General features: G+C 35.2%; 4 protein-coding genes across 8 annotated transcripts in view; 3 read left to right on the forward strand and 1 right to left on the reverse strand.

The window, feature by feature from the left end:
• The first annotated feature begins 13,323 nt into the window (after positions 1 to 13,323).
• On the forward strand, positions 13,324 to 17,639 carry LOC122309412 (probable methyltransferase PMT15). The gene is made up of 6 exons (XM_043122896.1): positions 13,324 to 14,194; positions 15,131 to 15,341; positions 15,447 to 15,744; positions 16,267 to 16,662; positions 16,890 to 16,967; positions 17,055 to 17,639. Exons 1-6 carry the CDS (start codon positions 13,517 to 13,519, stop codon positions 17,302 to 17,304), a joined length of 1,911 nt encoding a protein of 636 aa, XP_042978830.1. The 5' UTR covers positions 13,324 to 13,516; the 3' UTR covers positions 17,305 to 17,639.
• A 104-nt stretch (positions 17,640 to 17,743) lies between these two features.
• On the reverse strand, positions 17,744 to 22,888 carry LOC122309420 (plant UBX domain-containing protein 9). 3 transcript variants are annotated; one of them, XM_043122915.1, is made up of 11 exons: positions 22,657 to 22,887; positions 22,155 to 22,216; positions 21,588 to 21,873; positions 21,425 to 21,505; positions 21,246 to 21,359; positions 20,650 to 20,790; positions 20,342 to 20,542; positions 20,141 to 20,257; positions 19,145 to 19,288; positions 18,987 to 19,043; positions 17,744 to 18,120 (listed from the first exon to the last, which is right to left on the reverse strand). In XM_043122915.1, the coding sequence occupies exons 1-11, from the start codon at positions 22,738 to 22,740 to the stop codon at positions 18,013 to 18,015; spliced, it is 1,395 nt and encodes a 464-aa protein (XP_042978849.1). In that variant the 5' UTR covers positions 22,741 to 22,887; the 3' UTR covers positions 17,744 to 18,012. The 3 variants fall into 3 exon arrangements, 2 of the variants coding, with proteins under 2 accessions (XP_042978849.1, XP_042978841.1); XM_043122907.1 differs by having other exon boundaries at positions 21,588 to 22,023; positions 22,657 to 22,886; XR_006242431.1 differs by lacking the exons at positions 17,744 to 18,120; positions 18,987 to 19,043 and adding an exon at positions 19,389 to 19,459 and having other exon boundaries at positions 21,588 to 22,023; positions 22,657 to 22,888.
• Positions 22,889 to 42,463: 19,575 nt separating this feature from the next.
• LOC122309437 (probable pectin methyltransferase QUA3) lies at positions 42,464 to 57,487 on the forward strand. 3 transcript variants are annotated; one of them, XM_043122938.1, is made up of 8 exons: positions 42,466 to 43,137; positions 45,324 to 45,527; positions 45,611 to 45,821; positions 45,958 to 46,219; positions 46,383 to 46,757; positions 47,471 to 47,566; positions 51,695 to 51,934; positions 56,986 to 57,487. In XM_043122938.1, exons 1-7 carry the CDS (start codon positions 42,712 to 42,714, stop codon positions 51,915 to 51,917), a joined length of 1,797 nt encoding a protein of 598 aa, XP_042978872.1. In that variant the 5' UTR covers positions 42,466 to 42,711; the 3' UTR covers positions 51,918 to 51,934; positions 56,986 to 57,487. The 3 variants fall into 3 exon arrangements, with proteins under 3 accessions (XP_042978880.1, XP_042978872.1, XP_042978863.1); XM_043122929.1 differs by lacking the exon at positions 56,986 to 57,487 and adding an exon at positions 53,010 to 53,247; XM_043122946.1 differs by lacking the exons at positions 51,695 to 51,934; positions 56,986 to 57,487 and adding an exon at positions 48,188 to 48,592 and having other exon boundaries at positions 42,464 to 43,137.
• Positions 57,488 to 66,128: 8,641 nt separating this feature from the next.
• The window catches only part of LOC122309456 (homeobox-leucine zipper protein ANTHOCYANINLESS 2-like), a 6,671-nt gene continuing 710 nt past the window's right edge, over positions 66,129 to 72,089 (forward strand). The window contains exons 1-9 of the mRNA XM_043122956.1: positions 66,129 to 67,176; positions 67,336 to 67,550; positions 67,647 to 67,764; positions 67,865 to 68,554; positions 68,855 to 68,956; positions 69,050 to 69,262; positions 70,786 to 70,960; positions 71,056 to 71,423; positions 72,047 to 72,089. The exon at positions 72,047 to 72,089 is cut by the window's right edge and continues 710 nt beyond it. Of these exons, the coding sequence (XP_042978890.1) occupies positions 66,985 to 67,176; positions 67,336 to 67,550; positions 67,647 to 67,764; positions 67,865 to 68,554; positions 68,855 to 68,956; positions 69,050 to 69,262; positions 70,786 to 70,960; positions 71,056 to 71,423; positions 72,047 to 72,089 (2,116 nt within the window). The 5' untranslated portion in view covers positions 66,129 to 66,984. The remainder of the gene's footprint in view (positions 67,177 to 67,335; positions 67,551 to 67,646; positions 67,765 to 67,864; positions 68,555 to 68,854; positions 68,957 to 69,049; positions 69,263 to 70,785; positions 70,961 to 71,055; positions 71,424 to 72,046) is intronic.

Below are 72,089 nucleotides of genomic sequence, written 5' to 3' on the forward strand. Positions count from 1 at the left end.
GATTGGGTTCAATGTAGAATAGGTCCCAAGAATACATTTTTTTGATGTATTGGGTTTTTGAAGCAGGGAGGAATAATTGAGTAGGCCTTGCTGTTGCTGAAACAATAAGTTTGACATATGGATCATATGGAGCTGAAACAGTTGAAGCAAAAGAAGCAGGTTTTGATATACTACCCAAGGTAGTAAATCGGTTGGCAATTTCCACAGGAGGTGCCGATTTGGTTGAAACGGGTGGTGGTGGGACGGGGACAATTTGTTTTCCTTTATCTCATTTTTTGCTCATGGTTGCTGCAAGAATTCACGAGTAAGGAAATCAGGAATAGAATTATCAGAACCTTTAATATACTCAATATCAAAGTCAAAAACACTTAAAATAGCTTGTCATCTGGCGAAAATATGTTTAGATGCAATGTTTTGAACATCTTGTTCAAATACATATTTAGCACTCATGCAATCAATGCGTAACAGAAATTTTTTGTTTAATAAATCACTTTGGAATTTTGATATGCATAATACTATAGCAAGTATTTCTTTCTTAATAGTGCTATAATTATGCTGTGCAGGGTTCCAGACTCCAGAATGGAAATGAACAATTTGCTCAGAAGAGTCTGGTGAAACTTTTTGTTTCAGAATGCCGCCATAACCTATGTTTAAGGCATCTGTTTCCACAATTTTGAAGGAATCAGGAGTAGGAATACCAAGGCATGGAAGAGTTTTGACATATGCCTTGATCTGCTTAATAAGATTGGTATGGATATCTGTCCAAACAGGAGGATTAGTATGTAGACGATCAAACAATGGTTTACACTATTTTCTTATGTTTTGATAGAATTCAGCAATATAATTGAGGGAACCAAGGAATCTTTGTAATTGATTTTTATCAGTGATGACATCAGGAAATTTGTCAGCAAATTCTATAGCCCGATTGATGGGTCTAATTTTGCTTTCTGAAATATCATAACCAAGGAAACGAATCTTGGTCTGGAACAAATTGATTTTCTTTGCAGAAACAACAAGACCATTTATTCTGAAGATATCAAGAAACGTTTGCAAATGTTTCCAGTGTTCATCAATAGATTTGGAGAATATGAGAACATCATCAATGTAAACAATGGTAAAATGGGTGAAGGCATTGAAAATGTCATTTATGATATTTTGAAATTCACTAGGGGCATTTTTGAGGCCAAAGGGCATCACGTTCCACTCATAGTGACCAAGGGGAGTAGTGAATGCAGTTTTGTATCTATCTGACTCACAGATCTGGATTTGCTAAAATCCTGACTTAAGGTCGAATTTGAAAAAGACTACTGCATCACTTAATCTCTGTATTAAGTCATTTTTGTTGGGGATGGGATACCTGATCCACTCTAAGACTTTTTTCAAAGGTTTGTAATTAATCACTAGACGAGGAGTACCTCTTTCTATTTCTGCATTTTTTTGGACATAGAAAGCAGCACAAGACCGTGGAAACTTACTAGGTCTAATAATGTTTTTAGCAAGCAAATCTTTGATTTCTTGTTTACAGAATTCTAAAATTTTACTATTCATCTGAATAGGGCGAGCTTTAGTGGGAATGTTTTTCTCAGAGAAATTATTAACATAAGGAAGGGAAACAACATGTTTTTTCCTATGCCAAAAAGCATTACGGAGATCGGAACAAACATCAGAGATTAATCTTTGATTAAAATCAGCAATTTTTGATTGGAGCAAAGGATTAGACAAATGTTCAGAGATCTTTTTGTATTTGATTTCCTGTTGAAGAGAATTCAAATGCTGAGTTTTTGCCAAAAGCAAGGATTTCAAGCTTTTGTCAGTGTCAATTTCGAATTTTGTAGCGAAAGTAAATTTCACTTTCTGTCCAAAAGGATCAGTAGTGATACCATCTTTGTCAGAAATAAAAGGATATAAAGCAGAGATAAAAGAGATTCCTAATATGACTTTATCAGACATATTTCAGACTAAAACAAAAGAGATTTTGAAGCAAACATTATCTTGGCAAACATGAGCATTGCTTAACTCATAATTGATCTTCATCTTAGATCCATTTGCCGCATATAGCTTTTCAGTAAATTTTTCATAATATCTACTGGGAACTAATCCTTCTTGGATACAATTCATATCCAATCCGGAATCAATCATAGCAATAATAGAGAATTTGAAATCATGAGCAATGATAATGTTAACACGTGAAAACCATTTGGGGGGAATGGAATGGCGAATTAAAGCAATCTGATTTTCTGAAGATTTCTCTTCAGTTTTCTCATAACTAGAAGGCTGCTCATCATCAGAAGGGATGTTATGATCAAACTGTTTATCAATTTTAACACATAAAAGCTCTTGCTGTAAAGCAGAGTTTGAATCTTTGAGTTTATTAACATCAGTCTTGAGTTCAATAATCTCTTTTTTGATTAGATTTACTTCATTTTGTAAATCTTGGGTGGAAACTTCTTTAGGTTTTTTCTTCTGAAACCTTTCTAAAGTTTCTTGAAAATTGATCCTTTGTTTAGGAGGCTCTGACTCAGGATGAGTCAGTGTCTTCTTGAGTTTAAGAAGGTATTCTTGTTTAAGGTCTAGATCCTGAATTTGTGAAATCATAGTTAATAAAAGATTTTCTTGTTCTTCACCTTTGGATAAAACATTAATTGTTTTTCCTGTAGGTTTGCAACAAGAGTCAGTGCAGTTACAACCAAGCTTAATAATGGGAGAATCAGAAGATTCAGTTTCTGAGTGATATTCTGAATCACTAGAACAGAATTCACTCATGTCAGAGGAAGAAGCTTTCATTTCCATGAGTTGGAATAATTCTTCTTGATCAATGACACTAATATTCAACGCATTAAGCTTATTTTTGAATTTGTTAGGTTTCTGGGTACATTTATCAGCAAAATGTCCCTTCTTCCCACAATTAAAACATTTTCCTTTTGAAACATTTTGGAAATTCTTCTTTTTAGGAAAGGATTTCTTGTTAGGTGATTTTTTATAAAAATCATCACGGGGTTTTCTCCTGTAACCACCACGAGGTTTGGAAAACTGTTTAAACTGCTTGGGCTTTCGTCTAGAAGGAGCAATAGGAGGAAGGCCATACTGTTCACAAAATGTTCCCATTTCGTACTTGGCTTTCTTACTATTTTTCAACTGTTGACGAAGCATACGTTGATCATTGCACATACTAATACCCAGCTTCTTAATTACGCTGAAAATATTACCATAAGTGAAATTATCATAATTAAGAAACCCTGAGGTATCAGTGAGTTCATCCTTGACTTTGAGAGCAAAAAGATGAGGTAAAACATCGATGAATTTTTCCTTCCAGTAAGGCTTCTGACTGTCGTCCCGAAGCATTACTCTGGAGGTAAAAACATCTTGATACCATCTGTAATCAGACATTTGACGGCATCGCAGATTATTTAAATAATCAGAAACACAATTTGTAATATTAAAAGGAGTACCAATAAAGTGCTTAATAATAGTATAGATTAAGGTATTAACACCATCGAAAGGAGTAGAGTTAATAGAGGGATCAAAAACAGGAAGTCCATCGTCATCTTTTTTTACGGCATGTTGGATTGCTTCTCTGGTCTCCGGAAAAAGGTGTTTATCCCACCAATTATAGATCATTCCAGTAAAACCAGTGGTTAAGATAACAACAATATCAGGTTCTCTAATATTATTATTAATGTAAGCATTTGTAACTAAAGACATTTTACTCATGGTATTTAGTATTTCTTGTTCAGACATACCATCAATATTCCATTCGTAAGTTTTATCAGCTGAATAAGAGGATTGAGATTGAAAGATTTTTCTTCGAATTGTAAATCAGGGGGTGTAGGTTTTGAATACCAGTTTCTTGTAAAACTCATTGGATTGGGTTTGGATTCAAGACCAGCAAGTTTGAAATCATCTTGGTGAAAATTCTTTTCGAGTAAATCAATGTTTCGAACAGTTGAGAAGTCACTTTCAGATGAGTCTGCATCAGTAGTTTGAACAAAACCATCTTCTTCCTCTTTGTTAGTTAAAGCACTAGTTGAAGGTTTTTCAGGTTTACTAGAGGAAGGTTTTTCAATCTTGATATTTTTTAGCATTTGATTAATTTGATCAAGAGTTTTGGTTTGTTTTGTTATGGGATCAAAGATTGGCCTTTTTTCTGGTAAAATAATCAAAGGTTTGTTAGTAGACTGGGAACCAGGTGTTGAAGATTGGATAGAAATTGGATTTTCTATCTTTTCTTCTATCTTATCCAGTTGTTGTCTTATGGTTTGGAGACAAGTATTAGAAAAATTATTCTATTGGATAATTTTCTTTGTTTCAAACAAAACTGTGTTAATTTCTTGATTATTGGACTCAGTATTGGGTGCTTTAAAAGGTGAAGCGGTTAAATCAACACCTAAATGAGAAATAACAATTGCCTCTGAAGGAGGATGACTGGACTTAACAGTAGTCCTTCCTTCTTCCTTGACAAAATCAGTTTTTAAAACATTCAAACTATTTTTTGAAACATAATAATTTTCAAGGAAATCAAAGAAAAGAATATGTTTTTGTTCGGTGTTCATCTTTTCTTTCCATTTGCGTTTAACACGTGATTTTTCAAGATTAGAAAAAGTCGCATGATAAGTTTTTCTCTTATCACGATTTCTTTTGAATTGTAATCTTTGAACAGAGAAATTAAATCTATTTCAAAATAATTTCTGTTAATAACATTAAGCTGACTAGGTAAAGGAGCAATGGAAGTAACCATATCTGAAGCTGTAGGAGACAAAGTTGAAGTATCTTCATCATCCTTGTTAGCTTCTTCCTTTGTGGATTTGCCTTTAGATGTTTCAACATCTTTGGCTGAATAAAAGGCAGAGGTAATTTGAGAGGATGTAGAAAGCCCTTTCATTTTTAAATCAGAATTATTTAAAACAGGTTGAGCAGCTTTTGCAGAATCCTTAAGAAAGATATTGAGATTTTGATCTCTTCTTTCACAGTCTTCTGCTGCAGGATTAAAGGAAGATCTAGATCCAGCAAAGGAGTTTCTTCTGAAACTTGTAGCCGGAGTTGGATCAAAGCTAATTTTGACAGTACCATCTAAATATTGTTGAATATAATCAAGATCAGGTTTGGCAGTTAAGATGGGAGCAGGTGGAACTTCTTGGTTTAGGATCCATTCATTAGGAAGAGAAATATCTTTCCAATGAATCATTATTGGAACCTTTACGTTGGCATCAGGGGTAGAAGTTTGGATTAAAACAGTTTTTCCTCCTGTAGATTTCAGAACAGTTTTGGGATTTAAAGTTAATTTTAAAACCCTGTAATAGATTCGGTAAATAACAGCAAGGGGTTTGCTTCTTTTGATCATATCATAACCAGAGGTAGCAATGTTTAAAGTTAAAGCTTTTAGAATATTTGGATCATTCAAAGCAAGTGGTAAATCAGGAAAGCAATCAAAGTAAACAGGACCATTGAACAAAGAAGATTGAATCATACCAAGAATGCTAGTTTCAAACTGATTATGTCTAGCATCTCTTAAGCATAGAAGAATAAAAGCATTAATTCCCAATCTTGTTAATGGTTTAACAACGATCTGAACGGATCCAATATGAAGAAACTTATAACCTTTTGACAAGAATTCCTGTATGGATTTCTTAGTAAAAAGATAATATTTTTCTTGAACATTGGAGACTTCACAAGTTTGTTCAACAGTTTTAACTTTGAATTCTGAATTAAAACTGAGATTAGACTTAAACCAACTTGTTTGATAAATAGAACTGGGTTGAATACGTGGAATCGTCCATTGATTCCAGTTAACAGAAGGATCAGTTTCTTCAACTGAGAAATCTTCCTCATTAATGATATCAGGGGGTTCAATCCTAGAACTGGAACTAATAGTTGAATTAGATCTATACATTTTACTTACTTTGTTTTTAAACAAAACAGTGCCTCACACCTCAGAAGTCTCAGGTACTCTCAAAGCTAATCTCACCCTGGCGTCCAAATGCCCTACGCTCACCTAGCAACGGGTCTTACAGGACAGTAGGTCTCTTGACAAGTTTGGGGATAACTAAACAGAGTAGGAGCTCGGTCTTTGGTTTGTAGAACAACAAAATAAGTGAAATGATAAGAAGTAATTACGAACTATTAATTACCAGGAGCCGAAAAGATGGCTCTGATACCAAGAAAAGAGCGGAAGATAAAGAGGAGAAGAAGAATCAAGAAAAGAGCAGGAAGATAAGCACAAAGATAAATGGCAAGAATTAAACGTGAGCAAGAATATGTTGCGTATATATATTATATATATATAATATCTATATCTAACAATATATTATTATGCACGACTGAATCTATATCTAACAATATATTATTAGCAAACACAGAGAATGTGACACATGTAGGTCATATTTTCAGCTTTAGCTTATGAGTACATATATATATATATATATATAAGCGGGTGATGGCTTACTTAGACACTAAGCATATCTAGGCATGCATTAGCATCATATAAGTTTATAATGTTAAGCTCTCAAATAATGGCCGACAATATTGAAGATACTCATGGTTGGAAAAATTTTTGTTAACTATTGGTTTTATTCTTTTGTTATTTGTAAGCCCCCTTGTATATGGTACTTAGCCCTTTTTTTATAAGCCCCCATGTAAATCTGGGTGTTGGATATTGGAGGTGATTGATCAATTGTAAACGCAGTGAATGCATTGCTCCTTTATAATTGCTCAAATGGTGTATCCAGATGAAAATGTCAAATATCCAACATGGGCTGATGTAGTCTTGTGAGGAGCTATTTTGTCCATCCCTCATGCCCAGGTGCATATTGTTATATCTAACTAGATATAATTTATAAAAATAGAGGAGCAACACAGTTGACATATTGTTATATCTATACTGTTAATTATATTAGTAGAAGTACTAAAATTCGAATTCCATATATAGGTGCTAGTAATATTTATAGAGTACAAAAATATTTTTGGACAAAAATTACTACTGAAAACAGTAGTATTTTTTTTAAAAAATTTTGTAATTGAGTATTTCCAGCGACTAAAATGGCTAGAAATAGATCAAAACTCGTTGTAATTTATCTATTCCAGCAATTTTAGTCCTTGAAAAAAATGTTAAATACAACAAAGAAAGCAAGCACTGCATCTAATATGGGGTATTTGCAACGCTTTTTGACTTTTTGTAGCAATTTTAGTCCTAGAAAAAAATCTTAAATGCAACGAAGGAAGCAAGCGTTGCTTCTGATATGGGGTATTTGTAGCGATTTTAGTCCTTGGGAAAAAATGTTAAATGCAACGAAAGAAGTAAGCGTTGCTTCTAATATAGGGTATTTGCAGCACTATTTAAAGCTTTTACAAGGATTAAAATCGTTGGAATTGCTCAAAAGCAACAATTCTAATGGGAATTTCATAACTCATTTCTAGCATATTATTTTATAATTTACAACGAAAATATATCGCTGCAATTGACTTTATTTGCAACGTTTTTTTTATTTCACTGCAATTGATCATAAGTGAAAGGTTTATCTTCGAACATGCAAGGAACTAAAAATTGCTTCTTTTGATAAATTGCAGCACTTTTTCATAGTATTTACAACGATTTTGAGCACTGCAAAAGATTAGATTCCTTGTAGTGATGATTTAATAAATAATTAAATCTACATCTTTAAACTGGTTTAAGCATTTGGAATAAATAGTAATTTCACACTAATATGTAATACTCTTAATATATTCTTGATCTGTTTCATCGACCCAAACTCTTATCGTGTGAGCCATACTGTTAATTCTCTCCATGGTACTGTTTCTGTAGATCAGAATATATTTTCCTAATGTTCACACGCAATGAATTAAGCTTACAAAGCATGTGGGTAGGTGAGTACAGATCATCTCATTTACCTAACAACATGTATATTCCTTTGTAGCAACACATGCAAGTTCCCATTCTAGAGAAAAGCACATTATTTCAACAAACTAGAAGAATCCATGGCCTTCCCCACCACGGTCCCTATTCTAATTTCACAATGAAGTTTGTAGCACTTTTACACCACCACCCTTCTAAATTATCAAAAAATCCTTATCAAGAAAAGTATATTTCTTTCCTTTGCAGAAGTACTTTCTAGAAATAATTTTGTTCGTCTTTTTAGCTGTGGACATTACTTTCCCTTGGGGGCTAAATTACTAGTGCTAAACATATGCTTAATTAATGTGTAATTAAATTAATTATACACATTTTCTTCATATCTTATCATCCAACTCATCACTAGATGATTAATCACATGAACAATTAATTCATTGTTTCTCTATCTTCATCTTTTAGCATTTAAAAAAAAATTGAGAAAGAAGTAATAATATATACAAGTTTAAAATGTATCCTCGCGTAGATCGTTTATTAAAAAAAATGGATCTACTCATGAAAAAGTATAGAAAACTCACTTTTTCTGGATGTGGTCTACTTTTTCACAAAAAAACACTTATACAAATCTTGTGCAATTATAAATTATTTCTAACATTACTCAAAATTGAAAATTTAGCCCTGTTAGAATTTGAAAGGCATCTCATCTCATTTTATCATTACGATTTTTTTAAAGTTTTATACAAAATATAATAAATAATTCAATTTTTTTAATTTAAAAAAAAAAATAATATTTAAAAATAATATTTTAATAATATTTTATTTAACTTTTATCTTTTATTTAAAATTATTTTATCTCATCTTCATACAAATTAAGATCATGATTCATAACCTTGGGGTTAAAAAAAGAAGACGACTTTTCTAGCCTATGGAAGAGTAAAGGTGAAAAAGCACCTGTACACGTATAGCACTTTGGAGCTTGGGAGGCTATAAAAATGACAACTTTTTTTTGCAGGGGGAGGTGGAGGTTAGGTTGACATCATTGTTGAGGCCATTTAAGAAATCAAGTAAACCATAAATGAAGTTTGAGATCTTGTGGGAACCATGGTCCCCCAATGTCCAAAATTCCTAATCCATTTTGTGTACATAATTCATATATACAACAAGTAATATTAATAATAATTTTTAGTAATACTAATAATAATTTTTTAAAATTAATTATCAGATTTGCGATTCATTAGAATTTTTATCTGAATTTTAGAAAATGTAAAATTATTAATATTTGCATTGAATTTATGAGTTATTTTTGTCACAAGTAAATTATTTTTAATATAAATATCAGATTATTTTTTCTTACAGGTGAATTGCACTGCATTGATCAATAATACAATGAAGGTAAAGATGGTGGTGGATGAACTAAAAAGACACGTTGTCAATTAGAACTTTTGAAGCCAGGAAAAAGGAGAGAGTTGTGACGAGGGCGGTAGCCACGCGCTAAAGCGCTTGGCGGTGGCATATATCTACTTTTTTCAGTACAGTGATTACGTTATAATTTTTAAGAAAGGCATATCTGCTTAGAATCTTGTGTCTTGTATGGAATAATCAAGTCTTTTCCTTTGACTTCTAATATATATATATATATATATATATATTGTTGGCTTGCCTTATTTTGTCATAAATATTTTTACAATTATTACCTATAAACATCAATTTTATGACGTAAAAACTTTGCATATTTAATTATTTATACAAGTAATACAGATATAAAATAATTATATAAAAATAAATTTATAAATTAATATAATCTTATATTATATATTAGATTCATTTTAAAAAATTTTTACAATCTGACGTACTACATCAAGTAATGTCATTTTATAAATTTATTTTTATGTAATTTATTTGTGGTTAAAGTATTTTTCATTTATACAATCTGTTCAATTATATTAAATCATATTAGTGTGTAATTTTTTTCTATAAAATTTTTGTGTAGACAAAAATATTTTTTTTCAATATTTTATGACTTTAGATCTTTAGCAATTATATGATGTCAAACTCAAGCTAACAAATTAAAATAATTGAAGCTAACAAACCATAGTAATTAAAGTTAGTTAACATCTTGAGTTAGTTGGAGAAACTTGGCCCTATGATATAATAACAATAAGCTACCATATTATATAATTAAAATAATTATAATTAAACAAGCTCTTGGAAGAAAAAAGTGAGCAAAGAACATGCACATGCTTGGATCCTTTTATACACGTACTAATTAATAGCTTAAATATATGGCAGTTACCCCCAATAAAAAATAAATAAATAAGAAAAGTTGAAGTCAAAGCACAACAATTTTTAAGTAAAAAATCAAGAATGAACCAACAGCATTGGCTTATCCTCCTAACTAAACCGGGCCCAACCCGGCCCCCCCAATCAACCAAAATGAAACCCCCACCAGTTCCAAGCTACCCCACATGCAATGCTGCATATCGACGTCAAATCGAGAAGACTCTACCAGCAAGTAACCTGCTTTTTCTCTTTAATTTATTCCTTAAAAAAATGCCAATATTAGGTCTAAATTCACTATTTGGAGTGGCCCTTTTGAATTATAGCTTCAATTTTTATTTTAATCACATTTATTATAACATCATGCTCTTTGTCACTGTATCTGTGTACACATCCTCTCCTAGATACTTCTGTTTTGGATTGCTTCTATTCTTTCATGTCAATGGTGAAAGGAGTTAATTAAGAGTAATATTATATATAATTATAGAATGTATAAATATCGTATAGTTATTTTAAAAAATTAAATTAAATTTATTATAAAAAATTAAAATTTTTTTATGTAGATCCTATATTTATTTATTTATTTTTAAATAATTACATGATACTTATATACTCACGAGTCAAGATTACAAGCATCATTTCTCGTTAATTAATATCACTAGCTTTTGAAAAAATAGGCACTTATTTATCAAATAAATTGAAACATTGCGAGCTAAGGAAATTAATTTTTTGGTATATATTGGTATTTATGTTGGTGTACGTATAAGTTTCCTATGATTAGATGATCATTGTGTTTTCTTCGTATCTTAACAATATTACGGTAATATTATTATATGCTGTAAATATTACGGTATATATATATATTGTATTTCCTAATTAGTCTATAGTACGCCTTATAACCTATACAATTTATTTACATGTCTATTATAAATTAATTAAAGTATAAATTAAAAATAAAATAAAATTCAATGCATGGAACGAAAATAATCTCGGAAAAAAATATATATGTCCTAAAAATTGGTTGAAAAGTGAATAAAAAAGAAAAATTCTATTTACAGTCTTTATTAAATAAAAAAATTATTTTAATAAGAATTTTTTATAATTTTAAAAATTTTAAAAATAAAATTATTTTGATCTATATTATAATTCTCGAATAAATATTTAAAGTTTTAAATAAATATTTGAAGACTGTATTTGTATTATTCGAATGAAAATTGATTAAGAACATGGATGGATAAGCATCCTAGGCACGGCCGCCGGCTCGCCCTGATCAGACAGAGAGGCGTGGGGCCAATCCTTTTTGGATACCTACAAAATACGTAAACGCATGCATAAAACAATGCACTTCGCGACGTTGACACACGCATGGGAAACAAATATACAATGGGAAGGAGATCATTCAACCCGCCCAGGATCTCACCCCTCATGAAATACAAGCGAGCATTAATGAACAGGCTAAAAGTCGGTGGCTAATTAAACCAGTCTTTAATTATGAGAAATAACACTTATAATTATGTGTATACAAACGAGATATAATTATTTTAAAAAAATAAATAAATATAAAATTTATATAAAAAAAATTAATAGTAAATTTTACTTTTTTTTAAATAATTATATATATGCATTTGTATATTTTACGATTGTATGTAGCATTAATCTTTAATTATTCTTCCTTAACATCATTTTTAATCAATGAAAAACAATAATTAAGGATATGAATCACGCATGTATGATCTCCTGAAACAACTGTAATTCATGAATGAAGTTGCTGCGCGCTTAACTCTTAATACTCATAAATAATGTATATTTAATTACCTAATAATTAAGGAAAACTCACCCAAATTTTTTTTATTTAAAAAAAAAACATTAAATTGGTTTTGGAAGTATATAAAAGATCAGAATCTATAGCATATATAACTATTGCTTTAAAATATCTTCGTTTATTATTATTATTATTATTATTATTATTAATCAGAAATAGCTGTATTTTCACCAAAAAATGGGTGGTGCATGTGCAAGGAAAGACGTTTGGATTACCAAAACCCAATTCAATCCGTATAAATGCAAACACATTGATTACTCATGAAAACTACTGACATCGAAGCGTTCAAGGAATAAGATATGTCATTAATTCCTTTTTTTTGTCCATTTCGTTCCGAAATTTGAATGCTAAAACATCTGCCGATCTGATGACGAGGACAGCATGCCTACCGTTTAAGATATTTCTGACAAGAATATTGATTAATTGCGGCAAAATCAATCGCCGTAAAAAGTTTTAAGTTGTTATAGTGGCTTACATCGTTTGCAATACCAAAACAAATTTCATAAAAATCTGATCCAATACCCAAATAGGTTAACCATGCATGCAATTCGTACCATTCAACCATAAATTGATTACATAAAAGTTAACTTATAAATTGATGTAATCTGACACGATATATCATATTATAAAGTTAATTTTATTATAAAATAGATCTAACGGATTCTATAAGAGAATCAAGAATCGAATCCACTCTCTTTATGTATAAAAAAAAATATTATAGTCATAAAAAGATTTCATAAAAATAAATTTATTGTATATTTTTTCTTGAATTGAGCTATCACAAAGAATAATTAAATTCTTTCTATGCATAGAAATGAAAAATGAAAGACATCAATTATTTTCCCGAAACACCTCCATCATAATATTCATAATAATCCATATACTCACAAGCATAATCCAAATATGCTCATTCATATGTTATTTTTTCTTAATGATTAAGGATGTTTAAAAAATATTTAAAAAAAAAAAAAAAAAAAAAGCAAAAGACTAATTTACACCAATATGCATATTTGAAGTGCATATTTAGTGTACACCCTAGCATTATCCTTCAAGCAAAATACATAAGCTTACTAAAATATCACATAAATAGTATTTATTAAAATGAATAAATATTAAAATTCAATAACTGTGAAACGGATATTTAAAAAAAAAAAAAAAAGGGAAATTGCATTAATTACAATTTGTGTCTTTACATCAATAGATACTGTCTGTATATTTTTTTTAAATATAGTATGAATCTTAACATTAAATATAGTGAGATTTAGTATTTATATTTATATTTTGTAAATTAGAAAAAAATTAAATAGACAATACCAAAGTAGAAACTTCCAAGGAAAAAAGGAGGAGAGATATAGTACACGTAACGAGAGAGAGAGAGAGAGAGAGAGCGTTGATTCTGACTGAAACACCCGTGGAAGAGCCTCTCCTCTCTTCCTCCTTTTGTCTTTCTTTTCTTCCTCTTTCTTTGTATATATTCATCCCCTTGACAAGGCCATGCGCGTCCCCTGCACTGCACTCATATATATACTTCCTCTCTCTCTACTGAGGGGATTGATTTCTTTTGCTGGTTGGTTTCAATGGCTTTCGCAAACCCACTTCACTATTTTTGGGTTTTCAAAACCAAGAGAGCTAACCTCTACTACCTCATATTCGTCGCCATCCTCTGCTCTCTCTGCTACCTTGTAGGAATTTGGTCTCACTCCTCCACCGCCGTCATCCCCTCCTCCTTCTCTGGCGTCTCATGCTCCGACCAGTCCCTTAACTCCACCTTCGTCTCCTCCGTCTCAGTCGTCACCCTTGACTTCTCGGCCCACCACCAGGCCCCCGACCCATCTCCTACTGCGGCGCGTGTTAATTACATCCCTCCCTGCGAGGCCAAGTTCTCCGAGTATACCCCGTGCGAGGACGCCGTGAGGTCCTTGAAGTTCGACCGGAATATGCTGGTGTACAGGGAGCGGCACTGCCCGGAGCCCCGCGAGGTGCTCAAGTGCCGAGTCCCAGCGCCCTACGGTTACAAGGCGCCGTTCCGTTGGCCGGAGAGTCGGGACTCGGTGTGGTTCGCTAACGTGCCGCACAAGCATTTGACGGTGGAAAAGAAAAACCAGAATTGGGTCAGGTTCCAGCGAGACCGGTTCAGGTTCCCCGGAGGCGGGACGATGTTTCCTAATGGTGCAGATGCCTACATTGATGATATTGGGAAGCTGATTAATCTGAAAGACGGGTCTATAAGGACCGCCATCGATACCGGTTGTGGGGTACAAACATTTCTCGATTCCCTTCATTTCTTTTTCCTACTCTGTTTTCTTCTTCCTACTTTTCTTGAATGATGGCGGGATGGCCGGAAATCTTTACTGCGTGAACCGTCCGGTTCATTATATATAGTTAACTCTGAACCGGCCGGTTCATCGTATATAATTGAAATGTGCATTTGAAGATAGAGGCTGCCATTTGTAGGTGTGGTGGTTGCATTCAATATTTGACTTCTTGAAACCGTCTAGTTCATGGAGTTTAAAGATTTTTAGCATAATTTGTTTAATTCTATAATCTTAGGACAGCGGTGAAGATAATATGTTGGTCCACTTTCTATTTAATAAAAGAAAAATTGGCGGAGGTCTTCATGTAAATTGTTAAAAAGAAAAAAAGGCTTTGGAATTATATGCACAGGTAGTAGTTTTTCAATTTCTTCAAATTGAAGTGAAGTATAATGCATGAAAGGTCTGAACTTTCTTGTGTTTTTTGTTCTTTTTTTATTTATTTAAAAGTTTCAGAATTGGCTAGAGGAGGTTTTGGTTTTACTCAAATTGCAATGAAGAAACCTTTGTAATTAAGGTTTATTCAATGCACTTTGTCATTATATCTTTATTACTAGGTTTTTAAAGCACTCATTAATTCTTGAAAAGAGTGCAGGTAAGGAAGCAAAACATGGACCTAGATCAATCTTCCCATAATCATGGCACTTTGTAACTACTCCATTCACACTTTCTTAACTTGCAAGTTATTTACAAGTCCAGGGAGTTTTAGTTTAGGCACGTTATCTACACTGTTGGGTGGTTTCATCTGCATCTTGAGTTTTTTTTTTTTTTTTTAATACTTAAATTCGTACCCAAAACATTAAAAGTAGAATTGAAAGTGATAAAAAGTGTGGATATTTGACAAATGTTTTCTGTTTTTGGTTTTGAAAATTTATTCAGGTTGCAAGTTGGGGAGCATACCTTCTTTCTCGTAACATTATTGCAGTGTCATTTGCACCAAGAGACACCCATGAAGCTCAGGTCCAATTTGCTCTTGAACGAGGAGTTCCGGCATTGATCGGAGTTCTTGCATCGATTAGGCTTCCTTACCCTTCAAGAGCCTTTGACATGGCTCACTGCTCACGTTGTCTTATTCCTTGGGGCCAGCACGGTAATCCCAAGCTCCTTCATTTCTATTTCTTCCTATAGAATTTCGTTGTACTTATCATATTCAATTTTTTTCTGAACTTGTATATTGCTTATAATGGGTGTGCAGACGGGCGTTATTTGATCGAAGTGGATCGAATTCTTCGTCCTGGTGGGTACTGGATCTTGTCTGGGCCACCAATAAACTGGGAAAATCACTGGAGAGGTTGGGAAAGAACTCCTGAAGATCTTAAGGCAGAACAGACGGGAATTGAGAATGTTGCTAGAAGCCTATGCTGGAAAAAAATAAAGCAGAAGAATGACATTTCTATTTGGCAGAAACCAACTAACCATGTTCACTGCAAGATGAACAGGAGGGTTTTCAAGTTTCCACAATTTTGTCCAGCACAGGATCCAGACAAGGCATGGTAATGCAGCTTTCAACTTCAATGTGTTTTACTTTTTCTAGTCTTTTTTAAATCAAATTGATATTTTCTTTCCAACATAGTTCGTTTGAGTTTTCAAAGAAATTTAAAGATCGACTTCTAGTCGTGGATAAATTACTAGTTATTTCCTATACTTTTGACCTCTTCTTTTTGTGGGATCTCCCAGCAAACGGCCTAAGCAAATTCTTCTCACTGCTAAAAAAGCCTTTATCAGTGATGCCAAAACCATAGCGTGTGGTAAAGGATATGGGAATTAGATGTCATTGTCAGTTAAATGTTTCTTTTTCCTCCCTGAAATTCAAACTTTGTCAGTTACTCTATCCATTCATTGAAACTTGTGTTGTATTGGATCCTTTCTTCTGCCTTGTCTTTCACTCCATGTTGTGTCTGGTTGCTTGAGAGATTTATTTTATTTTAAATATTTTTTTAATGCATTTGATGGAGCATCTAAAGCTTTTTAGTCTCTGTTCTAACAGTACTCTTTATCTTTCACTTCTTATGCAGGTACACTAAAATGGAGAACTGTATAACCCCATTGCCTAACGTTTCCAACATTAAACAAGTGGCAGGTGGGGAATTAGCAAACTGGCCAGAGAGACTGACTTCCATTCCACCAAGGATTAGAAGAGGAACTTTGAAGGGAATTACAGCTGAAACTTTCACAGAAAATACAGAGCTATGGAGAAAGAGAGTAGCATATTACAAGACCATAGACCATCAACTAGGAGAGCGCGGGAGGTATCGTAATTTGCTGGATATGAATTCTTACTTGGGAGGATTTTCAGCTGCATTAGTAGTTGATGATCCTGTTTGGGTTATGAACATTGTCCCGGTCGAGGCCGAGGTCAACACACTTGGAGTTATCTATGAACGAGGATTGATTGGAACATATCAAAATTGGTATGCTTTTGCTCTCTTCGTTTACTAATTTCCTAAACAGTGGTTCAGTCAATAGACAAATATCAAAATAGCTATTATTCTTGATTGTGTTTTTTTGCTTTACTAAAGACAAGAGAAAGTTGTTCGTCGTTTGGCACGCTACTGGCATTACCTAATTTATAACTAAAAGCTTGTCCTTCATTCAGTAGTTTTCAAAGGTTGCTAGTAATTTGTCTGCCTCCTGTTAGGTGTGAGGCCATGTCAACTTACCCTCGAACTTACGATTTCATCCATGCTGATTCTGTTTTTAGCCTCTACAAGGACAGGTATTCCTCAGTTTTGTAGTATTTGTCTTGGTTACTAGACCCTGCACATACTTTTGTTTTTCTAATCTTAAATCAATTGTGCTACAGATGTGATACGGAAGATATCTTGCTCGAAATGGATCGGATTTTACGGCCGGAAGGGAGTGCAATTTTCCGGGACGACGTAGACTACTTGGTGAAAATCAAGAGCATTTTAGATGCAATGCAATGGGATAGCAGAATTGTAGACCATGAAAATGGACCTCTGGAAAGAGAGAAGATTTTGGTGGCAGTAAAGCAGTATTGGACAGCTCCAGCCCCTAACCAAAATCAACAGGGAACCAAAAGCGTTTCATAAATAATATGACTTCAATTTTCTTTACATTTTTCTGTTAATAATTTTCTTCAGAAGCTGATTCTTTGGCACCCATTGGGGAAAGTACATGTATTCACGTGCAGGAGCATACAGAAAATAAGCCTTGGAGGCGAGCCCAATATTCTCCAAGACTTTGAAAGAGGGGGGACGAGGTGGAAGATTTTGGAAGAATTTGAGTTGCTTCCCCAAATATTTGGATTTGGGCTGGGATACTTTTAGGCTCCGAATACAAGTCAATTGACTTTGCAAATGGCATGTAAACTCACCCAACAAACAAACGTTACATTATTATCATATGAAACACACCGTTTAGCCTCGATCTATTTTTTTTATATATTTTTTAAGTAAGGTTATTAAAGGAGTGGATAATTTATTGAAAAAGTAATTTATTTACTAATCATCTCACACGGTACTATGTGAATTTGCAAGTGAAACATTGCGGTGGTTACTTGTCATAAAGCAAATCAAACACACGAAACAGACTATATACATCATCATCATCACCACCACCAGGCATAACAGATCCTCTCAGTTTGTTTAGCACTTGATGTCCAGTTTCTGTAAGGTGACCCAGGGTCTCAGATTCTAGCCATTCTAAACAAAGTTTACAAACCACAAACAAGTACAGCTTATATTTTGAGTTAAAACTACGTGCGAGCAGCTAGGATTTTCAGGACAGGAGCAATGATACTAGATCAACTCCAGAAACAAGGCTTCTTGTTTGCTGGTCAGGCCTAGTTCACCCAAACTCAACGAACAGTCACTAAAGCTGAAAGCATGCCGGGGGTAAGGCCTCACCTGTTCATCATGTAAATGAAGCCAATTAGAGTCGGGAACACTTGCAATAACAACTCTCCAATTTTCACATTTCGTTTGATCTCCTAAATCACTTCTCCATTTTCAACATGTTCGCAAGCCACTCTTAACACAGTACAAAATAGAACAGCAAACAGTAGTTATATTGACAACCATGATTCTTTTTTAGCCAAAAGAAAACCCCACTCCTAAAAGAAGCTCAACTTGCTCTAGCATTAAATAAATTAAAAACCTTAAGAGCTTCAGCTCAACTGGCAACCACATGGGCAACGCCGCATGCCCTCATGGATTATGTGAAATGAAAATGTTATTTACCTCCGAAGTAAACATCTCTGCACTAATGTTAAAAAGCATCCTCTAATAAGGGTAAGGGTGATTACATTAGGATAAAGATTCTGTTATACTTATAATCCACTAACTGAAATTCCCAGTATTTATTACCATATAGATCTCCGTTCTATAAATGCTGTTACCTCTCTCTTATTCTATTTGTGACACAGGATTAAACCAAACTACGGAAGTCAATCTTATCTAGATTCACATGCTTAATCATGACCCAATTAAATCTCCAGATATAAAGGACCATATCCAACTACTATGGTTTTGGTTATCCTTCACAAACTGCATCGAGGAAACAGAGCAAAAGCACCACTTCACCATTTCTGAAACTGTGTTAGTGGCAGCCAGCACTTTAGTTACGGGAATGAAAATTGAATTTTTACACACAAAATAAGAAATTTCTCCACTGTGAATGCTGAGTATGATGGATATAAATGTCATCCTAATGGAAAACTAAACAGTTCAAGGAAAGACAATCAGAAATCTAGAGAAAAGGGGCTGTCACTTACCACTCTGTAAGTGCCAGGCTTCACCACTCTACCAACATCTATGAAGTCAAGTAGAAGCTAAAGAGCATGAACACCATAGTCAGCTGAGCCCGCATAACATGACTTATTTTTTGCCAGCATAGAAAATGAACCTAAAATTTTATATACATCACTTTTACCTGAAGCTTGTCGGACTTGAGAAAGCGACGACCATGACGGCTTCCATCTGGCATCCGAACTAGGAGAGTTACTACATTCTCATCATCTGCTGCTGGTTCCTGAGGAAGCAAAGCTTCTTTTATAGCTAGACTTCTCTCCAAATCCTGTCACCACAGAGAGAGAGAGAGAGCATGACTTCACAAATTAGAATGGGTGCTATCTCACTGTAAATGACACATACAGAACTCCTTAATTATCACTTACAATTTAAGCATTATATCCAAGGCTGCAATAATCTTAATACATTGATGTAGTAAAATACATCACATTTAGCACTACATGAGAAGAGTTGGCAGAAATCAGTATCTCAATATGCAAAAGCTTTTTCATTACCTTTAAAGGATTCAAAGAGTTATGTTATATACTACACTCTCATTCTTCGCCCATCAAACCATGCCTGATTTGGCATTACTCATCAGCCATTAGATCGGCTCTTTTTTTCCTGACAATTCAAGTGTTGATGCATAATGCCACATCAACACAACAGGATAGGATTATGATGAGACTGTAGTATATACCATTTTTGCAATTCAAATCCTATATTTTTCACGTCAAAATTTCCATTATGAGTGATTCATTAAGAGGTGGACCATGGTTAATATTTTATCTGATACATAATTTCTCAACCTACACTTCAGGCAGTAGATAAAGATATCAGAGATGCTCCACTAAAAAAATTGATGAATAACCTGAGAACTACTCAAAAAACGAAAAAAAAATAAGGGGTTGAGGACATGAACAATGAGAATCAAAGAGGCCATCACAAATTTATACTCCAACACTGTATCTGCAGAGTATGTAAATTGGTGACTTTCATTATGAGCAATCCCTGTTCACTCTAGTGATTTGTGGAAAAAAATGGAGCCTAGGACTTTACATCAAGTGTCAACAAATTATAGGTTTGCAAACACTAGGCTGATTTACACAGTAACACCATAATCCAACAGACACACTACCTCCTCAAGTAACTCATTCCATGATTTCTCTTTCTTTAAGGAATGAGACTCAGCTTCCTTGAGAGCATTTATTTCCTTTTCTCTATCAGCCATAAGGGATGCCATATACTCAACATCCTGCAGAAAAAAACTTACCCAATCAAGCCACATGTAATACTACCATCATATAGTCATTGCAAACAGGAAGTCAGAATTCAGAACCTGTTGTTCTCTTAGAAATCGCTGAGCTGTTAGAGAGGCCGATGGAGGATGCGTTACAGAATGACAGAAAATTTTGTCTTGATTCCTTTGCAGATGAGGTGCATCATGGAAGCGACTTTTTAATTCTTCAGGCCTTTCTCCAAAAAGTGCAGATTCAAGCATGACTGCTTCATCGAGCTCTTTTGAAGAAATTTCACCCCACTTCATTGCGAAAAGACAGAGGAATTAATGGAGGACTTGTGAGACTTACAGTTTTATTTTCTTATTTATGTAACTCAATTTAATTCCTCACAACAGAAATATGATACCTCTTCAGATTGAAAACCATCTTTGCTGTGTGAAGGACGATTACCAGAATTAGTAGTATTGCAGTTGGACCCGGGACTCACTAATGGCTGTTTCATATTTGCAGCACCACTGTGGCATGATGATGAACTTCCTGGCTTAACCTAAAGAAATGTCTATTTGTTAGAAGAACCACATTAGTGTCTTCACAAGGGGAAGAGGAACATATGAAATTTTATCCAGTAACTCCCAAAAGCTTTTAATATATCTCTACAGACTACAATGTAGTTTTTCTGGGAAGAGTTGTATCACACACAAATCACGATATAGACCTAACATAAACCTGCATCTCCACAGAGTCAAAAATGAGCCAAACCAAAGGGATATGTTTTAACTTATACCTTTACATAGGTATTCTGCCACAATATCAACCATATCAATTCTTAGATACACAATATGAAGGTTAGGGTCGTGCTTTCTTTTCTCATCAAGTGGTGCTTATCAACTCAAATGGAATTAGAGGTACAGGAAACATCATCGATACACTGTACATGCAAGTATTTTATGTGGGTCAAGAGTATATCACTATAAAACAAAACAAGCAACAAGAAGTGCATACCTTCGATCCACTATTCTTGGCTTTCTCATTTCTAATACCTAAATCATAATATCCGATATCCTGATCTTCATTAATCACTTGCTGCTCCCGCATTGCTTTCTCTCGTTCTGCTGTCTGAATTCAATTCATGTTAGAAGGAAAAGCACAAGTAATAAACAGAATGATGAGAGCTAAAATACCTCTAATGACAATGAAATTGCATGAGAAAAGTCATCTTCTGTGTGACTTTGCCCTTGCGGAAGCCCAATACCGGAATAATCCTGCATGGATATTTGTATATAAGAACTTCAAGAATGCATAATTACCATACAATACAAGGCAGTAAAATTAACCTTAACATACACTGGGAGAACTGAATTGCTGATTTTGATAACCCCTTTCAAAATCCTTCTTTGAAGCCTCAATAGCAGCTTGAATCATTTCTTCTTCTATATGATTTCCATGAGTTCCCTGATCAGAGGATAATGAAACTCCACTCACATCCTCGGTCTGCCTTGGTCCCAAATGATAGGGCTGTTCATTCGCACCGTTGAAGTGCTGAGGAAGCTCCCCTACCGGTCCTGAATGTGAAATAAATGGCCTCCGGCTGTTGAACGCAGAAGCACGAATCCGGTTATAGAGATCTCTCCTGTAATTAGGATCAAGCAGTAACGAAGGCTTAAAACTTCTTGCAGCAGCGAGAAGCGGTAAAAGTCCACGTGATCCATTTTGAATCGGATGATTCCGCTGGAAAGCAGCAGATGTTGCGTAATTGGCGTTTTCACTAGATACGGAAGCACTAAAGTAATACAAGGATTAAAAATTGCAGAATTCAGAATCAACTTACAGGAAACTTGAGAAAGAAACCTAGTCAAAAGAATGATAGAGACGCCAAAATCAAAACAAGTGAAACAAAGTGATATGCCATACTTGTGTGTATTAAGTTCACCAAAATGTCCATTAATAGCTTCATTGAGGTTGCCACCATGTTCCTGTTTACCAATCAAAATATATCAAACAACTCAGAAAAGACATGGAAGTAACATAGGGCGAGGAACGTCTTTTATTTTGAATAGATAGACTATATTTCACTTTCTTTTCATCCTTTAGTATAATATCATAATTATAGTACCATCAGTAGAAGCAACTATATACCATATTACCACATTATACCGAGACACCAGAAATTCAGCAAGAATGTACAAAAAAGATTCGCTAATATTGACGAATCTAAGCATAAATCTCCAAATATGTCCGCATTATGTATCACGTTCTTGAAGATCTAAGTACTAATCATTAGAAATACAAATCAAAGAAAGAAACGGGAAACTAGACAGAAACGAGTCCGTACATGAGCTCAAGAAGGGTATAAGATGATCTGAAGGAACAACGAGACGGATAAGGACGAAAATGGAAGATCAGAAAAATGCACCTCCAGTTTCTGAAGCGCGAGTGACTCGGAGACGCCGGTGACGGCCATGAACGTGTCGATCGCGTCCTGTGATGGCCTTGCCATTGCCGTCGTTCAGAGAAAAAATGCTCAGAGACAGAGAGTGGGAAGGTAGAGTGTGTGTGGACTCTGGGACCTGGGTCTTCCGGATGTACGGATGGAAATTATACGCTCCGAGGGATAAAAAGAGAACGGAGATTGCGCGCTTTTTCTTGTTCGACTTTCCAACCGTAAGGTGCATTACAGCGGTGGGAGCATGTGCACGCGGTACTCCGCTTGACGTACACGTGGCAATTGATATCCAAAGTCGAATATTAGTATACTCTTCTACATCATCCTGTCCTAATTGCCCTTTTTCTTTTTTAAATACACCAGCAAATTACAACTTTTCATATTATATGACCTAAATGACCAATCTACGCTTTATATTAGACGTCTCTCTCCCCACATCTAAAATTACAAATTTCTCCTTTTATTTTATAAATAGTTTTTTATTAGAAGCGTTAGCTCTACAAATTTTTTTTATAAAAATAAAATTATAAATTAACGTAATTTGATGCGATAGGTCGAATCTATTTTATTATAAAAAATAATAATTTATTATTTAACTTACCATATCCAATAAAATCAACTTGCAAATTGATTTCTTTTTGAAATCTATAAACTAAATATGTCTCTTTATTATTTGTCTAATAACTTTTTGCATTAAGTTCATCTTAACCATAGATCTTACTCCATGGAATAAATTAAAAAATATATCCTGTTTAAGATGATAAACAAATCCGTAATGTAATTATAAAGTTTGGCATTTAAATGTTAATCGATGTTAAGGACCGTAAAGTACATATTATCGTCATAACAGGTAATGATAAATATAATAGAAATGAATGTGTATATAATTAAAACTGTAGATGTAAAGAAATAATTTGTCCTATTCCTCCGTTTCCTGAAGCTCCCATAATGTATATATAATTGTTTATTTTTTTTAAGGTTGTGTTTGCCTAGTCGTGTGATTTTTATCATTAATTTTTATTATTATTTAATATCTTATCGTTATTTTTTTGTAATTATTTACAAATTATTAAGATCAGCTCACTATCCTAACATATACTTAAAATAGAGATGCCAACTGTGACGTCCCTAAATCTCCATGCACGCAGCACGGATAAGAGGAAGTCGAGACATCCGGATAGTGACATCACGGGTCACCATCCTATCGACGAATGTCAAGTGTGTGTATAAGCAACAAGTGTGCACGAAGAGACACGCAGCGGATAACAAAGTCATAAACTAAGTACCAGAATTTTTCTTAGTTTAAAACAAAGTTGTTCAAAGCATACATAATAAAATATTACAAAACACAAATATTGTTTCAAACCAACTATAAAGCATAACTCCAACTTAGAACTCCGGTAGAGCCGCATCCTCGGGCTCAGCCTCATCCTCTTCCTCGAACTCTGCACCAAAATCTACGGAATCAAAAATGGTGCCGTAGGTAAGTAAAATCCAAACACCACTAGATAAAAACATATAAAACTCAAACAATATACATGAAAGAAAAGCCAATGCACATGACCTGTAAAACCATATTTTTTCATGCACGCTAAAAACTCATTTGGCCTAAAAACATATCGTCTAAAACTAAGCCTCGCCATTATCCCAGATAATGGCTCAAACCACCATTTTTCCAGAAAATGGATCACAAAACCTCAAAACGAACCTTGTCATTTTTCCCAAAAAATGGCCCGTAACCAAAACCATAAAAACGATCCAATTATGCATGCACCATGATCACCCATACGGATCATCTGCACACTCTAGCTTTGTGCCACACCGTAGGTAATGTCTACGCGTATGACACATAAATGAGAGATGCCCAGAACTCGCACCCAGCGCGTCCCTGACCAGACCATCCTCTAGTCCCCGTCACTCTAGGGACCACGGAGTCGACACGACAGCGTTACTGTATCGTGCAATCCGGTCGTTGCCCTGTGACAACCCAGGGGATGTCACTCAGTATTATCCACTCTTGAGTGACCAGAGGAACTCCACCAAGATAATAACTCATCCCGGTTTGGGCTCGTGAGACACACGCACCCGAAATTCCATTTACGCCAACAAAACATGATTTTCTCAATTTAAATAAAAATGCACGTGCATGCACCATGTAAATGAAATCTCAATGCACAAAACAACCAACCAACCATAAATCAACAAACCAAGATGTTGCCCAGATGACTAACACAAGAGGGGGGGGTGAATTGAGTTGTATTAAAAAAAATAATTATAAATCAAATATATAATATAAAATATAAACAAAATATGAAATAACAATAAATATAAAGAGTAAGGGTAAGAGAGAAGCAAACTCAGTATGTTAACGAGGTTCGGCTCCACTGCCTAAGTCCTCGCCTCAAGTTACCCCTTGAGAATTCTCAAATTCACTATTCAACCTCCTTCAGGTGGAGATAGAAACCTATTACACCTTTGAACAACACCGCTACAAAGGATCCGTGTAGAACACCCTCTACACTTGCAATCACCTTACACGTGGTGATTCAACTATTCCCCGTGTAGAATACTTTCTACACGCACAAGGGTTATACACATCCTTTTTCTGATACAAAAACTGATAGTGGGTAGGTTATCAGAGAATGTGACGCCCCCAAAATCCCCACGCCCGAACACGGGGAAATTGAGACGTCCGGATGGTGACAACCCGGGTCACCATCCCATCGTCGGGTGCCGAGTGTGTGCAAGGCAACAGATGTGTACAGAGAAACTCGCAGCGGATAAAGAAAGTCATAACTAAGTACCAGAATTTTTTCTTAACGTAATACAAGCTGTTTAAAACGTACATAGATAAATATTACAAAACACGACTACAGATTTAAACAAATATAAAGATAGCATCAGCAACCCGGCGGAGCCGCATCCTCGGGCTCAGCCTCCTCCTCTTCGTCCTCTAACTCTGCACCAAAAGCTACGGAACCACGAATGGTACCGCAGGTAAGTAAAACCCAAACACTACCAGATAAAAACACATAAAACTCATACAAGATGCATGAAACATGCCCAATGCACAAAGCCCACAAAAACCCAAGTTTTCCACACACGCCAAAAAAACCCTTTTGGCCCACAAACACATCCTTTCCGAAAAACACGCCAAAAGTCACATTTGGCCGCCAAAAGTCCATTTGGCCGCCAAAAGTCCATTTGGCCCAATATCTCGCCGGAAGTCCATCCGGCCCAATATCTCGCCAGAAGTCCATCTGGCCCACGCCGAAAGTCCCATTTGACCTCATAAACCATTATCCAATTTTAACCGTATGCACCATGACCTCCCCTAGGGGTCATCCGCACACCCTGGCTCCAGTGTCACACCGTAGAGTACCACCACGCATGTGACACCTAACAAGCGATGCCCAGTTCCGCGCCCCGCGCGTGCGTAGCCAAGCATCCTCTAGCCCTCGCCAGCGAAGGGCCACGGAGTCGGTGAGTAGGGCGATGCCCGGTTCCATGCCCGGCACGTTCGTAGCCAAGCATCCCCTAGTCCCGCTCCCGTCATCTCTCTCGATAACTCAGGGGACATCACTCAGTTTATTCCGCTCCCGAGTGACCAGAGGAGCTCCACCGAGATAATAACCCATCCCGGCTTGGGCTCGTGATACACACGTACCCGTAAAACCACTCACGCCAATACACAGGCTTTTCACATAAGACCACAAACACACGTGCATGCACCATGAAATGCCATATCAATGCATAATAAAATAATCCAACAATATAAAACAAATAAACAGGCAACTCCGTCCTCCATCCATCCGACCCCCGAACTCCTCGGACTCAGTCCGGAAACAACAACCAACAACAGTAAATAATTAAATGAGCAATATATATTAAAATCTGAAAATAGGGTTTGGAAAATACTTACAGCGCTATACGGTATTTTTAGAAAGCTCGCGGCGTTGCAAACGGCGGAGGAAAAGCAACGTAACAGTGTAATTTATACTGTGTCCGTGGGTAATAAATTACCCATTTTTGAACGGGGACAAACCAGGGCTTAGGATTGATAGGGAATGGTCTAGGGATGATTGTGAAGCTTTTGGAAGTGGTGGTTGGCCGTGGGTGGCGGCGAAAACTCCGGAAATAGGCCGGAAAACTCAAATCGGAAAGCAAGCTCGTAGGAGCTGTTCCGGTGGTCGTTGGAGGCCGGAAATAGGTGGGTTAGGACGGCAAGGAGTCGGTGATGAAGTGGTGAAGAAATGGTGGCCGGAGGTGGAGCGACGGCGGCGGATCGAGCCAAAAACCGTGGGGAAAGAAATGGCTCTAGGTGGCTAACGGCTGGCCGGATGGGGGAGATATTTGGTGGGAAGGTGCGCCGGAGGGAGGGGGTTCGAACAAGACCGGCGGCGAGCCAAACGGTGGCCGGACGGTGGCGGTCTGGGCTGAAGAAGATTCCGGCGACAGGGGTGAAAACAGAGCAGGTGCAGCGACTTCCGGCGGCTCTCGAAAGCAAACGGCTGGTCCGATGGCTCTGAAAATTGGTGGGGATGATCTATGGTGGAAGGGGAAGAGAATGGTGGTGACGGTGCATCAAACGGTGGCCGGACGGCGGAGAACCGGCCGGTCAAAGGGGCGGCGACGAAATAAGAGAAAATGGGCATGATGAGCGTACGCGGGAGAGGAGGAAGAAGGAAGAAGAAGAAAAAAAAAAAAAGAAAAAAAAAAGAAAAAAAAAAAAAAAAGAAAAAGAAAGAAAAAGAAGGAAAAGGAAAAAGAAAAAGGAAAAAGAGAAAAGAAAAAGAAAAGATGAGGGAAAAGAAATGAGGTCCAATCCTCACTCCGGAAACCAAAACTGATCCGCCGAAAACGATTTTAAAAACCGTAAAACGACTAAATAAAATAAACACAACATCAAATAAATTAAAAACCAATTTAAAACACATTAATTTAAAATGAATAAACTAATATATTAATTAAATTAAAAACAACCCTTCAGTGAAAATACACGTAAAAACGGGGTGTCACATCCTCCCCCCTTAAAATAAATTTCGTCCTCGAAATTTGTGAGATCAATATCAGCGCCAAGTAGGATACACTACGCAACTCAGAATATACTTGAGAAAATCATACCATCAGCCGTTTCCACACAATTATGATTAAAGATCTCTCCAATTATACTCCTAAAGCAATTCCATCATATTCGTTCTAGTCTCCCAGCGACGCATCACGTCTAGAACTCCTAAAGTAGCCACGTAAACCGGAATCACCATATCGTCAAGAACTTCAAAACCACACCCAAGAAAATTCTAAAAATTATTACTTCTTAGAATAAATTGTATTAACCTCAATCAACCTTCATGCTATATCATCAAAACTTTCATTGTATATTATATCTTGGTAACCTAATAGTCACTTCCAAAATAAACTATCTATAAACATAATTTGCCCAAACAAAATATTACTCTCTAATTACAAGCACATTCTCGAAATTTTAAGTCATCACTAATTACTCAAAATCAGCACACCTAATCATGAACTATCACTCCTATTTCCTCAATTATCTCTAGCTACCTTAACTAAATCAAAATTCCGCAACGACACCCATGATCATCAATAAAGAAGACGATATCAATCAATTGCAACCTTCCAAATTAAAAACAAGTATCATTATCTCAAAATACACCAATCTCATCTAAGATAAAGAACATAGGGCTCGAATCCGTCCCGACCAACTAATAAAGCACCTATAACTCCTACCTAACAACTTACACTTTCAAGATTATCAACTAAATTCTGAATATCGTCTAATTTAGAGATAACTAAATTCACTACGAACCACGATTAAATTCACGATAACCTTAATAAACCCTTCTTATAAACTCACTTACCTACTTCTATTCTCATAACCCTAATATTAGCACGACTATTTCCTTCAATTGCATACAAAATTAAATCTCAAGATAGGCCATGCTATTCAAACCTCCAATCCATCAAAACTATGGCACTACTCTCCTGACTTCTATTGCTTATTACCTTACGTACTTGTTTAGGCTAATCACCGTTGATTCCCAAACTTCCACTTTCAAGATTTTATTAACCACTACACATGGCGACTCAACAATCTCTCTTCTAGTTAAATAAAATGTATATAATTCTCCCAATTGGACACTCAAACTCCAAAAGAAAGTATAGCCTCAAAATTTAAATTCCTGTGTGACCTCAAGTCACAATTAATTCTCTAAGATAGTCTCCACAATAAATGCCAACTATCACTCCAATTGGTAACCCACTTCAACTGTACACTCCGATCAACTCACTAAGAACTCGAAGTTAAAATCTATTGAATTTAATACTATCACATCTAATCCATTTCAGTACTCACCAAAGCCACTTCTCTCAAGCCAAAAAGAGACTAGGATTTGTACTCTCCGAAATCCATACACTCTCACCACCACTATAAATGGATCTCATGTACCCTTAGCTAAGATCAATAATCATTCTAACGTATAAGTGATCCATCACTTCCATTTCCAACATCCGTACCTTATCCTCAAAATAAACAAAATTTCATTTCCCAAAACCTGCATCATCTATTATCCTCAACTCGGTATGAATTGATCCTAAAACTTGTCACTATAACCTCGAGCTATAACAATTATTGCCAACCCACATTCCATTGAGTAACACGCTTCGACTGAACGCTCCAATCGATTTACCACTATCATGTGTCAATCTCATACGTCCTTAGCCGAAACCAATAGTCATTTCAACGTACAAGTAATCCATTACTACTATTTCTATCATCTGGACTTATATCCGCAAATCAACATGAATCATTCCTATATCTGCTTAACTTATATCCTTAATATAAGCAAATAGTTAACGCTTAAAACTTTGTACAAAAATGACCTTAAACCTGCTAATAATCCGTTCCCAAAAGTCTCTAGAACATAAGGTCTCAACTTCAATCGAATTCAATACCAACAATTAAGCTATTGCTTCCAAAACCTCAATGGGTCCATATCTTCCGAACCGACAAAAATCATTTCCTAAAATCGATTACCACAACCTCGAGTTAACAATAGTCATTTTCTGAACTAAGTCAATATCTACAATCCTCAAAAAAAAAAGTATATGAGCTATATCATTACCTTCCATTCTCAAAGAAATGTACCTCAGAAAAGTTTCATATTATTAACTAAACTCTGATCAACCCCATTTTAATGGTTGCAAACTAATCACTCTTCAGAGTGGATCAAGCTAACACCCCAAGTCTGTAAAATTAAGAACTCAACTCTTATTATAAATTGGTCCTTCAACTCTGTAATTCTAAAACCTTAAATCAAATAAGAATAATTTCTAAAATTTCTAAGATCAATGAGCTTACACCCCATAATAGGACAATCGGCTCCCAAAACTTTTAAAATCTAATACATTAACGGATAATAAGTCATTTTCTGAAATCCTCGAGATTGATAGTTTTAATCCAAAACATTCACCTTAAAACTTGTAAATTTTAAAACCCCAATTGCCACCAAAATGTTCATCCGAATCAGCGAAATTTAAAACTTGAAATTTAATTATTTCCCCCAAAGCTTGTCGAACCTAAAACCTTAATTACCAAAATCTTATTTCCTAAAATCTATAAGGCCTCAAACCTTAGATAAAATTATTTTAAACCAATCCTTAAAGTTCGTTGAACCTACACTCTCCTATTTTATAACTTCATTATATAAATTCTACAAAACCTAAGACCTCAACCATCTTAAGCGACTTAAAGCTAACTCCCCTCCTTAGTTGCAACTTACATTCCTACTCCCAAGAAATTGCCTAATCCATGTCGTTTCCTTCTAGCCACAATATTATAAAAGTAACCCACCTTTATAAAATTCAACCCTACTTCACTAAGAAATTTTATTTTATTTTATTTTATTTTTTTTTTTCAAAGACATTCTCAATAGTACCGTCTTCCTGCCATAGCACAATCCTCAATCCCACTTTAACTCCGGACAAAACGAAACAAAACAACTTAAAACAAAATAAACAAAACAAATAAACAACATACTTGCAATTCAAATAAAATCAAATCAAGTTAAGGAAAAACAAATAAAACCATCATAAAACCAAAAACCAAAACCAACATCACACAGCAAGAAACAAAAGAAACCAGCATGCAAAAACATAACCAAATAAATAAAAACAAGCAAACAAGTTCAAACAAATAAAACAAATAAAACAAATCAAATAACAACTTTACTTAACATAAATTTTAAAACACAAACTTAAAAAAAACATTCTGGTACCACCTACGGGACATGTGGTTTTACCCAGAGCCAAACCGGCTCTGATACCACCTGTGACGCCCCCAAAATCCCCACGCCCGAACACGGGGAAATTGAGACGTCCGGATGGTGACAACCCGGGTCACCATCCCATCGTCGGGTGCCGAGTGTGTGCAAGGCAACAGATGTGTACAGAGAAACTCGCAGCGGATAAAAAAAGTCATAACTAAGTACCAGAATTTTTTCTTAACGTAATACAAGCTGTTTAAAACGTACATAGATAAATATTACAAAACACGACTACAGATTTAAACAAATATAAAGATAGCATCAGCAACCCGGCGGAGCCGCATCCTCGGGCTCAGCCTCCTCCTCTTCGTCCTCTAACTCTGCACCAAAAGCTACGGAACCACGAATGGTACCGCAGGTAAGTAAAACCCAAACACTACCAGATAAAAACACATAAAACTCATACAAGATGCATGAAACATGCCCAATGCACAAAGCCCACAAAAACCCAAGTTTTCCACACACGCCAAAAAAACCCTTTTGGCCCACAAACACATCCTTTCCGAAAAACACGCCAAAAGTCACATTTGGCCGCCAAAAGTCCATTTGGCCGCCAAAAGTCCATTTGGCCCAATATCTCGCCGGAAGTCCATCCGGCCCAATATCTCGCCAGAAGTCCATCTGGCCCACGCCGAAAGTCCCATTTGACCTCATAAACCATTATCCAATTTTAACCGTATGCACCATGACCTCCCCTAGGGGTCATCCGCACACCCTGGCTCCAGTGTCACACCGTAGAGTACCACCACGCATGTGACACCTAACAAGCGATGCCCAGTTCCGCGCCCCGCGCGTGCGTAGCCAAGCATCCTCTAGCCCTCGCCAGCGAAGGGCCACGGAGTCGGTGAGTAGGGCGATGCCCGGTTCCATGCCCGGCACGTTCGTAGCCAAGCATCCCCTAGTCCCGCTCCCGTCATCTCTCTCGATAACTCAGGGGACATCACTCAGTTTATTCCGCTCCCGAGTGACCAGAGGAGCTCCACCAAGATAATAACCCATCCCGGCTTGGGCTCGTGATACACACGCACCCGTAAAACCACTCACGCCAATACACAGGCTTTTCACATAAGACCACAAACACACGTGCATGCACCATGAAATGCCATATCAATGCATAATAAAATAATCCAACAATATAAAACAAATAAACAGGCAACTCCGTCCTCCATCCATCCGACCCCCGAACTCCTCGGACTCAGTCCGGAAACAACAACCAACAACAGTAAATAATTAAATGAGCAATATATATTAAAATCTGAAAATAGGGTTTGGAAAATACTTACAGCGCTATACGGTATTTTTAGAAAGCTCGCGGCGTTGCAAACGGCGGAGGAAAAGCAACGTAACAGTGTAATTTATACTGTGTCCGTGGGTAATAAATTACCCATTTTTGAACGGGGACAAACCAGGGCTTAGGATTGATAGGGAATGGTCTAGGGATGATTGTGAAGCTTTTGGAAGTGGTGGTTGGCCGTGGGTGGCGGCGAAAACTCCGGAAATAGGCCGGAAAACTCAAATCGGAAAGCAAGCTCGTAGGAGCTGTTCCGGTGGTCGTTGGAGGCCGGAAATAGGTGGGTTAGGACGGCAAGGAGTCGGTGATGAAGTGGTGAAGAAATGGTGGCCGGAGGTGGAGCGACGGCGGCGGATCGAGCCAAAAACCGTGGGGAAAGAAATGGCTCTAGGTGGCTAACGGCTGGCCGGATGGGGGAGATATTTGGTGGGAAGGTGCGCCGGAGGGAGGGGGTTCGAACAAGACCGGCGGCGAGCCAAACGGTGGCCGGACGGTGGCGGTCTGGGCTGAAGAAGATTCCGGCGACAGGGGTGAAAACAGAGCAGGTGCAGCGACTTCCGGCGGCTCTCGAAAGCAAACGGCTGGTCCGATGGCTCTGAAAATTGGTGGGGATGATCTATGGTGGAAGGGAAAGAGAATGGTGGTGACGGTGCATCAAACGGTGGCCGGACGGCGGAGAACCGGCCGGTCAAAGGGGCGGCGACGAAATGAGAGAAAATGGGCATGATGAGCGTACGCGGGAGAGGAGGAAGAAGGAAGAAGAAGAAAAAAAAAAAAAAAGAAAAAGAAAGAAAAAGAAGGAAAAAAAAAAAAAAGAGAAAAGAAAAAGAAAAGATGAGGGAAAAGAAATGAGGTCCAATCCTCACTCCGGAAACCAAAACTGATCCGCCGAAAACGATTTTAAAAACCGTAAAACGACTAAATAAAATAAACACAACATCAAATAAATTAAAAACCAATTTAAAACACATTAATTTAAAATGAATAAACTAATATATTAATTAAATTAAAAACAACCCTTCAGTGAAAATACACGTAAAAACGGGGTGTCACAGAGAACACTCCTCAATGAGTGAAATAAGAACAATACAGCGCAAACTATATCTCTCAAAATGAACAAAGATTAAGGCTCAATGTTTAGAGAAGAGAGAATGAAAGCTTTGAATGAATGTTGTATGCTCTTGGTGTTGTGAATGTGAAGCTCTCAAATGATCTATTTATAGGCATATGAGACTTCATATTCAAATTTAAAAAGATTCACATGTCAAAGACAACATCATTCACTTTTTCAAAAAATTCAAATAAAAGGTTCTTCTTTTTCAATTGTCAAAGACAACATCATTCACTTTTTCAAAAAAATCAAACCTAATCTTTTACTTTTGGCATATGAAAAAATGAGCACATTTTCCTTTTCAAAAAATTCAAACCTAATCTTTTACTTTTTGCATATAACAAAATGAGCACACTTTACTTTTCAAATTTTTCAAACAAAATCATCTACCTTTTGTATAAGTCTAAAAAAGCATCAATCACTTTTGAAAATATTCAAATAAAACATGCACATATGAAAGATGACAATCAATCATTTTTAATATTTTCAAAATTCAACCCTTTAATCAAGGCATGCACATGCAAAAGATGACAATCAATCATTTTTCAAAATTTTCAAATTTAATTTTCAAAAATATTCATGCACATGTGGAAAATATATTTTAATGCTTTATGATAAAATATTAATTTTGAGCATTAATTCTAATTTCGAATTTTAAAAGATTTACAATATTACTCTATGACTTTAATGTTAACTTATTTCCTTCTTGCTCATGCTTGGTTCTTTAATGTGCTTGATTCCATTGTGTGAACAACTTGAACTTAAAACTCCTTTATTCTTTGAATTCATTTGTTATCATCAAAATCCATGTGTAGATTTATAATCACATGAAATTTGAAACCTTGGGTTCAACACAAGCAACTCCGTCCTCAATCCATCCGACCCCCGAACTCCTCAGACTCAGTTCGAAATCAACCAACCAACAGTAAATATTTATTGCAAGAGCAAAATATATTTAAATCTAAAAGTAGAGTTTGGAAAATACTTACAGCGCTATACAGTATTTTTTGAAAGCTCGCGGCGTTGCAAAAGACGGAGAAAAAGCAACGTAACAGTGTAATTTACACTGTGGTCGTGGGTAATAAATTACCCGCTTTCGAACGGGGATAAACCAAGACACGAAATTGATAGGGAATGGCCTTGAGATATTTATGAAGTTAAAGGAAGTGAGTTTTGACCATGGATGGTGGTGGAAACGACGGTGGAGGAGCTTAAAGGGGCTGAACCGTACGTGAGAGCATTGTGGTTACAAAGTTACAAGAAGGGAAAGAGTCCCACCACACACAAAGATCATCCACTTGTAAAGAAAATTTTGCCAACTTTTGAGCTACCTGATTGTCATCACACCAAATGTGTTGTATTGTGCAATTGTTAAACTTTTTTATCAAGTCTTTGATTTCATAGTTGTTAAACTCCTTGTGTGGCCATTGACTCTCCACCAACCTTTATCGCATTAACCATCATTAGAGAATCACTTTCAAGAACAATATCTTGTATGCCTTGATGAACACAAAGTTGCAAGCCTAGAAACATAGCCAAAAGTTCTATATCAAAAGAATCATTTACTTCACCTTCAATCTTGCTTGCTACCAAAATAATTCCCCCCCCCCCCATAATCTCTTAGGATTGCACCTATCTCGACTCTCTGTTGATAATAAAACATAGCACCATCAACATTCAGTTCCAAAACACCCATAGGAGGATTAGTCCCAAAAATCTGCTTTTGATATCTCTGTTTCTTTATACCAATGCTTTCTTTATGAGATTACAGTAGAGATAAAAGCATAGTTAATCACTTGCTTTGTTTCCAACATCTTGCCCTTATAGACTTTTTGGTTCATTCTATACCACAGGTCTCAGGAGATCATAAAAAGTTTTTCCACATCCTCTCGGCCTCCTTTTTTTCTAACCATCCTTGCCATGTCAATACAATCAAACTAAGTGCGTGAGGTATCCAAAAAAGGGTAAAACCTTAACCAAATGTCTCTCACTTTAGGACACTCCAACAGGGCATTAACTAGATTCTCACTTCTTTGCCACAAAAATTACAACTATCTTCCTTGATAATGTTCTTCTTCTTCAAATTATGCTTTATTGGTAATCCATTTTTGCAAGCTCTCTATGCAAATACTTTGACTTTATTCGGCATTTGCATCTTCTAAATTTGCTTTTATTATACTGCATTTGAACTTTCGCCTCTTTGTGTCCCCTTATCCATCTCACCGAGCAATCTATAGGCATTCTTAACAGAGAGCTTTTCCATCCTTCTCGTGTGTGAGCTCCATATTCTAGTTGATAGTTGTGCTAGTCTTTAGCATGGCAATGTACACAAGAGCAACATGCATGATGGTAACTAATCCAATATTTCAGGTACGGATTAAATGCATAGATCAATTGACTACTACTTTATCGATGATCAAAGTCAAACACAAACATCTCCAATCTGTCTAGCATGCGTGGATCAAATTGTTGATGTTATAACCAAGCCTTTAGTTGCCACTAACTACTGAGTTTAGCAATCTTTGTTCCAAGCTCAACGTGTCTATACTTCCATTAAACTTGCATGATAAGACAAAGGATATAGATGCCCAACAATCCAGTAGAGATAAAGACAAACTGATTAGTAGCAATGAAGATAATGACGTGTTATGAAGATAAAACTTTCAAGTGGTCATATGTATACGTTATCTTTGTTTATGTGTTTATCCTTTATAACAAGTGTAATCAACATTACTATATATAAATTGAGGAGTGTCACTATTCATCCAATATTTTCTCACTGTCATTCCCACATATTGATGTGGGGCTGTGGCATATTTCAAATGGTTGCTTCTATTAACAATTTAAAAAACTTCTACTTAAAATGTTTCCTATAACAAATATGATTGAGGATGACAAAATTTAGGATAAAGAAGAGAATTACTCATACATTTAGGAAAATTTTCAAAGATTATGTTATGTATAGTTGAATAGGTAGAAAATGAGTTTTTCGGTGTTAGTAAAATATTAAACCTAATTCTTTTCTTGAGTTTAGCATTGGTTGATGGTGTATGGATCAATTATCAACCCACCCCATGCTTGACTATCTTTTTTTTTTTTCCCTCTTTCTTTTTCCTTGTTTACCTCATCTAACAGAATCATCTCCTTGGTTATTACAAGCATTGTGCCTCATGCATGAATTACCTTGGAAATCTCAAAGCAAATATGTTACTTGGCATCTATTCTCTTTGCATTTCAGGATTGTAGGACAAGAAATTTCTACAACAATTAACAAAAGATAATGGTTACTATTTTGTATATCCTCAAATTCTTTCGTTGTTATTTGGTTCCCTTTTCTCTGCTTGCAGTTGATTCGTTTCCTGCTATACTTTTATACATTGATTGAAAAGCACATTAAATGAGATCTCTGATTGAATGCATGATCCAAATTTGAGAGCATGGAGGATAGAAAAGTTTGCTCTGATATTTTTTTCTCTTTTTTCATCTTGGTATACATGCCATGGATGGTTCTTAAACGTTAGAGTCAACTTACATGAAGTCATTCCTATTGAATCTTGTTCCCCTTATTGGCCCCTTTTTTACATGTTGTATTTTTGACATTTTTCATTCTTTTTCAATGAGTAAAGTAGGTTCTCTCTGGTCATCTAAACGAAAAGTACATTGTGCTATTAAGATCTCGACTGGTTATACAGATAAGATGGGATGATATAAGAGTTGAAAGTTATATAAAATATTTTTATAATATAATTTTTTAATATAATTTTTGCTTTGAAACTTGTAATGATTTGGCTTGGTTATGTGGATTGAGTTGTTGAGTTAGGGTTCAAGAGGGATGTACTTTGTCTTCTGGAGTACTTATTGTTGTGTGGATTTAATTCAGACTTGTTGTTGCGTGGACTTAATTCATCTAAAAACATGGTGCTTATTATGGGTCATAGTTATGTTTTAGTTATGTTGGGGTTGAGTACTTATAGCCTAGTAGTTTTAATTAAGAGACATTGTATTTAGGTTGGGCCATGGCCGTAATATTGGGTCTGTTTGTACTTATTTCTTGTTTTCATTCCTGAAAGAGTTGGCCCACGTTTTAGGCATCATTGTGTAAGGGTTTAGTCTATTTGTATTAGGGTTTTATTGAAAAATAACAGAACAATATATTTCTCTCTCCACTTTCTTTGAGAGGTACTCACCCTCGAAGTGAGATTTGCTATCAATACTCCTAGCTTCAGGGGTTATATAGCCTAGCCAAAGCCCTTTTTCATCTCCAATTTTATTGGTAAGGAAGGCGGATGGCATATGGTGCATTTGTGTGGATTATAGGGAACTCAATAGCATTACCATTAAGGATAAGTTTTCAATTCTAGTAGTTGAAAAGTTAATGGATGAGTTCCACAGTGCTAAGATATTTTTTAAGTTGGATTTGAAATTGAGGTACCCCCAAATTCGGGTTAAACGTGAGGACATTTAGAAAACAACGTTTAGAACCCATGAGGGGTACTACGAATTTTCGGTAATACCCTTTGGGCTAACCAATGCCCTCATCTACTTTTCAAAGCCTCATGAATGAAATCTTCCAACCTTATCTAAGGAGATTTATTTTGGTTTTCTTTGATGACATATTGGTGTATAGTAAAAGTGAACAAGAGCACCTAAGGCATCTAAGGGTGACCCTTGATATCCTAAGACAACACCAAGTCTTTGCCAAGAGATCTAAGTGCAAGTTTTGTAATTTGGAAGTAGCATACTTGGGCCATGTAATTTTTGAACAGGGGCTTAAAACAGACTTAGAAAAATTGTGGGCTATAAAGGAGGCCTTTCCCATCCTCTCTCAAGGCTCTTAAGGGTTTTCTGGACTTGACTGGGTATTACCGAAGGTTTATCAAGGGGTATGGGGCCAATGCTACCCCACTCACAGAAATGTTAAAAAAAGACAAGTTTAAATGGTCTAAGAATCTAGACAGGCATTTCAGAAATTGGAGGAGGCCATTATGCACCCTTATATCCTTGCCTTAACTGATTTTTCTATACCATTCACAATAGAATGCAACACTTCAGAAACCACAATAAGGGTAGTCCTAATGCAGAGGGGATGACCCTTAAATTTTTTCAACCAAGCCCTAAAGGGGAGGGCTCGGGGTATGTTAGCCTACGACAGAGAATTTTTTGCCTTGATGTCGGTAGTGCAAAAGTGGAGAACCCTAAGGTGAGTACCTAGCAAAGTTTAAAGTATCTACTGGACTAGAAGGTGGGTACCCTGATATAGCAAAAGTGGATAACCAAACTGTTAGGATATGATTTTCTTGTAGAGTACAAGAAAGGTTATGAAAACAGGTTGGCTAACGCACTGTCCAGAAAAAAGAGAGAAATGAGGAATGCTCTTTATCACTGATATTCTTTCCCACTATGGAATGGATGGACAAGTTGGAGGCGGCATATGGGAGTGATGAGCAATTGTAGCTGCTTATATCTCAGTTTAAGGAAGGGAAGTTGACATTAGTTTTTTTGATGAATGATAATCTACTGCTGTATAAGGATAGGCTTTACATTCCTAGCCAAGAAGCCTTTAAAACTAAACTGTTGGAACTTATACATAACAGCCCTTTTTTTTGGGGGGGGGGGAGTATACAAGGTTCGATTAGACTATTCACAAACTCAGGAGAGAGTTTTATTGGCCAGGTCTGAAAATGGAGGTTAAACAGCTTATTCAAAACTGTGAGGTATGTGAAAGGGTGAAAATAGATAACACCCTTCCCAGTTGACTCTTACAACCCCTACCTATACCCCACTAGCCATGGACACATATCACGATGGACTTTATGGAAGGGCTCCCTATCTCTAATGGGTTTAACAATTTATGGGTGGTCATGGATAGGCTTATAGTCATTTCACCCCACTCAAGCATCCTTATACAGTCAAAACAGTCGTTGCACTATTTCTAAAGCAAAATTTCAAGCTCTATGGGTTACCCTCATTTATAGTGTCGGATCGCGACATCACATTCACTAGTAAGTTCTTGCAAAAGCTATTTACACTCCAAAAGTTCCAAATGAACATGAGCACAACTTATCAAACGAATGGTTAGACCGAGTCAATTAACAAGACATTAGAACATTATCTAAGATGCTTCACCAGTGGCTGTCCTAAAGACTGGTCATAGTGGATTCCACTTGTTGAGTGGTGGTACAACATCACACAATACCTATCTACGAACCTTACCCCATTTGAAGCTTTGTATGAATACTAGCCCCTACGGGTCCTTAGCTACGTGCCTGGAACAACACAACTTAAAGCCGTGGAGTCCACTTTGAGATCTAGGGATCACATATTGACATTACTACAGTAGAACATACAAAAGGCACAGGAGAGGATGAAAAAGTACTTTGATCTACAAAGGAAGGAACAAAATTTTGAAATAGGTGATTGGGTGTACCTGAGTTGCCAGCTCTACAGCCAGATCTCACTCAAGCATCGCCTTAATATCAAGCTAAAGCCCCCAGATATTTGGGGCCTTACTAGATCTTGTAAAAGATTGGTGTTGTCACATACAGGTTAGATCTTCCTCTTAATTCTTGGATTGACCCTGCTTTCCATGTATCATAGCTAAAAAAGAAGTTGGGATCGAAGATTACAATGGTACCATCATTGCATCCTGTCGATCAGCCTGGAATCTTGAAGCCTAAGCCTATGGAGGTTTTGAAACACCGCATGTTGAAGTCTAGGAACCGACCCAAGGTGGAGGTCTTGGTGCATTGGCAGGGACAAACGGAAGAAGGGACTACCTAAGTAAAGTTTGCATAGTTGAAGGAGGCCCATCCCCACCTTGTGGACAAGGTGCTCTAATGGGGAGGGTATTGTAACGATCTGGTTGTGGTCAAGAGAAGAGACATAAGAAAAAGGCTTGGTCGTGCGAAGGAAAGATGAGCTGAGTTGCTGAGTTAGGGTTCTAAAGGGATGTACTTCGTCTTCTGGAATACTTGTTGCTATGTGGACTTAATTCATATGAAGAAGTAGGGCTTGTTATGGGCCATAGTTATGTTTATGTTGGGATTGAGTGACACTATACATAGATCAAAGTGACACTATACATAGGTTGGGCCACGGGCTGTGTAACATTGGGTTTGTTATTACTTATTTCCTATTTTCATTCATGAAAGAGTTAGCCCTCGTTGAGGGCATCAATATGTAAGGGTTTAGTCTATTTATATTAGGATTTTATCAAAAAACAACAAAATAGTCTATTTCTCTATCAACTTTCTTGGTGAGGTACTCACCCTCAAAGTGAGAGTTGCTATCAATACAAGTTTATTTCTTAGATCTGTTACGTAACTTGAAAAAATTTGAATTTTATTTTTTTATATTTTGTGTATAAGTTTAAAAAAATTATAATAATTAGATAAAATAAAATTATTTGTATAATCAACCGAATCTAACTATTAAGATCCAAGAATACTTCTTTTAGGCTAATATATGTATAATTTAGTTCATTTTTTCTTTTCCTGAGTAAGAGCACTAGTAATGAGTTCAATAAAGTCAAATTTTAGCCCAGAAATAGTTAGGATGCACAATTAATGCACTTTAACATAATCAACAAATAAACAATATTTTAGCCAAAGATTAATTCACTAACTAAATTTAGCCAGCGTCTCGGGCTAGTTAAACATTATTTTGTGACTAAAAAATTCCTTCCTGCTGCCTCTACTTCCAAGCTGTTACCTGCTGGTTCTCACTCATACAATCGACACATATAGAGACATGTATTAATAAGTTATTGATTATGCAATTGGTTGAATTTCGTGTATTGATTTTTTTTTTTCATTTTTATTTTAAGGAAAAAGTAGTTCTTGATTATGACTATGTGTAATTTTTTAATGACGATTAAATATTTAAATTATACTTAGAATTAAAATAAATAAAAATTTTAAAATTAATATTTTAATAAAATAATAAAAGATTTATTAAATTTATTATTTAGTATTATTAAAAATAACTAATTAAAATTTATAAAAATAAATTTTTTAATTAAAATTTATTAAGGCCACTGTTAATATTTTTAAGATGACTGCTTGGCTGCATTGGTGTTTGTTGACCAGTGAAAGACATTGTGCTGCTGCCGCAGGCGCACTTCAGGGAAAATTAAATACATTTTCTACGGTGTCGGTTGGGGTGTTTGAACTTATCTTGCATGTGACAAACACAGACAGACTTACAAATAAAGCAATGGAGAAGATTATTTTAGTGGAATGATGCTCTTCTTTCTATGTTGAATCATCATGGACCTTTGATTACTCGCTGCCACCAACACCTGACCTTCCAACAACACCACTTCCAACTCAAAAATAATATATATAAAAGATAAAATTGAATTTCTAAATTTATATTTACATAATATATATTGTGCTAAAATAATGTCATTGGTCATCCTTTTCTTACCGTCATTATTTTCATCAAGTAATATTAAATTATTAAAAATTATTTATTATATTTAATTTATAAACTAATTATTTGATTTCACATAATAAAATATTAAAAAGATGACAAATTTATAAATTCATATACTATAACTTGATTTAAAAAATAAATTTTAAAATTTAAATTTTATAAATCAAATATTATTATAAGTAATGTAAATGATATATTCTATAGACTAATAAAATAACTCCAAGAATTATTTTAAGGATATTCAAATATGAGGTTGTCCTCTTTCTTTAATTAAAAATGACAATATTAGGGTGCTCCTGCATTGTACCAGTAAATGAAAATATATATTTTTTAATTTTGTAATTATTTTTAAATATATTTAAAAAATAAAAATAAAATAAAAACTTCAATTTAGTAATAATTACTTCTTTAACCTTAAAAAAATTAAAAAAAAAAATAACAATATTATATGTCGCTTTTATCTGTCTAAATAGAATTTCCTATTAAAAAGAAGATGAAAACGATTTCCAAAGGTACAAATTCACAATCACAGCTGTCCATCACATGGGTTATAGTTTTCCGAATGTGAGTCGAGCTACTGCTTCGTCTTAGATACAAGAAAGAACATTAGCCTACTCTCTCTGTATTTCTTTTTTTTCTTTTTACTTTCTCAATTTTTATATTATCTAAAAATCTTTCCTTCCACACAACAAAGCCTCTGCTGGATTATGTAATGCTGCTCCCCCCACTCCACCTCTTTTAACTCTCTAAACTCTTCCATCCAAACCCCACTGCAAGATTATAAAACACTAATAATCGACACCCACAAATGCCCATTTGATATCTGATCCAAGAACAAAGTTATGGGTCACCTGAATTTGCCCACATCGAAGAGAATACCGCGTCATTGGCGGCTCTTGGACATCGTTTCCGCGGCGTTCTTCGGCCTCGTCTTCCTCTTCTTCCTCCTCGTCTTCACCCCACTCGGAGACTCCCTCGCTGCCTCCGGTCGTCAGTCCCTCCTTGTCTCCACCGCCGATCCACGTCAGCGCCACCGCCTTGTGGCTCTGGTTGAGCTTGGGACCCAGTCCGCCGCCATCGAGGCTTGCCCTGCTGAGTTCGTGGACCACATGCCATGTGAGGATCCCAGGCGGAACAGCCAGTTGAGCCGGGAAATGAATTTCTACAGAGAGCGCCATTGCCCGCTGCCCGATGAGACGCCGCTTTGTCTGATTCCACCGCCCGATGGGTACAAGATATCGGTGCATTGGCCTGACAGCTTGCACAAGGTAATGTCGTAATTCACACTGTTTAGTTGTGGGGAGTGTTGAGAATAGTTGAAACTCCTAGTTTAGATAAGTTAAGAATGTGATTTGCCTTTGACGTTAGTGTTTGTTTGGGCATTAACAATTATTATGATCTAGGAGCTGAGATTTAGGTCGTTTGCAGGAGATTCGCGTAGATGAGTTTCCTTTTTTAATAGGCTTAGCGAATACTCCGTTAGTAGATGGGTTTCCCTTTTTAATAGGCTTAGCGAATACTCCGTTAGTTTTGGATTGTGCGGATTCATTCCAAAATCCTGTCACCGCTCGACGAAACATATCTGTAAGGCTAGCTTCTTAATGAGCTGGAGCTAATTTTCTCCCCTTTTAGTTTTTGGTATTATGACCTCAATCTGATGTTCCACAGGTTCTAAAGTATTAGAACGCATGGTGCGAGATTGCACAAAATTTTCTTTAAGTGGAATTCTGTGCTGTTTTATTGGGCAAGTAACAGAATTTCAGCGAGATAGTGGGGGTAGGGCCAAACCTTGGGGCGAAGAGCATGATAAGTATCAAAGAAGGACTTCACTGTAAATACATTTGAATATGCTACATGGGTTTTGGTTTTCTCGATGATGATGAACTTTAACTGGCGTCACAAGAATTGGCAGTCTGCTCAGAAGATATACATATAAATAGGCTCCATATACTGTGAAATTTAATGGGCTGTAAAAACCTAGCTCCTTCAACGTTTAAATTGCAGTGGGTGACAAGAGCTGAAAGAACGCATTTCTAACTAACCATTAAGGTGTAGGAAGCTCAATTAATATTGTAGCACACTGTAAACTTTCTTAGATTATTGTCAGACTGTTGATTTATATTTCAGGTTGATGTTTCTTAGAGATCCCCCCCTCCTCCCCCCCAACTTTATGATTGCACTTAGGGCAGCTGCTTGCAACCCTGTTGATTATTTAGAAGTAATCCTGGTGAAGCTAATTCTTGGTTCTTACGTTCTTGGATTTGGATTCAATTACAAAGTGGCCAAAGTATAAATTCCCAAGAAGTCAGCCTTCAAAGTGAAGCAAACTTGTCTTCATTTGCTTCTTGTCGAAATTCAACACAGCATGAAAGAATTTTCATGCTGTGATGTTTGACAAACCCATATCAGAATATGTATTCCATGTTATTTCAGATGCAGAGAGGCTAATATGTGATGCCCGAGGACGAAGCCAGCCATTTTTCTCTTTTTTCTTTTGAGAAGAAGGGGGGGGGGGGGGGATATGTTAGTAAAATAAAATATAAGAATATACTTTCTATTTGACCAAATCAATTATATTTAAAATCTAATCGATTTGATCAAACTTAAAGTTTTCATACAAAAACATGTTTTGTGTGGTTTTAAGACATGTATGCTTGCTAGTTGAATAAGCATGGAGATACAAGGCAGCAAATTTGAGTGTGATGGCTGTAACACTTGGAGAGTTTTTGAAATGAAAGGTATGGCATGAGTGAAATTTAAGGAAAAGTTAGGAATGGTGCGAGTATAAAAGTAGGAAAATAACGTTGGAAGAAAAAAGAGAGAAAAAACACGGATGCTATGCACAAGGGCTCCAGACATATCACACCTAAATTTTCTCCATACTTTAATAACTTGAACAGACTGCAGATGAACCTAGGCATACAAATCTTTAAGGTGAAACGTTAAGCCCACTTTCTTTGGAATGCAGCTCAAACGGCACCCTTACTGAGATGATAATGTGCAGCTCATATAAAATACAATGGAAAGAGAATATATTTTTGGCACTGCAATGAAACTATGGTGACGGCAAGTTTTTGGCTATATCCACCATTTCATATGCCTTGAACCAGAAAACTTATTTCAGCAGTGCAGCTCAATTATGTTACCTTTTCTGTGGCTGTGTAGTTTTGGGCTTGAGCTGACACTGGAGGGGGGCAAAAATGTTGCATCTCGTATATCTAGCTTCCTTAAAGTTATTTATCCTATAGCTAATGACAATCTAATCATTTTGGTTTTTTCCTTTTTAAATTTTGATGTGTTGTTATGTGATGATTACTCCCACCCAAAATGTGTGTGGGAAGAAAATTGTTTAAAAATTTTCCCAGATGTGTGGGGAAATGAGTCATTTTCTCTTTTCAGAAATTGATTAGTTATCTATCCCTTTATTCTGAAGTATTGTTATGTTAATGTGCAGATATGGCACAGCAACATGCCACACAACAAAATTGCAGACAGGAAAGGTCATCAGGGATGGATGAAAAGGGAAGGTCCATACTTTATTTTCCCTGGTGGTGGCACAATGTTTCCAGATGGTGCAATACAGTATATCGAAAAACTTGGACAATACATCCCTATAAGTGGCGGCACTCTAAGGACTGCTCTTGATATGGGTTGTGGGGTAAGAGCTGTATTCCTGTATGTCTTTGAGGCCTTACTAGAATTTAATACTTTTCGAGATCACAAAAAATAATGCTCTTGCAGGTGGCCAGTTTTGGTGGATATATGCTAGGAGAGGAAATTTTAACCATGTCATTTGCACCAAGAGATTCACATAAATCCCAGATACAATTTGCACTGGAGAGAGGGATTCCAGCTTTTGTTGCCATGCTTGGAACTCGCAGACTCCCTTTTCCTGCATTCTCATTTGACTTGGTGCACTGTTCTCGATGTTTAATCCCTTTTACTGCTTATAGTGAGTTCTTTGTATTTCTTATTACTTGTAATATATATATATATAGTGAGTTCTTTGTCAAATATGGTCTCTCCTATATTCCACTTCTGCTACCTCCTGCCACTTGTTTTTATCATAAGGAAATCTGGCTTTGCAGATGCAACATATTTCATGGAAGTGGATCGGTTGCTTCGACCAGAAGGATATCTGGTCATATCCGGTCCCCCTGTACAATGGCCTAATCAAGACAAGGAATGGGCAGATCTGCAGGCTGTGGCTAGAGCATTATGTTATGAGCTTCTTGCTGTTGATGGGAACACTGTTATCTGGAAAAAGCCAGTGGCAGATTCATGTCTCTCCAACCAAAATGAATTTGGTCTAGAGTTGTGTGATGAATCAGATGACCCAGATTATGCATGGTAACCGTTCCTGGAATGATTCCTCCATTTCTAAGCCCTTTTTTGTTTTTGTTTTTATTTTAAGTGGGGACAAGGGAGAATACTATAGATTTATTGATACTGTTATTGAGAGGGCCAGTATATAGTGGGGATTCTGAGAATGTAAAGCTCAACTGTTTTGCAGGTACTTCAAATTAAAGAAATGTGTGAGTAGAATCTCTTCTGTCAAAGGAGATCTTGCTGTTGGGAAAATTGCACAGTGGCCAGAAAGGCTAACAAAAACTCCTTCAAGGGCCGCACTCATGAAAAATGGCATTGATGTGTTTGAGGCTGACACTCGACGGTGGGTGAGAAGAGTTGCTTACTACAAAAACTCATTAAGCCTAAAGCTTGGAACTTCAGCTGTACGAAACATTATGGACATGAATGCATTCTTCGGAGGCTTTGCAGCAGCCCTGAAGTCTGATTCTGTGTGGGTAATGAATGTGATTCCTGCTCGCAAGCCTTCAACCTTGGCAGTAATTTATGATAGAGGCCTTATTGGAGTCTACCATGATTGGTGAGTATTTTAATGTCTTGCTCATATATTAAACAGAGATGCATATAGGGCCATCTCGGATAGGGTTGCTCCATCTCCTAAAGTGTTCATATTACTTGTGGAGTGACTCGTATAATTCCTATCTTCTTTAGAAGTGCACAGCAATAAACAATTGAACATTTTGTTATCGATGTTTAGCATGCATTAACCATTTGTTTTCAAGTGATACGATGCTTTATCAGAGTTTATAGAATTGATATCCAGTAAGACTCCTTTTGCCCTAAATGTGTTAATTACATTTGTTTTACTTATATAAAAAAGATACCTTTTGCCATAAATAGTTCTGTACTGGTCCGGTAACTAGAGATTTTCACCAGTATTTACATCTTTTAATGTGCCAACTTAAGATGCCAATTTGAATGACCTTACTCGAAACAACATATATTCCTGTTGTGCCCTTTTGAAAGTTTTATTTCCCTTCAAATTATTTCTGAAAAAATCCTACAAACAAGGTTTCCTTCATAGAAAAGAGATACATACTTCATGAATCGAACTAAGATTTGGTTAGTAATTTGCTCTATCTATTCCCCTAACATAACATGTTTGTTTTCACACAAACACATACTAAACTCCTAATTTTTCTCTAGGATTTGGATGCATTGATTGCCTCTCTAGAATTATAATAGCCTTATTGGAGAACATTTATGGAGGGGCTAATGTATTAATGGTACCAGGTGTGAGCCTTTCTCAACATATCCTAGGACCTATGATCTCATTCACGTATCTGGGATTGAATCGCTCATAAAATATCCAGGTTCGGGCAAGAACAGGTATGTCTCTTTTGTAATCTCATCCTTTGTTGCTAGCTTCTTATCTGCTTCATTATATTAAAAAATCATAAACTATATCTGTAAAGATGATCACTGTACTGATAATATTTCTTGGCTGCTTAAACTAACTTCTTTTTATTTTCATCCTCTGTAAATAAAAGGCTCCTAAAGACACCAATTAGTTGAAGTAAAATCACAAGTATTTACAGCTTCGTTTTACAAAATTGATTTGTTTTTGTTGAGAAATAAATTTCACATTACTTATGGACAAGATCTTGAGTATGTTTATAAGATTGGAGCAAACCTCTCTCTTTGAATCGATTTTATGATATGAGTTAGGCCCATGAATTTTTTCATGGTATTAGAGCTTGCCATAGGACGAATGGAGACCCACACTACTTACCCTATGACAAGGATCAGAAAAATACTGGCTTGCACGTGAGGGAGGGTGTTGAGGAATAAATTCCACATTGCCTGTGGACAAGGTCTTGGGCATGTTTATAAGGTTGGAGCAAACATTTATTTTTGAACCGGTTTTATTAGATGAGTTAGGCCTATGAATTTCTTGAGTTTTTATCAAAATTGTAATATACACTAACCAATAACCCGCACTATATGCAGGTTAACACTCTTAGGCTCTGCATGGATACTAAGAGTATCTCAGATGATCTGTGAATAGTAGTGAATAGTTTGTGAATAGTATGAAGTAGGCTGAGCATATCTGAGAATAATTGTGTTCCCAAACATACCCTTAATCACTGTTGGCTTACCACCTATTAATTTATAATCTTTTTATTTTTTTCAAGATCCATGAACAATTTCAACATCTAAAATCAAAACTCAATTACAATGACTGAAGAAAAATTTAATTGGACTATAGACAACAAAGTGAAAAATGAGGGTCCGTTTAGGAACACAACTGTTCTTGAATATTCTTAGATGTTTTCAAATATTTCCTTTCCAAACATCACTCAATCATAAAACACTTTTCAATTTCAAATATTCAATTTTTTTATCTAATCATTATCTAAGCATTACAAATTTTCCAAACTTCTAAACAAAATACAAAAACCAATACAACTTTTTTAAATTTCAAAACAAAAATAATATTCAAACAATTATATTCAAACAATTTTCTAACTTTATAATTTTTTATTCAATTTTTTTCTTCCATTTCCCAAAACCCAATAAAACATCTTAACTCAAACTCTTTCACAACTATTTTACCACCATTCATAGATATTCTGAGATATTTTTAGTATTGAAAGGAGCCCAAGACTGCATATATTTGTGAACTCCAATCCAAAACGTGCAGCTTCTCAAACAGATAAGTTTCAGAAAAGCCTCTTTAAATATGAGTTATCTGCTTTGTCCTCAAACTGCAAAGACCGATGGCAGTGAAAATAGGATGCAAACTTATTTGGATATGCACAAGTAATAAATAAGAGAACTACAAAGATTATGATTTGCAGCACCTATGCAACCAAGTTCTCGGCATGGCAGTAGGATCATTAACAAGTAATAAATAAGAGAACAGTAAAGATTCGATCCATATGATTTGCAAAGCACCTGTGAAACCAAGTTCTCAGCATAAGAGTAGGAGCATCAACATTCTTATTTTGACACCAACAAAAGAAATAACGATTATGCTGCCAACCGGTAAATCTTGACTATGTAAGTTTTGCCAAGCTCAATCTTGGACCAAAAGAATTGTTGTGGGGGATCATCCAATAGACTTTCTCTAGACCCTATGTAGGACCATATATGGATAGTTAGCAAAAAGCTATATGTAAAATATACACACTTCGTAGACAATCCATACACTAATGATACCTGTGTAATTAAGTATGTCACTCGTGAACATATAAGTTCATGGGTAGCGCTATGTACAGGCCAATTTCTTGGACTCCTTTGCAGTCCAAATATAGGAATAGACAAAAAGACCCTCACTTTATCATTGACTTGACCAAAACACCCCTAAATCATGAAGTAGCCCAAAATCTGAAAGAGCAATCAGTCTGCCGCTCCCTCTCTGTACTGTGCATCTGCTCCTCGCCTCCTCCACCATCAATGACTCCTCGGGACGTCGGGCGTACAAAGGTACAGGAAATAATCTATAGAAGCATCATTTTAAGTTTAGGAATAAGTTGATCAGTTCCATTGTTGCAGTTCTTGTCATCGCTATCATCCTGATCTTGTATTTTACCGTTCTGTAAGGGTAACAACACAAACAACATGAACAACTCTTCTGCCATAAATTTCATCCCCAACAATTGGGTACCCAAAGCCACTTACACCGCCTCTCGCCTCAAGTTCTTTAGTACCTAAAGCACTTGTTTTTCTTCCCAAAAGGGCTTATCTGCATGGCCATGGCTCCCTCCCTGGCCCCCAATGCCAAAAACTAGACGTTTCTTTTCTTTTTAACTCTTTCTGATTTGTCACTACTTTTGCTTTGGGTAACCATGAAAATGCAGCCCTTTCCAAAGGAGGGAGAGCTTGCGGTATTATATGTTGGGGTTGTAGGTTTATGGGTCCCGTAATTTTTAATGAATCTGCACCGTTCAGCATTGTGGAAGTGGTCTAGGTGAATAGTGGTGGTGCAGAACAGAGCCATACATGACGGAGAGGGTGGCTGGTCTAGTTTCGTGTTGGCTGGGCAGTGGGCTTCTTTGAATGAACACCAAGTGTGAGTTGTGTTTTGGGGGATAGAAATTTGAACGTGGGGCTCTAGTGAAGAACCAAGGCGTGAGGCAGTGGCTTTTTAAAGTGCAGGTGGCTATGTCCTCAGTTGATTGTTGATCCATGAAGAAGAAAAACCGGCAGAAGATACAGATATAAAAAGGGAGGGCTTGGTTTTAAAAAGGAAAAAGCTGAGAGGGAGAGGAAAATGAGGACTTGCGAGGAAAATAGGTCACGGAGAGAGGAAAAAAAATGCACGGTTCATGGCCAAAAACCAAGGAGACTGGATGAAAGAAGAAAGGCTGTTAGGGATGAGACGAAGAAAAAGGGAAAATATTCATGCGGCTTCACTGCACAAATCAGGAATCAAATCACACGTGAGTCGGCGTAAAAACAAAATGAGGACTGAAAACAGAGCATTGCTTGATGGTGGCTAAACGACAGTGACTCCAGCTTCGTGATGGTGAAAGGCTTGGTGTGCTGCTGCTTCTTGAAGTGAAAATAACAGAAGATAAGGAGCGGAAGAGACGAGTTGTTGAGCAAATTTGGTGAGGCCGATGGGGAAGAAAACAAGGAAGAAAAACATGCTGGTATTACAGTGAAAGCAAGGGATTGAAAAGAAAAAAAATAGCACAAGTTTCGGGAACTGGAACCCAAAGAAAATGTACACATGGTCATGGCCTAGAATAAAGGAAAACCGAGAGTAAAAATAACCCTAGGTGGTTAACGGGTGTTACAGTAGTGCTGTTTAATTTCTCTTGATGAAACGCCCGTTTAGCGTTTCATTTAAGCCTGCATTGCGACTGCAAGAAGAATTATTCTAAGTTCACAAACATTGGACTTGGTTGTGAAGCCTGGCTCTCCCTGTAGCACCTCATTTTAGTATAATTCTTATAAAAATAAAAATAAAAATATTTAAAAAAAAAAAAAGCCGAGCACTTTGTTCTGGTTCAGTTACAAATTAAGTCCCTGAAACCCTGGATTCCACTTTTCTCCTATATTCATGGGCGGGCTTCCACGTTGGACTATCAAGTTTATGCTTAGATATATAGATATATAGATAGACAATAAATATATAAGATGCAGTTTCTATTGCCTTGGGCATATTATATATCATCATCGCTAATCTGTCATGATTTGTTAAAACTAAAATTTCTAAAAACCTAGAAGTTAATTTCTTCCATGAGCTCCACCCCCCCCCCCCCCCCCCGGCGGTGGGCTGTCCTATGAAAGGTTCCTGTACACGACAAATTTGCATGTTTCATCTTTCTGAATTTGCTAGTCACACCATGCATTTCTGTTAGTAATAGCTTTATCCATATTCACTCAATATGGTTTCTTGTCAATCCTGAAGAGACGATAACATGTACTTAGCCGTAGAATTTGATAGATTGCTTAATCTGTTATTGGACAAGTGACTATGATGGTTGCTTTGATACTTCATTGCAGGTGTAACCTTGTGGATTTGATGGTAGAGATGGATCGAATTTTGCGTCCAGAGGGAACTGTTGTGATTAGAGATTCCCCCGAAGTTATTGACAAAGTAGGTCGCCTAGCTCGTGCTGTGAGATGGACGGCTTCCATTCATGAGAAAGAACCTGAATCACATGGGAGAGAAAAAATACTCGTCGCAACCAAAAAATTCTGGATGCTTTCTTCAGCATCAAACTGAATGGCGTTTTGTTCATTGTAGGTATTCCTTTCTACTCTGTCTTTTTTCTTAAAGCCAAGTTGTCATCTCAATGCATGGAATGTATGCAGTTTTCTTTCTTGTTCTTTATCTGGTATGTTTATAATAGGAGATAGTAAAGTTAGAATGGGTTGGAAATTTGAAGATGGGGAAGACGTGCAGGTTTATGTGAGAATACACAAGCTGTTGGGAATTTACACATCCACTTAGACACTTAGTGGTCGGCCTTAACTGTAATTTCATGTGGTTACTTAGATCAGTTATTTAAGGATTCTGAATTATTATCCTTACTGGCATTCTCCTCTCTATACTTAAAAACATTTTGTGCTTGTTGCTGCAACTTTAATACTTAAGATGTGCCAAGTGAGCCACTTTGCCGAGAATTGATAAGATTGAGGATCATGAAGAGTAGTCCTACTCTATCTATTTCAGGCAAGACAAATATATTGAATTAATTCACATGGAATTCTACCCATTCAATGGGGTTCATGTTAAATAAAACTGAGAAAAGATATTTACAACTGTAAATTGTTCAATTGCTGAGTAATTGTTTAAAAAAAAAAAATAAACATGAGACCCACATGAAAAAAATTAATTTTTTAATAATGAATTCTACTCTTTTTCAAAGTGAATACGCGGCGATTATGCACTTTACGGTTGTAATTTTTAAATTTTTAGGATATTTTATAAATTTTTAAAGTAATTATATAATATTAAAAACAAGCAATTATGTTATTTTCTTCTAACCTAATTATTCATGCTTAGATAGATCATAACAATTGATACGGTCCAAAATTATCCTCCAAGACCAATTAACCAATTTTTTCTTTTCTTTTTGCTATTTGAATTTGGATTAAAAATTCTAGAATATGTCTTTCCTGCATAATCTAAAAGAAAATATATTCAATTAATCAACCAATTAAATTAAAAATAAATTTAATTTGATAAAAATTGACTTAAAGAGTAAAAGAAAGTCAATTTTTATAAAATTAAATTTATTTTTAATTAAATTGCATGATTACGTATGTTAGTTGATTAAGTTTATTTTCTTTATATCTTTATTTTCTGAACCAGGTGTTTTCTTATGGCGAAGGAGCATGAATTTGGGTTGTCAAATTTTAATGTCTTCCAGAAGTTTCTTTTTTGATCATCTTTGGAATTTAAATCTCCATCACCCTTCTTTTATTTTTAATATTTACTTTTTTTTTGGTCTTGGTAGAATTAATTTCAAAGTACTCCATAAGACAAAGACATGCATTAAAACTCATTTTCACCGCAAAATAAAAATGTATGGATTAACACTATTGATACTGATTGGAGCCACCGTCACATGATGATGAACAGTAATATATATACACGATCTTATTCAGTCTCGCATCCAGCCTGTACGGAGCATTCATGTTTTATTGAAAGGAAAATTTTATGTGCAGTTATTTTTGCGGACTCCTTTGTGCACTTCAGTGATATGATTGGTTGTGTATTAAAAAAAATTAATCCAGCCAATCATATGAGTGGAGTGCGCATGGAGTGCGCAAAAATGACTATATGTAGTATTACTCTTTATGAAATGAGGAGCTAATTTAAATGCAATTGAACTGTCACATGATATGAGTAGTACTATATATATATATATACACGATCTTATTCAGTCTCGCATCCAGCTTGTACGGAGCACTCATGTTTTATGAAATGGGAAGCTAATTTAAATGCAATTGAAAATAACTTGTACGCAAGATAGATAGGAAAATGCCCAAAGAAGTTTGTTCTATCTTCCCATTGAATATATAAGTGAGGCGTGAATTAGTAATCTAATTTGTCTCTATGTTGTCTTACTCGAAAAATAAAAAGGTACGTAGATGGTGTTAGGGGTGAATTTGGTCCGGTCCGATGATATTTTGTGGACCGAATTGGACCTATTCGGTTTAGGGTTTTCCCACCCTGGACCGGACCGAACTCCCTCAGGACCAGTCCTGTGGGTCCATTCGGTCCACTGTTGATTTTTTTTCAATAACATTTTGTTTAATACTTATGTAATCATATTATGATATATTTAATATATATACATATAGTATACTATTATATATATATATTAGTAATACGCTAATACTATTAGTCTATTAGTAATAATACTATAACTAATAACTATATGTAATAATAGTAATAGTGATAACTATTTATGTGACTATATGTAATACTATATTAAATAATAGTAATAATAGTAATACTCTTATTATTAATATTTTATGCAGTTATAATGATTTAATACTAACATATTACATATTAAGCTAATTATACTAATACTATCATAAATTTACAAATATATGATATATCATAATTTATACCATAACTTTTATCATATGTTAATACATTAATATATATACTAGTACTATATATATTTGTTTGATCAGTTATACTAGTACTATATATTATAGTTAATAATTATACATTAAAGAATATAGTAATACATTGATACTAAATATATATAGTTATAAACTTATAATGATTTAGTTATTATGAATTTATGATTGTATAACTATTTAATTGTATTAGTATTAGACTATTAGTAATTCAATTTGACTATATTATATTAGTAATATTAGTTATGTTGAATCAGTTAGTTAGTATAATTATATTATACATTATTAGTATTAATATAAATATTAGTATTAGTTATAACTATATAGCCTATATTAGAATTGAGAGTCTTAGACTATATAATAGACTAATAATATTAGTACAACTATATAAGTATATTGTATAGCTATAAATTAGTTTTAATTATAATGATTAGTATAATTATATAATAGTAGACTATTAGTATAACTATATATTAGTATTAGTTATACTGTTATGGTGATTTAGTATATTATATTTATACCATAACTCTTATAATATATTAATATATACTAGTACTACATATCATAGTTATATATTAAAGAATATAATAATACATTCATACTAAATATATATAGTTATATTTCTAGTGATTTAATTATTAACTTATTATGATTACTATAACTATATAAATTATATAATAGTAAATTAGTATTAATAGTAGACTATTAGTATATGTCACTATAGCTATTGTTGAAGTATTAGTTATAGTGATTTAGTATAACTATATATTAATATAAGTATAACTATAGTCTATATTAGACTATTAATATTTTTTTATACCATATATAATTATATAATTAATTATATACAACTATTATATAAATAATATATATAAATAATAATTTTTTTTTAATTTCTATTTTGTTTGGTCCGGGGTGAAAAATCCCTAGACCGGGACTAGACCGAAACCCTTCGGTACCTTGAAAAATGGACCAAACCGAACCAGATCGGACCCAATTCACTTCGGTCCAGTCTGGTCCAAAAGTGGTCGGTCAGGTCGGTTTATCTGGTCCAAACCGTCCAATTATCAACCTTAGATGTTGTGATATTGAACAATGGTCGAATAAGATTCTTTTAGGTTCTTATTTGAATTTGGGGTCGGGTTTCAAGGGAGAGAGATAAATACATAAAATGGATCTTATAGTATTTAACCATTCAAAAATTTTTGCTTGCTAAACTTAATAATCTTTTTGTGAATTAACAGAAAATATTTCTTGAGACAACCGTTTCTTTTATGTGTTGTTTCCGAAAAGTATAGATAACTTGGATATATATATGATGGGTCCACTACAAATAGCCAATAATAAAAGGTTGTGGTTTGCCAGCTTCAATCAAATCAAAACCTATTAAAAGATCATCGATCTGTAGATTTTATCATTTTCAGTCACACTAATTACTAAGACATATTTTAAGCGACTTTTCATTCAAGCAATTAATATAAGAAGTTACTTAAACTACGCATAATACGTTAACTGTGGTAAATTTTGGATGAAGAGTAACATTGTTCATAATATAGCAATGCTTGTGACTTAAAAATCAGGGATCTTCACTACATGAACTTGTTTTAAGTGACCTAGTGACCCCCTTGGTGATGATCTACGAAACCAACCATCACCCAAATTCATGGCCTGTCCTCCCAATTCATATATATGCCCTCCCTAGAAAGTTGACTAGTCTCGTTTGCTTTTTCTTTTGGATAACATTTATTCACCCCACCACCCCCCCCCCCCCCCCCCCCCCCCCCCCCCCCGGGGAAGATATAATAGGTCTTTGCATCAAGGTGGTGAATTCATTTACTTTCTCTTAAGTGTGTGTGTGTATTCATGTACAGATCATATAAAAAAAAGTAAATAAAAGGACGTGTTGGCACAACAGCCGAGTTTGATGCGTGTGCTGGAGAGGAGAGGCTTGTAGAGGTAGGGCAGGACCGAAAAGGAGGAGTTGTGGCGTGTACAGCCATGCAATGCAATCTTGCAAGTAAGACAGACAGCCCCCCACCCCCCCCAAACACGAAGGGCCCTGGCCTATAACTTAACTTCCTATATATTATATATTGTCATTGAGAGAGAGAGAGAGAGAGAGAGAGAGAGAGAGAAGGGGGGGTGGTGGGAAGCCATTCAATGTATTGAATTCATTGTTGAAAGAGAAGGGGGGGACCTGATAACTTAAGAGGTTGTTGAGCTGGAGCCTCAGATAATGCAACTCACACTGCTACTACTCCTGCTGTTCGATAATTGTGTTGTTTGCTTTAGAATGACGCAATGTATGGGCGTGACCACAATCCCTGCCTAAGGTCTATGTTTTACTTTTATGAAAAATGGAAAAGATTCAGAAACGTTTTACAACCTGTTTTGCAGATTCATATCTGATTCAGGTGCCTAAATGTGTGAAAACAGGAAGACTGATCAGAAACAAACAAATAGGCTCAGTGTTGTCTTTTTTTATCGTTTTCAACTTTTCATTATCTAGATGTAGTCAAGAAATGAAATGTGAACGAGTCGCATATAAAATGAGATTTGTTCAACGTACGTATGTACCAAAGAAAACCCTGATCAAAACAAAAGGATGGATTTACAAAGTCCAAACTTTAAATACTCGGGAAAAGGCTGTTTCTAACTTTCTTGGAGTCATTGATGGCCTTTTTCTCATGCAGATAAGTGACAGGCAGATGGAGAGGCAATACTCAATAGTTGAACATAGCAACTGAAACAGCGCAGCGTTAATTGTGAACGCGGTTGGGGGAGGCCAGCCGGTCTGGGCTGAAAAACGGGAATGCCATTAATGCAACAGCGAAAGCAAAATGGTGTTGTGGGGCCTTCCTCTAACCGTTTGAATTAGTGTGAAATCAACGACCCATCTTTCTCTCTCACAACCTGTGGTCAAGACTCACGAAATAGTCGGTTTGGATGGACACTGTTTTGAAGATCTGATCGGCTAATTTTGACTGTGAAAAGGTCATGTTAGGGAATGGGTCTGTGGATGGTAACGTAACCTTTACCCACCTCCCTTAGCCCTCATAATGTCTTCTCATATCCATGTCCTAGTCGACTTTGGTGGGACTCTCCCCTTTGTATGTTTAATTTCCAAACCCAGAAGTAGCTTTATCTTGACTCCAATTTCTTGGCTCAATCCAGAGTTATGCTGTTTGCACACAAGGGAACATTATGTGTAAATGAAGATGTTAATTAATTAATTATTAAGAGGAAGGCATAAACGAAATAAACTAATTGATTAAAAAAAATTAATTCAAATATTGTTACATGTAATTTTAAGCCCAAGATTTATTTTATCATTTTCTTTTTAAATTCAAATTTCATTATCTTCAAGTATTAACAGCTGACACATTAACACGTATTGTATATTATATAAGTAAAAATTATAAATATAAATAACATTCTCCTTTGTATCATATACCCGTTTCTTGGGTAATTGCATGATCACAAAAAATGTAAGTAAATAAAAATGGGAGTAATTGCTTGTCATGAGTGTTTCAAACTTAATTTCTCAGAGGCCTTATAAAATGTGAATGATTTATCCCCGGTTTGGATATAGAAGTCTTCCAAATTCATTTCAATTTATATCATTTAATTATTATAATTTTTTAAAATTTTTATACAAAATATAATAAATAATTTAATATTTTTAAATTTTAAAATAATAATATTAAAAAATAACATTTTAAGAATATTTTATTTATTTTTTATTTTTTATTTTATTTTATCTAATCTTAACTCACTCTTTTCAAACCTCTTTTAATTTTAGTGAGTCTTGGATCAAAGAAAGGAGAGGCTAAGATTCGAGCCACCACACGTGTTACTCTATACATACGGCCTAATTGTAGGTAGTGAATTGAGTCAAAGTTGTTCAAATTTTGGTCAGATTGAAATGTGATTAATTGACTCTTAAAAGTATGCGTCACTTCCCGTCTCTTTGTTAATTTGGTGAGGGAGAATGGAAAAGAAAAGAAAGAGGAAATATTAAGGAAACGGCTCTAGTTTAGAGTTGTGACAACCAAAGATGGCAATAAATGATAAAGTACTCAATCGCTAAGGCCTGCGTTAAATCGTTAATGCGCCTATTAATTGTCAACCCGCGCAAAGGTAACGCAGGCATTTTTAGAGATTGGAAGACTTGGCTTCCCAAATGGCTAAAATATGTCCAAAATCAATTAACAAAAAATGTCGAGGAAAGACCTCTCCCTCGACCTCTTTGCATTTATTGTACTTGATATCCGCATTTCCGATCCATGCGGACTGTTATGTTCTGAATCTAATGGCCGGCCATTGGTGATAAGATATCGAACAAACATTTTTAACAGTTTAAAATAAATAAAAATTTTATGTATAGTCACTTTTTATTAACTTCTTTTCATCAAGTTCATCCCGATATACCTAAATTGACCTATTGCTTATCAGCAAGAGCTTCATCACTGCCTACCTGCATTCAATCTTGAGCTATAATTGTCCATTACCAAGACTATTGGGTGAAAGAAAGTTGTGGCATCCTATTATTTAACAAGGGAGATCAATCAACTATATAATGCGATAATAAAATGATACTTCTCCATCATAAGTGATGATTCTTTACTCCTTTTGGTACTCTTTATAATTTTTTTATTAATTTTCTCATCTTATTTTCTTTAGTAACATGGTAATTTTGGGAGTATTGTAACCTTACGTTCCCTTTATATACAGTATTCGTCCATCATAAATGATAGTTATAAATAAAATTAAAATTTTCTCCTCTTTCTTCGAATAGTTATAAAAGGAAAGAAATATTACCTTTCTTTTTATTTTTTATTTCTTTTTTGGCATTCATGAAGTCTTTTTCGTCAATTTCATAGACGCACAAACTTAATCCAAACGTTAGAGATTACCTCTAAAATTGATCACCCGAGAATATCGCCGTGTCTCCTTTTGCGAATCTTATATTTCAAGTAATGTCAATTCACGATTTAAACACAGGTCTAGCAACTTGACGACCAACTGTATTATCAACAGTAAGCTAGTAAGCTTGTAAACGACAAATCCTTTAGTGTACGTAGGTGGTGATCAATCATAGTTGCCTAATCACGTGGCAGCTATGGTACGTACCTGTGTTCCCTCCCTACTTTGAATAATAATATTATATGCTGCTTTAATGGAGTGGAAGATATTGTTCTCAATGTCACGTCCATGGATTTTAGGGTACGTATTGGCATTGTGCTCAACTTATGGACAAGTTCCTCCAACTTGAATCTTCATATATACATTATGAACAAATTGCCACCTATATTCATGTCATGGTGTAATCATGCATTATACCCTTTGAACTAATTAAAAATAAAATGTGCAATCATTATCAAGGTCACCTCATAGTGTGTCGCATACTTTTCATCGTCTTAACCTTTAATATCAAAATATATATATAATTTGATAAAACGAGAAATATTATACATCGTATTGTTAATTATATATTGCACATTCACCAATTATTGATGTGTTATTAAATAATTAAAAAATTATTTATTATTATTTATATATTTAACAATTATTTGATATCATGTCAAGAAAAATAATGATATAACTCTTTTATGATATACTTTATAAAACTCCCTTCCATTTAATATAAAATTTATAAAACAATAGTAAAAGAGACAGCAAATAATTTCTCTTTAAAAAAAATTTCTAAATACTCATGGAATCCCTTTATTAGGTAAAAAGAATTAGGCCGGCCAATTTGTCAGCCAGCAGACATGGCATGTGGCCATTTAAATAAAAAGTGGGGTATAGGTATCAGAGCAACCAAGTGATGAGAAACCTTGGCTCAATGTGAGTGATTTGCGAGCTATATTCTCTCCCCTCTGATGATCTTTTCCTTGAATTCCTCTCCACCATACTTTCGGCCTTCATCTCACTCTTATGAACTGTGACTGCATGCATATCACTATGGCCAATGGCCATCAAAATGACTGAAACAACACATGGACAGTGGTATTCTCCCATCTCTTTCTACTGATCTCTCACTAAAATATCCTCTCCCTTTTCTATAAAACAAAAAAACAGCCGTCTCCTGATCGATCCCTCTCCTCTTGATCTCTTTCCTGGTCTCTTTCTTGTCTACGATCCCATGACTTTTTTCTCTTTGTTTATTAATCTTTTCTCTAGGTGGGAAATGTTCTGATCTATCACTTCCCAACCAGCAAACATACATCTATCAATTTGCAAAGAAAAAACTGGAGTTCATGTTGCTATCAAACTAGCACATAGTGCTTACAAACCGTTGCAAAAATATTAGGCTTTCGATGCCTATATATATGCAAGGTATTGCCGGATTCCTTGGTATATATTGAAAGCTTCAAGGTTGGCTTGACATGATATGATGGCAATTCGTACGTTGACTCGTACATTATTTGTTGGATGATACCAAAGATCAACGTACATGACTTTCTATATAATCCTAAGTATTATCTATTTATATATTCCTTTGAACGAGGACATGAAAGTAGAGAAAGTGAGAATATCCGACAAAAGTGTCAAAATTATAGTTTATAATTTAATCACGATCCTTTACTGGTTGCGGTCTCCGAATGCAATCTTTCGATCAGTCTAGCCGACTACAACAAACCAGCCACTTGATCTTTTGGTGGTCCATCTCATCTGCTTTGCTAGCTTTGTCAAAGGGTTTCCACCTTTTGTCACTTTCCCTTTTTATCTTTATTTTTCTTTTAAATGCTTAATTAATTCACTCACTATAATATAATTAATATGATTGTAATAATTATGAGTGATGTTAGACTGCCGTCCAGCAATGACTAATTATGACTCTCGCCCAACAATGCTTAATTCACTCACTATAATTATGACTGCTGGGCGTGCTCCCTAACACAAATTTTATTTTTTATTTTTTTCTTCTTTCTTTTCATATTTTTTTAACATATTTAAATTTTTTTAAAAATAAAAAAATACAACAATACATTAAAAGTTACTTTCTTAATTATTAAATAAAAAAATTAAATACATGAGCAATCAAAATAAGAGGATAAACTCAGGTAATATACTAGCATTTTTCAATAATTACATGATTAATTCACTCACTATAATTATAATATGATTAATTCACTCATTATTCAAATTAATATGATTGTAATAATTATAAATATTTTTTTTATCAAAATACATAATTATTACATCCTTAACTATTAAAAAATATCAAAAAATATATGAAAGGAGACATAACTTAGGTGTCATTTAGTATTTTCATCTGCTATTTAGTAATCTCAATCTTTCTTTTATGGAAAAGTATTATTGCAAGCACAACTATATATTAATATGTGTATTAATATAATGTGATTGGTTAAAAAGTAGATTTTATTGAAAACAGTATTAATTTAAATTTTAAGTATGAATAAATTAGTATTGATACACAGATTAGTGCGCGATTGTACTTATATGTAGTAAAACTCTTCTTTTATTATGTAAAGTAATGGCATACGGCCAGTTGTACCACTTCAGTCACTACTTCCAAGAGTATTGATTAGTCTTTTTCCAATAAGAGGGGCACCACTTTGATTATATATATGTTTAGTATTGGAACACTTTTTGCACTTGATTCACTTATCTAATCCTATTAAGTTAAATGTTTTTATTAATGTAATACATCTCATTTAAGTAGTTAACATTTGAATTCATTTAAAATTTGTCATATCAATTATTAATATATTTAGATGTAACAAAATTTAGGATAAAAAATAATATTATTCAAAATTTAAACCTTATTTAATGTGTCTCGTCTTGGAACCTGCAGAAGATTTGAATAGCGAGTTAAGATGAAAGTTAAATAAAATATTATTATAATATTATTTTTTAATATTATTATTATTTTACAATTTAAAAAGTTACATTTTTTATTATATTTTGTATAAAAATTTGAGAAATTATAATGATTTGATGAGATGAATTAAAAGATTTTTTTATATCCAAACCTCTCCTTAGTGTTTCATCCTTTGTTATTAGCTATGGAAAAAGAAAAGAAAAATATCCTAGTTCATGTATGTTGGCACTAGATCAATAAGCAAGAAATTGGTTTAAATAGTATGAGGTGTTGATCCCATTATTAATTAATATTATTTAAGCTAAAGTCTTTTGGATCAGATGACATAAAACCTGGTCTCCAAATAGGAGAACCAGGTTCAAACCCGCTCACTCTCTATATATAAAAAATATATATATTATTTACCATCCATATTATTTAAATAGTAAAATCTGATTTGTAAGATTTAAATTTTAAAATTTATTTTTTAAATTAAATTATATCACGTAAATAATATGTAATATAGATGTCTTGAAATAATTGTTCTAGTAGTACTCCATATTAATACTCACATGTTTAGGGTTATAGACTTCCTCGTCTCCAAAACTTCTGGACCAAAGATTTACAACCGCACATGCACGTACCATTAATTATTAAGTACACATTTTCTAGATGTAGCGACGTGGATATTACACAATCAGAAGTGACACTAGCCATCTCTTGCCACACGTACACACAAAAGGGAGCGAAAAAAACTATCAATTGTCAACAAATCGAACCTAATAAAAGTTGAAATTTGCACATTAATTATACGCTAGCCGTGAAGCTAACAACTAGAGGCATTAAATCTTGGTGTAAAAACAATACAGGCTCTAGAAATTTAATATCATCTATTAAATTTATTTTATAATAATAAAAACTTTATAATATGACTAATTGCATTAAATCACATTAATTTATAGGATTTCTAGATAGACCTAACACTTTTGTTTTATTTTAAATCGTACATGATTATGATAAGTCGAGCTTTGAGAACGACTACTCAAGATGGCAATTAATCAGTTGGATATACACTGATGTCAATGAAGGTAGGATGTCATTCTTATTTAATTGGTACTTCAATTTAATTATATTCTCTCGTCAGTTTATTTTCACATATAAGGTTCGGTTTGATAATTAAAAATTTTCATCTCAAATTTAAAATTTTTATTTTGAGATTAAAATTTTTATTTTATCATTAAAATTTTTTTTAAATTCTCATATAAAATATAATAAATAATTTAATTCTTTTACATTCTAAAATAATAATATTATTAAAATATAATATTTTAATATTTCATTTAAAAATTTAAAATTCTCATTTTACTATCAAATTACAGTCTATTTATTAAGGGATTTGACTTGAAAACATGTGGAAAGGCGTTAAGATATAATTTAAATAATTAATTTTTTTTTTAATTTTATGAATTTAAACATCAGTACGTAGTAATCCTACTATATATTTCAGCAAATTAATGCTGGATATAAATTTATTAATTAATTAGCTGATGAATTCAAAGTGTTGACGGTGGATGCAGATTGAAAATTGATGATATATAATTAAAGGCATTCAATTTCATTCATGTACGTGGTACTGGCCCCCCAAAAATAATTAATGTTCTTAATTATTTCAATCAAGAATCCAAATTTCTGTGGAGACGAACGTGTAAATTTTGTTAATTTGTTCATGATTACCACCATCCATCCATTATTATTAATTAGATTCCTCGTACGTACGTAGCATCCCATCCGATCGATTACAATTTTCTTCCTTAATTAATTACATCGGGATTACAATTTTCTTTCTTAATTAATTACATCGGAAAACGTTTTTCTATCGATTCAAAGATAAAAAGGAAATATGATTCAATAGACATCGAAAACCCATGTTTTCAAAAATTAAAGAGACTTGAAATAATTCAAGAAAATTTATAGATGGATCGTGACTTTATATGATACGTTATATATATAATTTATAATAAAAATAATTTTATAATTTAATATATTATATTAAACTTTATCAGGATGTGATCGAATTTATTTTTATAAAATTTTTTATAGTTAAAATATTTAAATTTACGACCAAAATTATGTGTTATTTATTTAGGTAGGCTTTCTATTGCATATCATATTGATCACCAAAAATTTAAGAAAAAATAAATAAAATTCATTTCTTCACAAGAAGTAAATATTGATAGAGTTTGGATCCGCTGGGACTTGATTTATTCTCTAATAATGTAAGGACATTGATTTTACTGCTATGTATCATCATTATTTACCTAAAAGGTTGCTAGCTAGCCCAATATTATGTCACATATATATATCGATAGTAAATAACATTCTGACCAACTTGGTTATATAAATTAATTTTCTTATATTCAATAATTATTACTATAATTGATGAAGTGAGCCATTAATGGAAGAACATCTGACGCAGATAGTAAAAACAGACTTGTGATTTTTCAACTATTTTTTGCCTAAACTGGGCCAGAAAATATAATCTCTGATAAATGATGAATATTGATAAAATAATATGAATATTGAGGAGATTTGGATAATGAGTTGAAATAAAAATTGAAAATTAAATAAAATATTAATTTTTAATATTAATATTATTTTAAAATTAAGAAAAAATGAATTGCATATTGTATTTAACTGAACAAAATTAATTTTACTGCAAAAAAAATTATTTCTTCCACACTGAAAATAAAAATTCAAAAGAATAAAAAAAAAATAAAAAAAAATACTTGAAAGATGTGTGGCTGAAGTTACTAGTACGGATTGATTTTTATTATGATTTTCTAGAATAATGTACTTTATGAGTTTAATTAAATTCCAACTATTATTTTGAAATAAACTGGTCAAATTACAATTGAGCCATCTTTAATCTCCAAATTTACTTTAATCGATTAATGTGAAATATTTAAGTTACGTTATTATATTATTTGAAGTCGAATTCATGACTGAATCACATTTTGTATTCATGATTAATTCATTTAAATTTTAGATAAATCTAAGCATTTTACTGGCTAGTTGATCCATTAATTATTTTCTTAAATGAAATAAATTTCATTATTGAAAACTTATATATTTTTTAAGTTTATATTATTATATTGAGAATATATCATTTAAGAGTAAATTATGCTCTTAACATGATATATGTCATTGAAATGATAAAATATAATGAAAAATATTTTAGTTATAAAAAGATTACATAAAAATAAATCCATAAACTGACGTAGATTGATGTAGTATGTCAGATTGTAAAGTTACTTTTTTTATAAATTAGATCTAACAAATCATACAAAATCACATCAATTTGTGAGTTTATTATTATATAATCTCTTTGTATCTGTAGTTATTTTTAAATATAATATAAAAGTAGTGTTATATGTGAATATAATTTTACGCACATATTTATTAGTATCCACTCAATTATATCAATTTTTTTAATTCGAATTTTAAAATCTTCAACATTTCAATAACTGACACACCAGCATATATAGTTATATACGTAAAATTATAAATATAGATCATATTTTTGATAGCGTAAATAATTTACCTCTACAAAATTAAGAACAAGAATACGAGGTACTGAACTCATGACACTTAAATAAAAATGAAGTAATGATAATTGAACCATTCATTTTGTGATTTGAACTTGAAGTTGATACATATTATATCTACATTTATAGACTGATTACAATGCGCGCATGAGTTGCAAAAAATCAAAAGAAAAAACAAATATGAGAAACCAAGTGCATCCAAACTGCCGAAGCCTCTTACTTATTTGGGCAGCTCCAGGACGTTTGATCGCGTGTATCATTCGATGAGTATAGTTTTGCTTTAAGAGAATATTTCTGTTTATAATCTTCTTCTAAGTTGTGGTCCTATTCCCCACAGATCCCAAAAATGAAAGTCCAGTGAGAGAGAGAGAGATCAGCCATGGATCTGAAACTCTGTCATTGTATCTTTACAGGTCTCTATAAACAGCGGGGTTAATAAGGTTTTACATGTTTTTCCCACTGCATTCCCTAGACTTTGAGACGGATCAGTGACATAGTCAACCGATCCCCTTTTTGGAGGTATATATTTGTAAGGCTTCGAAGACTCCACATATTGCGTTTTATCTCCTATCTCTCTCTCTCTCTCTCTCTCTCTGTGGAAATGAAACCTTTCGTTTTCTCTCTTATTTTCATTTCATTTCATTTTTCAATCCCAGAGCTTCAGCTTGGTCAAGCATGCAGAGAATGAGTTAACGCTCTCACTCAAAACTAGGGTTCCCCATTTTCCACCAGCGCCCACCCAGTTCGTTTTAGTCCTTCTTTGGACCATCTTGCAGACCTAGGAACCGAAAAAAGAGCAGACTTTTAGATACAGCGAGAGAGAGATAGAGAACGAAGAGCTAAGCTTGGAATAAAGTGTTTGCTTGCCTTCTTTCTCTTTCTTTCTCTCCAATCTAAAACCAGTTTCTCTTGCGGAGAGGGAGTTGGAGACATTTGGGCTCTAACCTTTTGTCTCCTCTATCCTCTCTGATTATTTTCCTTTCATTGTTTCTTTATACTTGTGTACTTGGCCTGCTTAAAAAGGTTGTTGGAGAGAGACTCGGGTCTTTTTTTCTAAGCAGTATTGTGTTTGTGATTCCTGGTTTGGTTTACTGAGAGCAAAACTGTGGGAAAATGAAGCGACTCAGTCTATAAGATTGTAGCGCTTCCTTCTAAATTCTGTAGAGAAGGAATAGAAAGCAAATCCACAAAGAGAAAGGAGGGAGAGAGAGAGAAGCGATTACAGCAGAGAGAAGAAAGAAAAGGGACTTTCTTTGATGAGTTTTGGGGGTTTCCTCGAGAATACTACCGGTGGCGGTGCGAGAATCGTGGCCGATATTTCTTATAACAACAGCAACGGAAACAACAACCATAACATGCCCGCCGGTGCACTTGCTCATCCCCGCCTTGTTACTCCGGCTCTCACCAAATCCATGTTCAACTCCAGCCCTGGACTCTCTCTCGGTCTTGTACGTACTCCAAACCTTCTCTTACTCAGATCTTCTTGCTCTGATTGACATCGTTTATCCTTCTTTTTCTCGAGTTTAAGAAGAAAAAAACTGATGTTTGGTTCCTCTGGGCGGCGTGTTTGTTTGTTTTTCTATTGTTATTTGTTGTTTTTGGTGCAGCAACCGAATATAGACGGGCAAGCAGATGTGGCTAGAATGGCTGAGAGTTTTGAAGTTAATCTTGGGAGGAGGAGCAGAGACGAAGAGCATGAGAGCAGATCTGGCAGCGATAACATGGACGGCGCTTCTGGGGACGATCAGGACGCTGCCGACAATCCTCCGAGAAAGAAGCGTTACCACCGACACACGCCACAGCAAATCCAAGAACTCGAATCGTCTGTATTTCCTTCCAAAATAATTCCACTCTTCAGAAATCTATAGTTTTGAGAGGTTGCTGATTTTCTGCCTTTTTTTTCGTTTTCTTTTACCAGTCTTTTTAAGGAGTGTCCTCATCCTGATGAGAAACAAAGATTGGAGCTTAGCAAGAGGCTTTGCTTGGAAACCAGGCAGGTCAAATTCTGGTTCCAGAATCGCCGTACCCAAATGAAGGTAATCCGCGAGAACAACCTTAAAGCCATTTTTCTCCATGGCTAAGCAGGAGACTTTTGCTTAGATCGATGAAACTTGATTTTGTCGTTATTTGCACCAGACCCAATTGGAACGTCACGAGAACTCGTTGCTTAGACAAGAAAACGATAAGCTTAGGGCCGAAAACATGTCTATCAGAGATGCAATGAGAAATCCGATTTGCTCAAACTGCGGTGGTCCTGCTATTATTGGCGAAATTTCCCTTGAAGAGCAGCATCTTAGGATTGAGAACGCCCGGTTAAAGGATGAGCTAGACCGGGTCTGTGCGCTCGCAGGCAAGTTTCTGGGCCGTCCCATTTCATCATTGGCTAACGCAATTGGCCCTCCATTACCAAGCTCAAGTTTGGAACTCGGAGTAGGGAGCAATGGCTTTGCTGGTTTAAGCAATGTGGCCACAACGTTGCCTTTGGGACCCGATTACGGTGCTGGGATTTCTGGTGTTTTGCCGGTGGTGCCTCCGGCTAGACCCCCATCTAGTTTGACTGGCCTTGATAGATCGATCGAAAGGTCTATGTTTCTAGAGCTGGCTTTGGCTGCCATGGATGAATTAGTTAAAATGGCACAGGCTGATGAGAATCTCTGGGTCAGAAGCTTGGAAGGTAGGAGAGAAATGCTGAACCTCGAGGAATATATGAGAACTTTCACTCCTTGCATTGGCATGAAACCAAATGGTTTTGTCACTGAGGCTTCTAGGGAGACTGGTATGGTCATTATCAACAGCTTGGCTCTTGTTGAGACACTCATGGACTCGGTAAGCAGTAGACCTGCACGATTTTCTTAGAAAGAATTTGTGAGGGAAATTGCTTCATTTATGCTTCTTCTTCTTCTTCTTTCTTTCTTTCTTTCTTTTTTTCCTTTTTTTTTTTTAATTTTTTTGTTAAATTTTTATTTTTTTTTAAATCTCTTTGATAATTAGTGAATTCTAAGAAACCATGCCAGTGCTTGAAGTGCATGTATCTTTACTTTCGAGTTTAGTTCTGAACACATTCTATAGAGTTTAATTCGAGCGTGTAAGTTTTTTATTTTTATTTTATTTTATAAATTTTCACAGAATCGATGGGCAGAGATGTTTCCTTGTATGATTGCCAGAACTTCCACCACTGACGTGATATCTAATGGCATGGGTGGAACCAGAAATGGAGCACTTCAACTGGTAATTAAGTTGATGTCAATCGATATGTATGTGTATATATATACACTAAGGTGTTGCCAATCGTAGTTGATAATTTTGCAATTTTGGTTTCAGATGCATGCTGAGCTGCAAGTTCTTTCGCCTTTGGTTCCAGTTCGAGAGGTCAATTTCCTCCGATTCTGCAAGCAGCACGCAGAGGGTGTGTGGGCTGTTGTTGATGTATCCATTGACAGCATCCGAGAAACTTCAGCTGCACCCACATTTGTAAGCTGCAGGAGGCTTCCTTCTGGGTGTGTTGTGCAAGATATGCCCAATGGGTACTCCAAGGTAAATTAACAACCTACACTCTTAATTTGGAAAAAAATACTTTCTCTGCATATTCCCTCTTAATCTATTTTTCTAGAACATGATAATTTTGCTTAGGACAATTAAACAACTAGATTTTTTTTCTTGAAAATAGTTTTCTACCTACTGTTCTTTGAACTCGCGGCTAGTTTTCTAAGTACTCTCGGATAATGGATGACATGGTACTCATTCTATCACAAATGTCATACAATATGGCTAAATCCTGAGACTACTCAATAATATGTGACTCGTTCCCTTTACCTTATTGTGTATTTTGCAGTGTTTGTTGAGGCATTTAAGCTAGAGGTAGCACTGGTAAAAAATCATAGGCAATCGTGTTCCAAAGCCGCTTAGTTTCTCATGCAATAGTGAACATTATTTCTCTAGCGATTACTCATGAGTCATGACTACTACAATATCACTGCATCCTTTGTCTTTCAAACTCGATTCTCGTGCTTTTCTGGACTTTCCCAAAAGCTAATAGTTATATTGACTTGGATGCCGCTGCTTATACTCTTATATATTTTAGCTTCCAGTTTCAACAACGAGACGTGCTCATCTGTCCTAAACAACCTAATGCATCCAAACCGAGGGTAGAATATTATTTTATCAATAGAAGCTGATATTACGTACTCAAAATTTCTGTACCCCATGACACATTAATATCATATGCTATTTAACAAAATCGCTTTATAATCTTCAAACAACATTGTTAGAATAAAATACATATTTGATGCTTCTATTCCAATATTTTATGCTGCCTTGGTCATTCCCCCTTATTATTATTCTATTCATGTTCCTGTATGTGACCTGGTTCCAGCCTTTGATGTGTCCATTTCCCATCCTCCTTTTTCATCAATAAAAAAATGAGTTTTCTTTACCTGCAAGTGGAGACCTCGAAGTCAAACCGCCAGGACTGGCTTATTTGTTGTTACATGAATGACTATCTAGGGTGAGGTAGACAGACACAAACCAGTACACATCTTGATGTCACCCTCTACAGTTCCCACGTCGTTCCTCTAAAATCTTCCTAGACTTCTATTTTTGTATTATTGTATATGCTTGTACTCGAGGTCTGTGTGATATCTTGTCTGTCTAATTGAATTCAATCTTCTTGATCCATTCCTTAGATTTGCCTTATATTATATATATACACATCTATATAATATAAATTAACTTGGTTGTTAACATTAGACATCGACTTCTTGAAATAAATTATTGAACTAAGTTTCAATGTATCAATTTCCACTCCATCACTCCCACCAGTGTGTCAGCATACACAGTTTGACTGTCAGCTTCTTCTGCAGGAAGTGTCTATAATTTTATAACAGGATTCTAGCATTAACTTTCAGCTGTATTATTTTTTATTCCAAATTCCAATTCATGGAGTTCTTTTTATATTTTTCAAGCAAAATAATAGAAGGCCCCGTGCGTTCCTTATTCTTCTGTTTTAAATCCTTTTCCGTTTTTGCGATTAATATTTGGTGTAATATATAAAAAATCAGGTGACGTGGGTTGAGCATGCAGAGTACGATGAGAGCCAAGTGCATCAGCTCTACCGGCCTTTGCTAAGCTCCGGCATGGGCTTTGGCGCCCAACGCTGGATCGCAGCCCTTCAACGGCAATGCGAGTGCCTAGCCATCCTCATGTCTTCAACCGTCCCTGCCCGAGACCACACCGGTAAATTACGAAAAACACATCCACCCTTGCTTTCCGTCTTTCGCATGCATTCGTTCGTCGTACTAAACCATAATGTTTGCGGTATGCTCTGTTAGCCATAACTGCCGGTGGGAGACGAAGCATGTTGAAGCTGGCGCAACGAATGACCGACAACTTTTGCGCCGGCGTGTGCGCGTCGACGGTGCACAAATGGAACAAACTACAAGCCGGGAATGTGGACGAAGATGTCAGGGTGATGACGAGGAAGAGCGTGGACGATCCCGGGGAGCCGCCGGGGATTGTGCTGAGCGCAGCGACGTCGGTCTGGTTACCGGTCTCGCCTCAGAGACTGTTTGACTTTCTACGCGATGAACGGCTGAGAAGCGAGTGGGACATATTATCCAACGGTGGACCCATGCAGGAGATGGCCCACATCGCCAAAGGCCAAGATCACGGAAACTGCGTCTCTCTCCTACGTGCTGGCGTAAGTCTATCTCTCTCTCACTTTTATGTCCTTTTTTTTCCCGAAAATGTTGCTGGCAAAAGATAATGTCAAGTGGTCCCCGGTGGAAAGGTCAAACGATTTGTCGTTTAGCGATAAAGTTGGAACCCCAAAAGGACCGTTTTGGAAATTGGAAGTATCTACGAGGACAATTTTTGAATCAGAAAAAGGCATGGTGTTGGCTTCGTTAAGCTTTTTTAAAAAGTCAATTTTGGATACTTGTCTGAGTTGTCTCATATCATCACCAAATAATATCTTTATAAAGATTTTTTACTGATTGAACCTTTTTTATTTTATTTCAATATTCGAGTTTATTTATTTACAGTTATTTTTATATATTTTATTAATATAAAATAATTATTTTATATTAATAAAATATATAAAAAATACGTAAAAATAATTAATCAATTATATTAATAAAACATATAAAAATATACATAAAAATAAATGTAGATAAAATCTTTGTTTGCTGTTTTCTCAATAATAGGAAGTGTCCCACCACTTGAATAGAATTTTTCCCATCAGAAGACCCACCCTAGAATGGCGTTGCCTGTAAATTTTGAAGATAGCGAGGGTCATTTATTCTGGGTGCAACTGTGATGCAGGCCATGAACGCGAACCAGAGCAGCATGTTAATACTGCAGGAGA

Source organism: Carya illinoinensis, chromosome 1 (genome assembly GCF_018687715.1).
Source record: "Carya illinoinensis cultivar Pawnee chromosome 1, C.illinoinensisPawnee_v1, whole genome shotgun sequence".
Classification (NCBI taxonomy): Eukaryota; Viridiplantae; Streptophyta; class Magnoliopsida; order Fagales; family Juglandaceae; genus Carya; species Carya illinoinensis.

Bases quoted from the DNA above. Each gene is read 5' to 3' on its own strand.
- LOC122309412 (XM_043122896.1), top strand. From the start codon at position 13,517: ATGGCTTTCGCAAACCCACTTCACTATTTTTGGGTTTTCAAAACCAAG. The intron at 15,342-15,446 runs GTAATCCCAAGC...ATGGGTGTGCAG, and splicing joins TATTCCTTGGGGCCAGCACG to ACGGGCGTTATTTGATCGAA. The intron at 15,745-16,266 runs GTAATGCAGCTT...CTTCTTATGCAG, and splicing joins CAGGATCCAGACAAGGCATG to GTACACTAAAATGGAGAACT.
- LOC122309420 (XM_043122907.1), bottom strand. From the start codon at position 22,740: ATGGCAAGGCCATCACAGGACGCGATCGACACGTTCATGGCCGTCACC. The intron at 19,044-19,144 runs GTAAAAGTGATG...CATGCTCTTTAG, and splicing joins TCAAGTCCGACAAGCTTCAG to CTTCTACTTGACTTCATAGA. The intron at 18,121-18,986 runs GTAAGTGACAGC...CATGATGAACAG, and splicing joins AGCCTGGCACTTACAGAGTG to GTGAGGCCTTACCCCCGGCA.
- LOC122309437 (XM_043122938.1), top strand. From the start codon at position 42,712: ATGGGTCACCTGAATTTGCCCACATCGAAGAGAATACCGCGTCATTGG. The intron at 46,220-46,382 runs GTAACCGTTCCT...ACTGTTTTGCAG, and splicing joins GATGACCCAGATTATGCATG to GTACTTCAAATTAAAGAAAT. The intron at 46,758-47,470 runs GTGAGTATTTTA...TAATGGTACCAG, and splicing joins ATTGGAGTCTACCATGATTG to GTGTGAGCCTTTCTCAACAT.